The sequence below is a fragment of the Trachypithecus francoisi genome, unplaced genomic scaffold (assembly GCF_009764315.1).
Source record: "Trachypithecus francoisi isolate TF-2019V2 unplaced genomic scaffold, Tfra_2.0 Lachesis_group0, whole genome shotgun sequence".
Classification (NCBI taxonomy): domain Eukaryota; kingdom Metazoa; phylum Chordata; class Mammalia; order Primates; family Cercopithecidae; genus Trachypithecus; species Trachypithecus francoisi.
Genome location: NW_022681453.1, coordinates 45,154 through 117,242, shown reverse-complemented (window position 1 = coordinate 117,242; position 72,089 = coordinate 45,154). Strand labels below are relative to the sequence as shown.

At 36.1% G+C, this 72,089-nt stretch overlaps 1 non-coding gene across 1 annotated transcript; it reads right to left on the bottom strand.

The window, feature by feature from the left end:
* Window positions 1-36,936: 36,936 nt before the first annotated feature.
* LOC117084745 lies at window positions 36,937-37,038 on the bottom strand. Its single transcript, XR_004437646.1, has one exon. It is a non-coding gene; the product is annotated as a small nucleolar RNA U13 (small nucleolar RNA).
* Window positions 37,039-72,089: the final 35,051 nt, after the last annotated feature.

Here is a 72,089-nt window from a genome sequence, read left to right as displayed (position 1 = left end):
AGTTCTTCGACATTACTTTAACCACAGTAGGGAAGTAAATACACCAAGATCTCCCTTTAGACCTATTCTCCTGCTTCACACTCTTTGCCTGTTTTGTATGTGAGATGACAAAAGTAAAGACACTTATGCATGACAGACGTATTATCATGCATAAAACTCTATCCAAAGCTAAATTTTAATGGATTACAGAAATAATGCATATAAATATCATGTGTTTAGATATTAAAAAACCAGGGTATTACAATTTGAGGTTAAAATCTAATTCAAGAAGGTAAAAGCATAATAAACCTCATGATAGATTTAGAGTCAGGCAACAGAAATAGTGGATCAGTTTTGTTTCTTGGTTTGATTGGTTGGTTTCTTTTTGTTGAAGCTAAAAAATCAAATTACTCTGTGTATTTTTTGAGAAGTCGCTATAATCATTTATACTTTTCAAACAAAATGTTTTTGTTATAGAAATATAAACATATTGTATCAAAAATTTACTAAATTTCGGAAACATAATTTAATGAGGCTTATTTTTCTTGCAAAAATCTACAAATTCAGTGTTGAACTGTATTTGACCAACGTACATACGACTGTACTTACAGAACAGTCTTACTGTATAGCCAATGTTCTCTGACATTGTAATTTTTAAAATATTTGCATAAAACAAAACAAACACTTAAGAACGGAGGACAAATGTAAACACAGTCTTTTTTCCCCCTTATTCCTTGGTTGTACAACTCAACCTTTTTCATAATTAATTTAAAATATTGTAAGTGTGGAATGTGTTCCTTCTTTCCAGCTACATTTTCGACTTTACTTAGTGTCAGACAGTCTCTCATCATGAACACTAAAAGCCTTAGAGGGTACATTTTGAAATAAAAGAACTAGTTACTGTTGAACATTAAGTTACTTTTTCAGTTCTGCCACATGCAATACTTTTTGAACAAAATCTGGTTGGCCTCATTCTCTTTGGTTACATTTGAACCAGAACATCTCCCAAAGAAGTGTAAAAATCTAATTTGATGGCACATTAAATGTTAAACCTATTTAAGACATTAAATGTCTGATGGTACCAAAGTTTTCATTTTTATTTTCTTTCTTTCAAATTTTAGGATGCTTCTTCTCTTACTCCAAGGAGGAAATATGACAAAGGCAATTTTTCTTTGCTACTTGCCCTATATAGGTGTTCTATTATATTATGGGTCTGTATGCCACCGTATACCAAATGCTGTCTTACATGACAGACATTGAGGATTTCATTTTAATGTAACTGGGGTCACAAACTGAAACAAAATTTTTCAGCAGTTTAAGACAGAAAGGATCTTGGTAAATTAAAAAATACAATGCTATCCAGGTGAGTTAAATTTTTCTTGGTTTCCTTCCTAAGTCAAATACTATCCTCACCTCCAACTACTCATTAAAGAGAGAAGGACTGGATTAATAAACATGTAAATCAATGAACTTATTGGTCATATTCTGATGAATTCCAAAGTCATACAAGATTTAACCATAGGCTCCGTTTGTCAATATTAGCATAAATTTAATTTTCTGTAAACAGGTGTAATTTTTTTCTCAAAATAAACTTTTATTATAAAATTGTTTCATAAACCCTCATAACTAATAACTTTAAAATGATAAAAAATCTGACTATCTTCCATGTCCTTTATGAATAACTCTTTTATGTGACCACATGAACAGTCTTGTAAACACTGGTTAAGAGCTATGAAATTATGAATCCTAAGGTTTCTAAAACATTTCCACTCAGTACAGAGAAGTAAAGATAATTTTTCTTTGAATCATAAACCAAATAAATAAAATTCTAGATCTTATAATAAATTTAGTATTTAATATCTATGCAACATTGAGAAAGCTACTCTTTCTCAAATTATTTTTCTCCTCCTCTTCTTCTTAGGTAAGGTTAGTGATAATTGGTAATTCACTGGCGTGTTGTGAGGGTTCAGAAACTGTATAGTTATCAGGATTCCTCATACATGTTAAACACTTAAGAAACTTTAGCTAATTTTTTGAGGTTTGATCTTATTTAGTTGTTACTTAAAAAAAAAAAAAAACTTATTTTTGTCTGAACTAAGATTTAGAAGTAGAAGGTCTCAGATGACAGTCCGTGTGTCTTGGCAATCTGGTCCTGGTGAGCTGTTTTGTCTTTCTTTATTCTCTTGAATACTAGCATATTCTGTGGACTCTTCCTTAATTGTCTTGATACATAGTTTTTTTGAGAACAATACACCAGAGTTTGTGTTGCAGGACATGTGGAGTAACAAGATGTTGAATCTTGGGAGCTTTGATCCTGGGTTTCTTACCTTATTTGTTTAAGGGCTTTCTTACAACATATTGGTAGATACTAGCATCTTTAAAGAGATTTAAATGATTGGTGGGTTTTTCTAGCTCCTTTGGGCCCCAGGTGATCAGGCACTGTGGTATCAGTCAGTCCACAAATGATCTTCTCTACTGTATTATTTTCTTACAATTATTTTTATAACCAAGTTGAGTTCAGACAGATTGGCATCCAAAATGCAACTCAAAACATTTTCACATTCTGTTTTCTAGTTCCCCTTTGTCTATAACAAGAATTCCCCTTGTTCCGTAGGGAGAGGACTAAGCCATGGTTCAAGTCATCCTGCTTCATCGGGAAACCTTCTTTGTCATTACCAGCATTGATCTGTACCACAAAACCCTTCTGTTCTTTACCCAGAGCATTAGTAGTGATTTCTATGGTCATATGCTTTTTACAAAAGTACGAAGTAAACATTCATCACCCACTTCAATGAGATTCTGGCAGCCAGTAGCTGGAAAGAACATATTCAGCTTCACCTTGAAGTATCTGATTGCATATAAGATGCCACAAAAAAAGAGTTATTGCTAATTTTAGAAAAATGTATGGCATTCACAATATGGGCCAAAGTTTCTAAATAGGAAAGTTGAATATGGAAGGTAAATTAATATCTTTGTAAATTATATAATCGAATTTGTGTTTTGTGTAATGGACGGAACTTGTATAGACAAAAATAAAATCGACAGGAGATAATTCAAAGTTGAAGTAAAATACAAAATCCACACTAGTCAAGTAACTTATATAGCAAGCTGAGGGCAAGAAAACATAGTACAAGATATCTAAACCCTAACAGAAATAAAATGAGAAATATATTTTAAGAGTTATAGCAAAAGTAAGGAAGAACTTGCAAGTAAAACATCAATTTTATACCTTACAGCACTGAACTAAGCACATGAACTTATCGACCAGAAAAATTATAGTTGGTAGTGAAAAGCGGAATGAAAGAATAGACAAGTGTGGAAGTAGAGAGACTATCTTATAGCAGCCACAGAAGTAAATTAAGTGTAAACTGTTAGGACTCTGGATCCAAGTACATAAAGAGCAAGTAGAAAAGAAAAGTGAGCCCAATAATCATACTGGAATAAAACAAGATACCACTTGAACACATATTCTAAAGGTTTAAATATAAGAGACTAAAACAACCTAATATAGTGAAATTAAGTAGTTCAAGTTTTAGTTTCTGCATTCCCTGCTGTGTGCCTTGATAGGGCAAAGTAAATAACCAACTAAATGTGTTTCCTTCTCTATATAATGTAGATGACATACTATGGATATAATAATGCCTGTTTAAATTATTACAGGGGAGTGGGTGTGGTGTCTCATGCTTGTAATCCCAACACTTTGGGAGGACAAGGCAGGTGGATTACCCGAGGTCAGGAGTTCAAGACCAGCCTGGCCAACATAGTGAAACCTGGTCTGTACTAAATGTACAAAACTTACCCAGACAAGGTGGCACAGGCCGGTAGTCCCAGGTACTTGGGAGGCTGAGGCTGGAGAATCACTTGAACCTGGGAGGCACAGGTTGTAGTGAGCTGATATCACTCCACTGCACCCCAGCCTGGGTGACAGAGAAAGAGAGAGTCTATCTCAAAAACTAATAAACAAATAAATAAATACAGCAAAAAATACCTCTGGTATGTAGCATGACACCTACCTATTGTAGAGATTTAATAAATGATACTAGCATTATGAACATTAAGAAAATAACATAATAAAAGATGTTTTCAGAAACCATCATGTGCATGAATTAGAAGACTACATTATAATTCATAGGAATGTTGAGATCTTGTTTAGGGCTGGGGTTGGTAGGTAGAGGAAAATTATCATACAATACAGTATGCATCTAGTTAAAGAATATGTGTGTGATACATCCAATTGGAGTTAAGAGTAAAACTTACAGGAGCACACTGTTCCTACTAAAGAGATAGTTTTGTTTCTCTGTGAGTTACTAATTTTCAAATGTCTTTATTTCACTTTGTTTTAATTTCTTAAATATTTTCCCAGTGGTAATAGTAGTTAATATAACACAGCCCATTTAAATCCAACATACTGATAAAATAGATTATGTTACACCGTGTGGAACGCTGACCAAATTCTCTAACTCTGCTTGCCCAAAGAGATGATATTTATAAGCATTTCTTCGCTCATTATCCAAATTACAAATTAGAAGTAAACTTTTACAGAAACATAGTTTGAAAGCAGGTGGTGTTTTGATTATTTGCAACTGAACATTCTAATGAAGCCATGAGAAGTGAATAGATGGTAATTTATTGAAAGAATTGGAAAGGGTGTTTTTAGCTGAACCCTCAGAGTGAAAAGAATGCTTCATGAATTCACCAAGTATAACATTTAAATTCTCCTGCTGAGTTAAATATGCCTTGACAATGTCAACAAACTTGGAGAAAAATGACAAATTACTATTACATGCTCAGGTTTCTGAAAGTCATGCTGTTAGCTATTGTAAATATTGCAGGATGCTACTGAAAAGCAGGTTTTATATTTATCCTCATTATTTGTGCGAAATATTTTACCCTTTACACTGCTATAAACTACAGCTGAGCTCAGAAAATATATAATAAAGGCTTATACAGTTTTTTCCCACTTAAACAAAATAGCAGTACATAGTAGTGTTCTATTTTTAAATGGTATTTCATGTTTTAATCTTAGTTATTACCTACAAAAATTGTAAACTCCCTTATCATCCATATGCCTTCAAATATATATGTCAACTTTTAGAAAATGTTCTCAGTCTTACTGCTGAACATGCAGTCATAGAGTACAGTCAAATTTGAAACTGTCCAATTGTATCAGAAAGTTTTTCATTTCTATTGGAAATAAAACTATGACAAGAGCCAGAAAAAAATATTGACAAGTAACATATAAAACCAAAACAAATTTTTGATGTTCTCTTTTCCAATTATCACATTGAAGGAAATGTTCTTTAAAATTCTGAAGCCTATAGAAATCGTTTCTATTTTTAAACATTAGACATTGGTGGGAATGTAAATTAGTTCAACCATTGTGGAGGACAGTATAACAATTCCTCAAAGATCTAGAACCAGAAATACCATTTGACCTAGCAATCCCATTACACGGTATATAGCCAAATAAATATATATTATTCTACTATAAAGACACATGCACACATATGTTTATTGCAGCACCATTCACAATAGTGAAGACATGGAACTAACCCAAATGCTCATCAATGATAGACTGTATAAAGAAAATGTGCTACATATACACCATGGAATAATAAGCAGCCATAAATAGGAATGAAATAATTTCCTTTTAAAGGACATGGATGAAGCTGGAAGACATCATTCTTAGCAAACTAACACAAGAACAGAAAACCAAGCACCACATGTTCTCACTCATAAGTGGGAGTTGAACATTGAGAATACATGGACACAGAGAGGGGAACAACATATACCAAGGCCTGTTGGGGACAAGGTGAGGGGAAAAAACTTAGAGGATGCATCATTAGGTGCAGCAAATGACTGTGGCATGCATATACCTATGTATCAAACCTGTACATTCTGCAACTTGTATCCCATTATTTTGGAAGAAATAAAGAAAAAAAGTATTTTGATAAGCATAGTTTTAAAAACACAAAAGACAGCCTGATCTGTATTATGTGAATTGATCATTACTATCTATTAACTTTTACATAACAGAGGTAAAAGTAATTACCGAATGTATCAATAGTCATAGCTGTACTTTTATAAGAACAAAAATTTTGACATACAATCATGTTTAATGCTGTCATTATTTAACTTTGATTATTAAAGTAGAAAATTTGGTGTCATAATTCATTGCTCTCTGTCTCTCTGTTTCCTGTGCCTAATCACCAGTTGTTATTAATAAAATACGGTAATTGTGGAGGACAGTATAACATCTGTAATCTCTTAAAATTGTGGAGGACAGTATAACATCAGTAATCTCTTAAAATTGGCACTTTTTTCTATCCTTCATATCCCTGAATGTACACTATCATCTTCACTCATTTGATTTTTTTTTTTTTTTTTTTTTTGAGACAGAATCTCACTCTGTAACCAAGCTGAAGTGCAGTGGTGAGAGCTCGGCTCACTGCAACCTCCACCTCCCGGGTTCAAGCAGCTCTCCTGCCTCAGCCTCCCGAGTGGCTGGGATTACAGGTGCCCAACTAATGTTTACCACACCCAACTAATGTTTGTGTTTTTTTAGTACAGACGGGGTTTCACCATATTGGCCAGGATGGTCCCAATCTCTTGCACTCATGATCCACCAACCTTGGCCTCCCAAAGTGCTGGGATTACGGAAGTGAGCCACCGCGCCTGGCCTGAACAGTTTTAAGTCTTCATCTTGTTTCATTTTCACGAGAATTTCCTTTTTAATCAATCCTAAAAATGACTTCTAGAATTATTTTCTAAGAAGAGAGCAATAACATTAGTCCTCTTTTCATTAACCTATTTTGTTTATGCAATTCATAGGGTCTAAAAGCAATTTTGTTATTTTGGCCCTCACAATCTGGACCAAAATCATTCTACCAGTATTCTTCCAGTTTATCAGTTCTCACAGAAAATACATTATCCCATGATTTTTTATGAGTTACTGTATTTATATGTTATATTTTTCCTTCTGCCAAAACTGACAAAATCTTTTTTAAAAAATTAATTTTATTCTGGAAATTCTACACAGCCTCCAAGACTTACTTTAAATGTTGCCATAACAGTGAAGTCTTCCCTGATGTCTTTGTAAAGATTTGATTTCTCTGTCTGTGATGTTTTTAACTCTTAATTATCAATTCTTTAATAAAACTGACCACATTGTGTACATATTCATTTTTTAAGTCCTTTGTGTTCTCAAATGAATCATAAAGGCTTCTAAGACCTTTATACACAAAGAGAGATTGTTGGAACAGATCGGGGACTTGTACAAAATGCAGGAACTCTGAATCAAAATCTGTATTTTAAGTAAGATTTTTATGTGATCATTGTGAATATTGAAGTTTACATAACACTGATGTAGAACACACACACACACACATATATATAAACCATCCCTCTTTGGGTCAACTATAAAGCTCAATTAAAAGTTACTAAATGAAGAAAAATTTAAGCTTGAACTTACTACTATGAATTTTACTAATGAAGCTGATTGTTTTATTTTAGTTCCTGGATATAGACTAGTGAATTCTAGTCTGCGAGTCACTCTATGTGAACTTGTTGAGAGAGTTTTAGTAAAACTCATGCTGCTCTTCTGACCTACCAGTGAGTAAAATAGCAGGGCCTGTTGCAAGAAAATATGCAGAAGAGAAATTCAGAATCAATGCAAGCTCATTTCATTTAAGACAATGACATTCCTCAATAAATTATCATAATAGAAATTCATTTTATGTCACACTCTTATAAGACTGAAGAAACATGTCCTTGTGAGATGCAGGTTAAAAACTATAAGATAAATAATAAAATCCCTCTGTATGGCCTCTGAAAAATACCAGTAGCTGCCAGTGCTAAATGCTGTTCTCTCCACTTTTTTAAAAATTAAATCTTTAGCACATTAGGAATATTAGTTGTTGACAAAAGGATTAATGACTCAATATATTTGTTCTGTAAGTGGGGGCTGGAATTGACAATTAATAAGCTGAAACTTTTCCACTTTTGGAACATGGATATATTTGAGAGAATATATGTTTTGTTTCATTTTGACTTTTTATTTATATGATCTTTAGATATAAAATGTAAAATTGAAGTTATATATTTTGATACTGACTCTATTCACATTTCTGTCTCTTAGATAATGAAGAGATTATTCCATTATACGCTCTTGAATCTGTCTCATTGTGACTTGGCCAAGAGACAGTGAATCTGCCAAAAAGAAGTAGAACAGCTGTGAAGATGCCAACACAATTGAGTACTCCATCTCTATATATTTCTAAATATGGCAATTTATTGGACACTTATGAGCATGGAATGACAATGGGGTCAATTGAACCATACGGCAATGCTGAGACACCTTCATTATGACCTTTCCCTGGTATAAGTTATGTGATAATGAATGCATTTTTAGTCACACACTGTAGGTACAGATGGGGAAAAAAGAAAGCATAAAATATAAAACATGATGTCCAGGTTTCAAATAAGAATTCTAAAATGTTATTTAATCAATGAAATGAAAATACTTTACTTTAGAAAAAGAATATTGAATTTTTTTGATGCATAAAATGAATATTTCAAATTAAAAATTCAAAAGAAACAAATTAGATGTAATTAATTTTGTTCTCAAATACTCTTGATGAGTGCACAATTCTTTCCGTCTTCAAATTTAGTCAAATTCACATGTCAAACTTCACCTGTCTTCAGGCTAAATGCTGACCATATGGCAAAATGAAGCTCATCATACTACAGAGATCTACTTGGTGTCTCATTTTCATCATTATAATCCAAAATTTTCCTTCAAAGACAAAAAGACAAAACAGTTGATAAAGTCTTCCATAAGATTATTATGATGGTCTCTTTAAATTCCTTCATCTGGGTCAAACAAATATTCTGTAGACCAACTTCATTTCATATCAAAGTGAGATAATTTTTGAATTCTGCTCCAAGAAGTCATTTTTAATTATAAACACTTTTTTATGTATTAATTAATTAACACATTTAACAAAAATGCATTCAGTGCTATACAGCAATCATTGTGCCAAAACTGAAACATCCTTCCCCCACAAATCAAAAACTATATTATAAATAGTCATGAGAGTTTCAACTCTAGCCCCCAAAAGGCTATTCATCCCAAAATAAAATCATGCCATTATTTCACTTAAGGCTTCTAAGTTGTTTTGAAAAATTTTATCAATTCTGGAATGACGAGTAATGTATTTAAGGGAGTTAAAAGAAGTACTTACCATTTACTGACTAGTCATATGCTAGGTTATTTTATTATGGCAAATCACTTACATGTAAAATTGTAACATAAATTGAACAATTTCCAAAATTAAGTACTTTCTCAGTTTTGGGACAAGATTCTACTGTCCTATCTCTCCTTTCAAAATACCTCCCTTTCAAGTCAAAGTAAATATTTCCCAAGTTAATTTCAACTAGATTCTTGTGCCATGAAACAACATTTTGGTTAACAACTGATTGCATATACAATGGTGATCCTGTAAGGTTATAATGAAGCCAAAAAAAATTCTTGTAGCCTAGTGACATTATAGTCATCACAATGTCATAACAAAATGTGTTACTCACATGTTTGTGCTGATGCTTGTGCAAACAAACTCACTGCACTGCCATTCATATAAAAGGGTAGCATATACAATTATGTAGAATACATAATAATTGATAATGATAGTGACATGCTAGCGCTCTGTGTCCCCACCCAAATCTCATCTTGAATAATTCCCACATGTGGAGGGAGGGACCTGGTAGAAGGTGATTGGATCATGGGGCAATTGCTCCCATCCTGTTCTTGTGATAGTGAGTGAGTTCTCATGAGATCTGATGGTTTTATAAGGGGCTCTTTCCTCTTTGTGTGCCACACTCTGTCTTGGCCACTGTCATGTAAGCCATGCCTGCTTCCACTTCCTCTGTAATTGTAAGTTTCCTGAGGTCTCCCCAGCCATGTGGAACTGTGAGTCAATTAAAACTCTTTCCTTTATAAATTACCCAGTCTTGGGTATACCTTTATAGCAATGTGAAAACAGACTCAGTGAATTGGCATTTCAGAGAGTGGGGCACTGCTATAAGGATACTCGAAAATGTGGAAGTAGCTTGTAACTTTGGACCTGGGTAACAAGCAGAGGTAGAACAGTTTGGAGGGCTCAAAAGAAGACAGGAAGATGTGGGAGAGATTGGAGCATCCTAGAGACTTGTTGAATGGTTTTGACCCAAATGCTGATAAGTGATGTGAACAGTGAAGTACAGACTGAGGTGATCTCAGATGGAGATGAGGAACTTATTGGGAACTGGAATAAACATCACTCATGTTATGCTCTAGCACAAAGACTGGCAGCATTTTGCCCTGTCCTAGAGATCTGTAGAATTTTGAGCTTGAGAGAGATGATCTGAAGTTGAAACTTATGTTTAAAAAGAAAGAGAGCATAAAAGTTTGAACAATTTGCTGCCTGTCAATTCAGTAGCATAGAAAAACCCATTTTCTGAGGAGAAATTCAAACTAGCTGCAGAAATTTGCATAAGTAACAAGGAGTCAGAAGACAATGGGGAAAAAATCTCCAGGGCATGTTGGAGACCTTCACAACAGCCCCTCCCATCACAGACCCAAAGGACTAGGAGGGAAAAATGGTTTTGTGTGCAGAACCCAGGGGCCCACTGTTGCTCTGTGCAGCCTTAGAACTTGGTGCCCTGCATCCCAACCATATAACAATTACACAAGCCCTGGTCTCCTATAGTGCTCCCAGGCTTATTAGGATGGGAAAATTCCCACCTAATAAATTGTGGTCAGACAGGTTACCTGTTCTCAGACCCTGTTTCCTGATAAGATGTTATCAATGACAATGGGAGCCTGAAACTTCATTAGCAATTTTAATTTCACCTTATCTGGTGGTCCTGTGATCTCGCCCTGCCTCCATTTGCTTTGTGATATTTTATTACCTTGTGAAGTATGTGATCTCTGTGACCCAAACCGTATTTGTGCACTCCCTCCCCTTTTGAAAATCGCTGATAAAAACTTGCTGGTTTTAAGGCTCGGGGAACATCACAGATCCTACCAACATGTGATGCTTCCCTCGGACACCCAGCTTTAAATTTCTCTCTTATGCTCTTTCCCTTTATTTCTCAACCCATCCGAGACACTCGGGAAATAGAGAAGAACTCATGTTAAACATCAGGAGCAGGTTCTCCCAATAATGGGGTACTTGAGATGTTTTGATACAGGCATGTAGTGTGAAATAAACATATCATGGACAATGGGGTATCCATCTCCTCAAACATTTTACCTTTGAGTTATAAACAATCCAATTACACTCTTTAAGTTATTTTTAAATGTACAATTATTATTGACTATAGTCACCCTGTTGTGCTATCAAGTAGTTGATCTTGTTCATTATTTCTGTTTTTTGTACCCATTAACCATCTCCAACTCCTCCCCAGCCCACAACCAGTCTGTGCTTCTCAAAATCGTCATTTTACTGTCTATATCCATGAGTTTGTTTTGGTTATTAGATTCCACAAATGAGTGAGAACATGTGATATTTGTCTTCCTGTGGCTGGCTTACTTCACTTAACATGATGATCTCCAGTTCTATTCATGTTTCTCAAATGACTGCATTTCATTCCTTTTTATGGCTGAGTAGCACTACCCAGTGAATATGTACCACATTTTCTCTACAAATTCATCTGTTGATGGACATGTAAATTGCTTGCAAATCTTTGCTCTTGTAAACAGTGTGGCAGTAATCATAGGAATGCAGATATCTTTTTGGTATAATTATTTCCTTTCTTTGAGGTATATACCTAGAATTGGGATTTTGGATCATATGGCAGCTCAATTTTTAATTTTTTGAGGAACCTCCAAACTGTTCTCCATAGTGATTGTACTGATTTACATTCCCACTAACAGTATGTAAGGGTTCCTTTTTTTTCCACGTCCTTGATAGCTTTTGTTATTGCCTGTATTTTGGATATAAGCCATTTTAACTGGAGTGGGATGATAATAATTTCATTGTAGTTTTGATTTACATTGCTCAATAATATTGAGTATGTTTTTATATGTCTGTCTGCCATTTTTATGTATTCTTTTGAAAAAATGTTGATTAAAATCATTTGCCCATATTTTGATTGGATTACTAGGTTTTTTTCCTATAGAATTATTTGAGTGCCTTATATATTTGGGTTATTATTCCCTTGCCAGATGAGGAGATTGCAAATAAATTCTCCCATTCTGTGGTTTGTCTTTTTAGTTAATTGATTGTATTGTTTTCTGTGCAGAAGTTTTTTTAACTTAATGTGGTCCCATCTGTCTATTTTTGTTTTGGATCCCTGTGTTTGTAGAGATCTTTGTCCAGAATAATGTAATGCAGGCTTTCCTCAAAGTTTTTTTGAAGAAATTTTATAGTTTGAGGTATTTGATTTGTCTTTAATTCAATTTGATTTGATCTTTCTATATATAGAGAGATAAGGATCTAGTTTTGTTCTTCTGCATATGGACATCCTATTTTCCTAGTGCAATTTATATGAGAGACTGTCCTTCCACAGTATATGTTCTTGGCAATTTTTTCAAAAATGGATTTACTGTCAGTGTATGAATGTGTTTCTTGGTTCTCTATTCTGTTCCATTGATAAATATGTCTGGTTTTTATCCCAGTACCATGCTGTTTTGTTTACTATAGCTCTTAGTACAACTCAGTTTGAAGTCAGGTAATGTGATTCCTCCAGTTTTGGTCTTTTTCTTAGGATAGCTTTGGCTATTCTGGGTCTTTTTTAGTACTATATAAATTTTAGGATTTTTTTTCTATTTCTGTAAAGACGGTTTGTATTTTAATGGTGATTGTATGGAATCTGTAGATTGCTTTCGGTATGTATGGACATTTGACATTAGTGATAATTCCAATATATTAAAATGAAATATCTTTTAATTTTTTGGTGTTCTTTTCAAATTTTTTGGTCAATGATTCATAGTTTTTATTTTAGAGATCTTTTATTTGGTTAAGTTACTTTCTAGGTATTTAATTTTATATATGGCTTTTGTAAATTGGATTATGTTTTTTATTTTTTGTTTGCATTGTTCTCTGTTGGAATGTAGAAATACTACTGATTTTTATATGCTGATTTTATATCCTGAAACTTTACTAAATTTTTTTTATCAATGCTAATAGTTCACAGTATCTTTAAATTTATCCAAATATCCTGCTATCTAGAAACAAGAATAAATTGACTACTTTCATTCCAATTTGGTTGTCTTTTATATCTTTCTCTTGTGTGATTGCTCTAGCTAGAACTTCCAGTACTATGTTGAATGATAGTGGTGACAGTTGGCTTCCTTATCATGTTCCAGATCTTAGATAAAATGCTTTCACTTTCTTCCCTATTCAGTATGATATTATCTGTGGGTCAAATTTTTTTCAGCATCAATTGAAATGATCATATGGTTATCATTTTTCATTCTATTGATGTGATGTATCACATTGATTGATTTGCTCATGTAGAACCATCCTTGTATCCCAGGGATAAATTCCACTTTGTCATGATGGAGTGATCTTTTTTAATAAGTTGTTCAATCCAGATTGCTGGTATTTCAATGAGAATTTTTACATGAGTATTCATTAGAGATATTAGCCTATAGTTTTCTGTTTTGTATGTATCTTTGTCTGGTTTTGTATCATGGTTATACTGGCCTGGTAGAATGACTATTTCCACCTCCCCTATTTTTCAGAACAGATTGAGTAGGGTTGGTATTAATTCTTCTTTGAATGTTTGGTAGAATTCAGCCATGAAGCCATTGGGTCCTGGAGTATTGTTGTTGCTGTTGTTTGTACTGTAAGTTTTTTTTATATTATTATTATTACAAATTAAACCTTGTTAATAGTTATCTAATTTTGGTACGTTGTATATTTCTAGGAATTTGCTCATTTCTTCTAGATTGGTTTTCAGTTTGAGGTTCCCATGAGGCTTGCAAATACAATCTTATAACCCATTATTTTAAATGAATATCACCTTAGTTCTGTTTATATAAACATACAAGAAAAAAAAAAAACGAATAAAAAGTCTTCACCTTAATTATATAACTGCCCCACCTCCCACTTTTAATGTTTTTGTTGTTTCTTTTTGTATCATATTGTATTAACTATGTCTTGAAAAGTTGTAGTTATGTTTTGATTGGATCATCAATTAGAGTTTCTACCTAGAATAGGAGGAGTTTAAACATCACAATTACAGTGTTAGAAGATTCTGTGTTTTTCTGTATACTTACTATCACCAGTGAATTTAGAACCTTCAGGTGATTACTTTTTGCTGATTAATGACCTTTTCTGAATTGAAATACTCAAAGTACTCCCTTTTCCATTTCTTTTAAGACAGGCCTGGTGTTAATGAATTCCCTCAGCTTTTGTCTGTCTGTGAATTTTTTTATTTCTAATTCATGTTTGAAGGATACTTTCAGCAGATATACTATTCTATGATAAAAGTATTTTTCCTTTAACACTTTAAATATGTCATGGCACTCTCTACTGACCTACAAGATTTGCAGGGAAAAGTCTGCTGCCAGAGTCATTGGAGTTTCAGTGTACTTTATTATTTATTTTTTTATTTATTTACTTATTTAGGTCTTGCTGATTTTAGAAACTCTTCTTTATCTTTCACCTTTAGGAGTTTGATTATTAAGTCCTTTGAAGTAGTCTTCTTTGGGTTAAGTCTGCTTGGTATTCTATTACCTTCTATTTGACTATTGATATCTTTCTCCAAGTTTCTGAAATTTTCTGTTATTATCCCTTTGAATAATCTTTCTACCCTTAACTCTTTCTCTACCTCTCTTTAAGGCCAATATTTCCTAATTTGTTTGTTTATTTGTTTGTCTTTGAGGCCATCTTCTAGATGTTGTAGGTGTTCTCACCTCTTTTTCTTCTTTTTTTTTTTTTTGTCTCCTCCAACTATGTATTTTCAAATATCCTGTCTTCAGCCTCCCAATTTTTTTTCCACTTAATCAATTCTGTTATTAAAGGACTCTGATGAATTATTCCATATGGCAATTACATGTTTTAGCTCCAAAATTTCTGATTATTTATTTTTAATTTCTTCAATCTCTTTGTCAAATTTATCTGATGGAATTCTGAATTCATTTTCTGTGTTATCTTGAATTTCTTTGAGTGTCCTCAACACAGCTCTTTTGAATTCTCTATCTTAAATGTCACATATCTCTGTTTCTCCAGGATTGGTCTCTGATCTGTTATTTAGTTCATTTGGTGTACTCATATTTTCCTGAATGGTGTTGATGCTAGTAGATGTTCTTCAGTATCTGGGCATTGAAGAGTTAGGTATTTATTGTAGTCTGGACTGTAGGACTTGTTTTGCAGCCATCTGTCTTGGGAAGAGTTTCTAGATATGTGAAAAGGCTTGGGTGATATAATCTCAGCTATATCTCATTTATGGTGCATCCCAAGGGAAGTAATGTTGTAGTTCTTGCAGACTTACAGAGATACTGCTTTTTTGGTTTGGACAAGTTCTGGGAAAATTCTCTGAATTTCCAGGCAGAGACTCGTGTTCTCTTCCCTTACTTTCTACTAAACAAACAGAGTTTTCTCTCTCTGTTCTGATCCACCTAAAGCTTGGGGTGGAGTGACATACATGGCCTTGTGGCCACCATCACTTTGAGTGCACTGGGTCAGACCTGAAGCCAGCACAGCACTTGATCTCACCCAAGGCCTGTTGTAACCACTACCTGGCTGCTGCCTATGTTTGCTCTAGGCCCTGGGGCTCTATAATTAATCAGTTCTAAATAAAAATCATATCTTTGTTATTCCTGTCAGGGTGCCAGGTACCCTAGGCCCCAGAGGGGTCCAGAGTTGCTGCCTATCAGTCAAGAGCTACAGATAAAAACCTTAGAAGTCTGCCTGGTAGTCTGTTGTACTGCTGGAGGGCTGGCACTCTAACGACAACATGCAATCCTTGCCAGTCTTTCCTTTTCTTTCTAAAGGCAGAGGAGGCTTACCCCTTAGCCACTGCCACCTCAGGTCATAAGGAATATTGCCAAACTATAGGTGACGTTTCCTTAAAGCCAAAGGTCTCTTAAGTCAGCTTTTGTTGAATGCTGCCTGTCCTGGGACTCACCTTTCAGGGCAGTGAGCGTCCCTCTGGCCCAGCACCAGTCAAGGTATGCCATCCAAGAGTCAAGTACTGGAATTAAGAATGCCAAGAGCCTGCTAGGTGCTGTAAACCCCTGTGGCTGTGATGGTACCTAGAGTTCAAGACCAAGTCCGCTTTACTATTCCTCTACTCTTCTCAAATAGAAGGAGTTGTGCCCATTACTACTGCAGCTGGTAATGTGCTGAGTCTCCCCTGAATCCAGCAAGTCTCAGAATCTCACCCAAGGCACTCCACATAATACCTTGATATTGTTGCTGGTTATTCAAACCCCAAAGTCTCTTCAGTTAGCAGATGACAAATGTTGTCAGAAATAGGCTTTTTTCTTTAAAGCAGCAAGTTCTCATCTTGCCTATGGTTTGCCTAAAAATGTCATCTGGGTGCTAAGACCTGCAAGGCAGTGGCTCAAAACTCTGACCAGTTCCCTATCTTCCCATGGTTGAGCTGGTATCCAAGGTGCAAGACAAAGTCCTTCTCAATCTTCTCTCTCCTCTCTTCAAGTAGAAGGAAAAGGTCTCCTTTGCAGGCAGGAGCTGTTCAATCTGGGGTTAGAAGAAGTGGGGATGCCACCACTTCCTTAGCTGTCCTGACTGCTGTCTCAGTATGCCATGTGTCCTCACAATGCACTATCTCTGGGCCTAGTTCAGCACAAAGACTTGCCTAAAAGTTGCTGACCCTATGGTTTAGACTGCCTTTTGTGCTTACTTAGATACAAATATCTGCCTTTCATGTTTACTTAGAGACAAAGAGAACTGTAGCCCTTGAGGGCTAGGTTTGTGGGAACTCAAGTTTCAAGTTCCACTCTCTGTGATCCACAATTCCGCTCTGGGTAGTCCTAGTTTAAATGCTCCCTCTGTGGGCAAGCATCAGGCATTGGTCTGTTTTTCAACACTGAGTTTAGAGTCTGACAATTCCTGTGTTCTCTCCCCTACAGCATTCAGTGATGACCACCACAGCACTTTGCTGTTGCTGGGGGTGGGTGAGGAATGACATCTCATTTCATGACTGTGTTTTCTTTCTCTTCAATGCCTCTTTCAGGGATATGAAGTTAAAACCAGGTACTATGAGTCTTCACCAGATTATTGATTATTATATAGTTGTTTTCTTCTGTGTAGATAGTGGTTAATTTAATGTTCTTTGTTGGGGGACAATCCATGAAGCCTTCCATTTCCGCCATCTTGTTCCAACTCTCTGAACTGTTCATTAAAACTTTCTAATATGTCATTTGAGGTCTAAGACTACTCAAACATGAAGAAAAAACAGCTGGATTGTTGCACCTGGAACCAGAATTTTATTATAGCATAGGAAAGTCTTTGATCTTTACATGATGTACATTTCTTAGTGTGTAATTTAAAAGAAAAACAGTTTTTTTGAGAATCATACTAAGCCCTGTGTATAATTTAAACCTGCTCTTTTGGGAAAATATCTGTACCTTTAGATAATTAGAGGTGGTTATAGGCTGTATCTTTCTTCTTTTATATTCCTGTCAGGCAGTTTGTAACAGAGCAAGTTTCATTGTTCATGTAGAAATTATTTCACATGAGCAAACCTTTTTCTTTTTCATTTTTAACAAGCAGGCAGAGTCTTTCTTGTAAATTTAGTGAACTTCTATCACTGCTTACATGAAAGATGTCTGAAGGTAAGTTAAATTTCACAATAAGTAATCTAATTTCTCAGTCATGTTGGAAAACAGAATAGGAAGACATAAAGTGATATTCTTAACCTCCAGTTACTTTCTTAGGTTCAAATCCAGCTATGGTCCCCTGATGCAGTTTGACATAGATAATTCAAAGTCAAAAGTTAAGCTTAATTTATTATTAACCCTCATATAGAATAAAATATTTTTTCAGCAATTTTCTTATTTACTATTTTTTCTGGTTATAAAATCTCAAAAATTAAAAGAAATTCTGACTTATCAAAATCATAGTTAATGTGCTGAAAACAAAGAAATTTGCATTAGAACATTTCTCTAGCTTTATAATATTGATTTGAGATTTGAGTTTCTGACTTTCAGTCCCTTTTCTTTTTACTCACTTAAAAAATATCACTTTAAAGCATTCCCCCTAAATATATATATATATTTTAATACTTTAAGTTCTGGGATACATGTGCAGAACCTGCAGGTTTGTTACATAGGTATACACGTGCCATGGTGGTTTGCTGCATCCATCAACTTGTCATCTACCTTAGGTATTTCTCCTAATGTTACCCCTCTCCTAGCCACCCCACCACACGCAACAGGCCCTATGTGTGATGTTCCCCTCCCTGTGCTCATGTGTTCTCATTGTCCAACTTCCACTTATGAGTGAGAACATGTGGTGTTTGGTTTTCTGTTCCTGTATTAGTTTGCTGAGAATGATGGTTTCCAGCTTCATCCGTGTCCCTGCAAAGGACATGAACTCATCCTTTTGTATGGCTGCATAGTATTCCATGGCGTATATGTGCCACATTTTCTTTATCCAGTATAACATTGACAGGCATTTAGGTTGGTTCCAAGTCTTTCCCATTGTGAATAGTGCTGCAAGAAACATGTGTGCACATGTGTCTTTATAGTAGAATGATTTATAATTTGGGGGGTATATACTCAGTAATGGGATTGCTAGGTCAAATGGGATTTCTGGTTCTAGATGGTTGAGAAATTGCCACACTGTCTTCCACAATGGTTAAACTAATTTACACTCCTGCCAACAGTGTAAAAGTGTTTCTATTTCTCCACATGCTCTCCAGCATTTGTTGTTTCCTGACTTGTTAATGATTGCCATTCTAACTGGTGTGAGATGTTATCTGAATGTGGTTTTAATTTGCATTTCTCTAATGACCAATGATGATGAGATTTTTTAAGATTATTGTTGGCCACATAAATGTCTCTTTTGAGAAATGTCTGTTGATCCTTTGCCCACTTTGTGATAAGATTGTTTGCTTTGTTCTTGTAAAATTGTTTAACTTCCTTGTAGATTCTGGATATTAGCCCTTTGTCATATGGATAGATTGCAAAAATTTTCTCCCATTCTGTAAGTTGCCAGTTCACTCTGAAGATAGTTTCTTTTGCTGTGCAAAAGCTCTTTAGTTTAATTAGATCCTCTTTGTCAATTTTGGCCCTTGTTGCCATTGCTTTGGTGTTTTAGTCATGAAGACTTTGCCCATGCCTATGACCTCAATGGTATTACCTAGGTTTTCTTCTCGGGTTTTTACGGTTTTATGTCTTATGTTTAAGTCTTTAATCCATCTTGTGTTAATTTTTGTATAAGGTGCAAGGAAGTGGTCCAGTTTCAGTTTTCTGCATATGGCCAGCCAGTTTTCCCAACACCATTTATTAAATAGGGAGTCCTTTACCCATTGCTTGTTTTTGTCAGGTTTGTCAAAGATCAGATGATTGTAGATGTGTGGTGTTATTTCTGAGATTTCTGTTTTGTTCCATTTGTCTATATATCTGTTTTGGTACCAGTACCATGCTGTTTTGGTTACTGTAGCCTTGTAATATAGTTTGAAGCCAGGTAGGGTGATGCCTACAGCTTTGTCCTTTTTGATTCAGATTGTCTTGGAAATATAGGCTTCATTTTGAATCCATGTGAAATGTAAAGTAGTTTTTTCTAATTCTGTGAAAAAAGTCAGTGGTAGATTGATGAGGACAGTATTGAATCTATAAATCACTTTAGGCAGTATGGTCATTTTCAAAATATTAATTCTTCCTATCTATGAGCATGGAATATTTTTTCAATTGTTGGTGTCTTTGCTTATTTCTTTGAGCAGTGGTTTATAGTTCTACTTGAAGAGGTCCTTCTCATCTCTTGTAGGTTGTATTCCTAGATATTTTATTCTCTGTGTAGCAGTTGTGAATGGGAGCTCATTCATGATTGAGATCACCCTTTTGTCTATTATTGGTGTATAGCAATGCTTGGATTTTTGCACATTGATTTTGTATCCTGAGACTTTGCTGAAGTTGCTTATCAGTTTAAGGAGATTTTGGGCTGAGACGATTGGGTTTTCTGAATATACAATCATGACAACTGCAAACAGAGACAATTTGACTTCTTCTCTTCATATTTGAATATGCTTTTTTTTTTTTTTTCTCTTGCCTGATTGCCCTGGCCAGAACTTTCGATACTGTGTCTAATAGGAGCAGCGAGAGAGGATATCTTTGTCTGTTTTGGTTTTCAAAGGGAATGCTTCCAGCTTTTGCCATATCATTATGATGCCGCCTGTGGGTTTGTCATAAATAGCTCTTATTATTTTCAGATATGTTCCATTAATACCTAGCTTATTAAGGGATTTTTGCATGAAGAGGTGTTGAATTTTATTGAAGGCCTTTTCTGCTTCTATTGAGAAAATCATGTGGTTTTGTCATTGGTTCTATTTATGTGATAAATTACGTTTATTGATTTGCATATGCTGAAACAGCCTTGCATCCCAGGTATGAAGCCAACTTGATCATGGTGTGTAAGCTTTTGGATGTGCTGCTGGATTTGGTTTGCCTGTATTTTAATGTGCATTTTCATGTCGACGTTCATCAGGGATATTGGTCTGAAATTTTCTTTTCTTTTTTTTTTTTTTTGCTTTGTCTCTGCCAGCTTTGGGTATCAGGATGATGCTGGCCTTAGAAAATGAGATAGAGAGGAGTCTCTCTTTTTCTATTGTTGGGATAGTTTCAGAAGTAATGGTGTCAGCTCCTTTTTGTACCTCTGGTAGAATTTGGGTGTGAGTCCTCTGGTTCTGGGCTTTTTTGGTTTGGAGGCTATTAATTACTGCCTCAATTTCAGAACTTGTTATTGGTCTATTCAGGGATTTGACTTCTTTCTTGTTTAGTCTTGGAGGGTGTTTGTGTCCAGGAATTTATTTATTTCTCCTAGATTTCCTAGTTTATTTGTGTAGAGATGTTTATAGTATTCTCTGATGGTAGTTTGTATGTCTGCGGAATCAATTGTGATATCCCCTTTATCATTTTATATTTTGTCTATTTGATTCTTCTCTCTTTTCATCTTTATTAGTCTAGTTAGCAGTTTATCTATTTTGTTAATGTTTTCAAAAAACTAGCTCCTGGAATCATTGATTTTTGAAGGGCTTTTTGTGTCTCTATCTTTTTCAATTATGCTCTGATCTTAGTTATTTCTTGTATTCTGCTAGCTTTTGAATTTGTTATTTTATTCGTTATTTTAATTGTGATGTTAGGGTGATGATTTTAGATCTTTCCGTCTTTCTCCTGTGGTTATTTAGTGGTATAAATTTTTCTGTACACACTAATTTAGCTGTGTCCCAGAGATTCTGGTATGTTGTGTCTTTGTTCTGATTGGTTTCAAAAAACTCCTTTATTTCTGCCTTAATTTTGTTATTTACCCAGTAGTTATTCCAGAGCAGGTCGTTCAGTTTCCATGTAGCTGTGTGGTTTTGAGTGTGTTTTTTAAACCTGAGTTCTAATTTGATTGCACTGTGGTCTGCGAGACTGTTATGATTTTCTCCAGAGCTGAGTTCAAATCCTGAATATGCTTGTTAATTTTCTGTCTCATTGATCTGTCTAATATTGACAGTGGGGTGTTAAGATCTTCCATTATTATTGTATGGGAGTCTAAGTCTCTTTGTAGTCCTTTAAGAACTTGCTTTATGAACCTGGGTGCTCCTGTATTCAGTGCATTTATATTTAGGATAGTTAACTCTTCTTGTTGCATTGATTCCTTTACCATTATGTAATGTCCTTCTTTGTCATTTTTTATCTTTGTTGGTTTAAAGTCTGTTTTATTAACAGTGTAAAAGTGTTCCTATTTCTCCACATCCTCTCCAACACCTGTTGTTTCCTCACTTTTTAATGATTGCCATTCTAACTGGTGTGAGATGGTATCTCACTGTGGTTTTCATTTGCATTTCTCTGATGGCCAGTGATGATGAGCATTTTTTCATGTGTCTGTTGGCTGTATGAATGTCTTCTTTTGAGAAATGTCTGTTCATATCCTTTGCCCACTTTTTGATGGGGTTGTTTGTTTTTTTCTTGTATATTTGTTTGAGTTCTTTGTAGATTCTGGATATTAGCCCTTTGTCAGATGAGTAGATTGCAAAAATTTTCTCCCACTCTGTGGGCTGCCTGTTCACTCTGATGGTAGTTTCTTTTGCTGTGCAGAAGCTCTTTAGTTTAATTAGATCCCATTTGTCAATTTTGGCTGTTGTTGCTGTTGCTTTTGGTGTTTTAGACATGAAGTCCTTGCCCATGCCTATGTCCTGAATGGTATTACCTAGGTTTTCTTCTGGATTTGTATGGTATTAGGTCTAACATTTAAGTCTCTAATCCATCTTGAATTAATTTTTGTATAAAGAGTAAGGAAAGGATCCAGTTTCAGCTTTCTACTTATGGCTAGCCAATTTTCCCAGCACCATTTATTAAATAGGGAATCCTTTCCCCCATTTCTTGTTTTTCTCAGGTTTGTCAAAGATCAGATGGCTGTAGATGTGTGGTATTATTTCTGAGGGCTCTGATCTGTTCCCTCTAACAGAGGGTCTATATCTCTGTTTTGTGACCAGTACCATGCTGTTTTGGTTACTGTAGCCTTGTAGTATAGCTTGAAGTCAGGGAGTGTGATGCCTCCAGCTTTGTTCTTTTGAGTTAGGATTGTCTTGGCAATGCAGGCTCTTTTTTGGTTCCACATGAACTTTAAAGAAGTTTTCTCCAATTCTGCTTGAAGAATGGTTGAAGAAACTCATTCAACCATTATGGAAAACAGTATGGCGATTCCTCAAGGATCTAGAACTAGAAGTACCATATGACTCAGCCATCCCATTACTGGGTATATACCCAAAGGATTATAAATCATGCTGCTATAAAGACACATGCACACGTATGTTTATTGCAGCACTATTCACAATAGCAAAGACTTGGAATCAACCCAAATGTCCATCAGTGACAGACTGGATTAAGAAAATGTGGCACATATACACCATGGAATACTATGCAGCCATAAAAAAGGATGAGTTTGTGTCCTTTGTAGGGACATGGATGCAGCTGGAAACCATCATTCTCAGCAAACTATCACAAGAACAGAAAACCATACACTGCATGTTCTCACTCATAGGTGGGAACTGAAGAATGAGATCACTTGGACTCGGGAAGGGGAACATCACACACCAGGGCCTATCATGGGGAGGGGGGAGGGGGGAGGGATTGCATTGGGAGTTATATCTGATGTAAATGACGAGCTGATGGGTGCTGATGAGTTGATGGGTGCTGACGAGTTGATGGGTGCAGCACACCAACATGGCACAAGTATACATATGTAACAAACCTGCACATTATGCACATGTACCCTAGAACTTAAAGTATAATAATAATAAAATAAAATAAATAAAAGAAAGGAATGTAGGGGGAAAAAGTACCAACTATACTCCTAGTATATTTATCTTTAAGATTTTAAAAAGATATGTGAAGAGTCAGAATATATGCTTCTTTTAAAAAAGTCACAATCATACACAACTATATCTATATCATAGGACATATTTGTAAAAATTCATGTAACTTAGGTAAGTTGTGTCTGTAAACTTTGATACAAATGGAAGAGGAAACACTAATCTTCACAAGAAGTGATTGCTTTTCTCTATAGCATACAACATGAAACCTGTCTTGCACTAGCTCTCTGATCCTAGCGTGAAAGACAAAGAGCCTTGTCCCTCTATGAGAATTCTTCTCATCAGTGCAGATACTAGAGCCCCTTCAATACAGACTAGACCATGAGTTTCATGAGAGTAGGATGTGTGTTCATAGCTGACCTAGTACCCAGAACAATGCTTATTGAATGAATAAAGCAATGACTGAACAAATGAAATAATAATAATAATAATAATAATAATAATAAAATCTGTTTTATCAGAGACTAGGATTGCAACCCCTGTTTGTTTTTTTTGTTTTTTTTTTGTTTTTTTTTTGAGATGGAGTCTCGCTCTGTCGCCAGGCTGGAGTGCAGTGACCAGATCTTGGCTCACTGCAAGCTCCACCTCCTGGGTTGACGCCATTCTCCTGCCTCAGCCTCCCCAGTAGCTGGGACCACAGGTGCCCGCCACTTCGCCCGGCTAGTTTTTTTGTATTTTTTAGTAGAGACGGGGTTTCACTGGGTTAGCCAGGATGGTCTCGATCTCCTGACCTTGTGATCCACCCGTCTCTGCCTCCCAAAGTGCTGGGATTACAGGCTTGAGCCACAGCGCCCGACCTTTGTTTTGTTTTGTTTTGTTTTGTTTTGTTTTGTTTTGTTTTTTGTGCGTGTGTGTGCATGTGTGTGCTTTCCATTTGCTTGGTAAACATTTCTCCACCCCCTCATTTCGAGCCTGTGTATGTCTTTGCACATGAGATGTGTCTCCTGAATACAGCACACCAATGGGTCTTGACTCTTTATCCAATTCATCTGTCTGTGTCTTTTAATTGGGGCATTTACATTTAAATGTAAATGGTCATAACCCATTTATATTTAAGGTTAATATCACTTAACCTTAAATGTAATGTGTGAATTTGATCCTATCCTTACGATGCTAACTGTTTATTTTGCGCATTAGTTGATGCAGTTTCTTGACAATGTCAATGGTCTTTACAATTTGGTATGTCTTTGCAGTGGCTGGTACCAGTTATTCCTTTCCAAATTTAGTGCTTCCTTCAGGAGCTCTTGTAAGTCATGCCTGGTTGTGACAAAGTCTCTCATCATTTGCTTGTCTGTAAAGGATTTTATTTCTCCTTCACTTATGAAGCTTAGTTTGGCTGGATATGAGATTCTGGGTTGAAAGTTCTTTTCTTTAAGAATGGTGAATAGTGACTCCCCACTTACTTCTGGTTTGTAGGGTTTCTGCAGAGATATCGTTTTTAGTCTGATGGGCTTCCCTTTGTGGGTAACCTGACCTTTCTCTCTGGCTGCCCTTAATATTTTTCTTTCATTTCAACCTTAGTGAATCTGATGATTATGTGTCTTGAGCTTGCTTTTCTCAAGGAGTATCTTTGTGGTGTTCTCTGTATTTCCTGAACTTGAATGTTGGCCTGTCTTTCTAGGTTGGGATGTTCTCCTGGATCATATCCTGAAGAGTGTTTTCCAGCTTGCTTCTATGCTCCCTTTCACTTTCAGATACACCAATTGAATGTAGGTTTGATCTTTTCACATAGTCCCATATTTCTTAGAGGTTTTGTTCATTCCTTTTCATTCCTTTTCTCTCTAATCTTGTCTTGATGCTTTACTTTATTAAGTTGATCTTCAATCTCTGATATCCTTTCTATCACTTGATCAATTTGGCTACTGATACTTGTGTATGCTTCACAAAGTTCTTGTACTGTGTTTTCCAGCTCTATCAGGTCATTTATGTTCCTCTCTAAACTGATTATTCTAGATGGCAACTCCTCTAACCATTTTTTCAGCATTCTTAGCTTCCTTGCATTGGGTTAGAACATGTTTCATTAGCTTGGAGGAGTTTGTTATTACTCACCTTCTGAAGCCTACTCTGTCAATTCGTCAAACTCATTCTCTGTCCAGTTTGTTCCCTTGCTGGAGAGGAGTTGTGATCCTTTGGAGGAGAAGAGGTATTCTGGTTTTTGGAGTTTTGGACCCTTTTGCACTTTTTTTGTAATCTTTGTGGATTTATCTACCTTTGGTCTTTGATGCTGGTGACTTTCGAATGGGATTTTTGTGTGGACATCCTTTTTGTTGATGCTGATGCTATTGATTTCTGTTTGTTAGTTTTCCTTCTAACAGTCAGGCCCTTCTGCTGAATGTCTGCAGGAGTTTGCTGGAGATCCACTCCAGATCCTCTTTGCCTGGGTATCACCAGTGGAGGCTGCAGAACAGTAATGATTGCTGCCTGTCTCTTCCTCTGGAAGCTTCATCTCAGAAGGCCACTTGCCAGAAGCTAGCCAGATCTCTGCTGTATGAGAAGTCTGTCAATTCCTGCCGGGGGTTGTCCCCCCAGTCAGGAGGCACAGGGGTCAGTGATCTACTTGAGGAGGCATACTCTCCCTTAGCAGAACTCGAGTGCTGTCCTGGGAGATCTGCTGCTCTCAGACCTGGCAAGCAGAAACATTTAAGTCTGCTGAAGCTGCACACACAGCCACTCCTTCCCCAAGGTGCTCTGTCCCAGGGAGATGAGTTTTATCTATAAGCCTCTGCCTGGGGCTGCTGCCTTTCTTTCAGACATTCCCTGTCCTAAAAGGAGGAATCTAGAGAGGTTGCTTGGCTACAGCAGCAGACTGGCAAGATGGCTGAATAGGAAGAGCTCTGGTCCGCTGCTGTCAGTAAGATCACTGCAGAAGGTGGGTGATTTTTGGATTTCCAAATGAGGCACCCGGCTCATTTCATTGGGACTGGTTAGACAGTGGGTGCAGCTCAGGGAAGGCGAGCTGAAGCAGGATGGGGTGTCATCTCATCCCGGAAGCCTAAAGGATCAGGGACTTCCCTCCGATAGTCAAGGGAAGCTGTGAGGGACTGTGCCATAAGTATCATGCATTCTGGCCCAGATTCTACCCTTTTCTCACAGGATTACTTTGGGTGCCTACACCACCAGGGCTCTGGGTTTCAAGCACAAAACTGGGCAGCCATTTTGCAGACACTGATAAAGCTGTGGGAGTTTTTTGTTTTTTGTTTCTTTGTTTGTTTGTTTTTTCCATACCCCAGTGGCACTTGGAATGTCAGTGAGACAGAACCATTCACTCCTCTGGAAAGGGCCTGAAGTCAGGGAGCCAACTGGTCTAGCTCAGTGGATCCCAACCCTATGTAGCCCAACAAGCTAAGATCCACTGGCTTGAAATTCTTGCTGCCAGCACAGCAGTGTGAAGTCTACCTGGGACACTGGAGCTTGGTGTGGGAAGGGGCATCCACCATTACTTAGTCTGAATAGGTGGTTTTCCCCTCACAGTGTAAACAAAGCTGCTGGGAGTTGGGACTGGGTTGAACCCACTGCAGCGCAGCAAAAATAAATTTTTAACAATTAAAAAACACTGGCAGCAAGTGCAATTTTGGAAGAAATATGACTATCTAAAATATAATAATAAAACGAGAGAAGGAATACAGGTCTAAGATGATTACTTCGTGGTCACTATAATTTTTGTTACTATTTTATTATTATTAAAATAATAAAATAGTTGGTAGCTCTTTAATACTACAAAAAAAATCTAAAAACTATCATTAATTTAGAAGGAAAATTGCCCGTGGAATTATAGATGAATTAGAAGGATTCACTGGAGAGAAAACTGTTCATGATAGAGAGTAACTATTAGATAACTTTTCCTGAGACTGCAAAACAAATAGCACTATGAGTATACAGAGATGTTGTGTTAGCCTTAGTAGGGAAGAAAGTATTATTCTTCATCTGACAACGTCAGGAAACAGGCAATAATGCATATTATTTTAGGAACATTTTCAGATATAGGGTTGGGAAATTGGGCAGTTTATGTCATACAGTCACTATTTAACTTAGGATGCCATGATAATGTCATCACTTGAGATCATAGAAGATTCATATTGAGAAAATGTGTTAAAAGTTAGAATAATTTTTATAGAAATGGAACATTTAGCTAACTCTGGGTGAGTATAGGAATTCATAGCTAGCTTCAGTGCTTTGACTTAAGATTTTTTAAAATATTAAATGTGTTACAGAGAGGAGCCAAAAAATATATTATATATAATCTTGCTGACACTATTCAACAGACTGATAAAGTGCAACTACAGATTACTTTTTAAGTGTAGGAAGTGCACACAATAGGTGAGAAAATTATACTAATTTTAAAACAGGGAAATCTTACAGCCAAAGTTAACACCTTTACTTAATGAGTGGCAATTGTATGCCCAATCATTTGGAGCTAAGCGAGCCCATGAAGTCACATGAAAAATGCTCTGTCACAGCTTCAGTGCCTGGCAGACAGTTATGGAAACACACGGATAGTGAATTGATGTTGATAGTAGCACTTGGGAATTAAGTGCTGAAATTCTACCACTTCATAATTGGATTGTAGCACCTCCTCTTAATCTCCTCTGGATAAAATATAGCACTAGTAGCAAGTGGCATACTACAGTGTTACCTGGAGCTTTGTTAAGTAGCAAATTGCTGCTGACACTACTGGTATTTTTAGTACTTAGGGAAATGCACAATAAAATTGAGATTAAAACAAATAGGGTTAACCTAAAATGTGGCAAAAAGAAAAAAAATGTCTTTCTAGCAGGAAACTATTAATAACTGGATTTTGCCATTTGTAGCAAATAATCTATTATGTTGAAAGCTATTTAATAATGGATTTTATATTGGAACTTTGTTGTTATTGCTTCTGTAGTTTCAAATGAAAAGTGAATAATAGTAACTTTAGTTCTTTCATATATTAGTAAAACAACCAAGAAGTACATATTAGTAACATATTTTAGAAATACCTTGCCAAAGGTCAAGATGTTAAATAAAGATCAGGCTGCATGCAGCTATTTCTTTCTGGCTGTGGTCAGAACTACTTAAGGCTATAGAGCAAAAAGGAGCTAGCCTGTCTCTATTTATTCATGAAGCCCTGAGGCTATTTGTGAGCATAGAAGAGTGGCTCTAAACCTTTACTTTAGGTGGATGTTAGATGGGTTCGTTAAGGATTATGACCCTGAAGTCAAGTGTTCAGTGGCAGTACGCATAGGGTGATAAAGAATTTAAACTCAGAGGGTGTGATTATTTAATATTATTTGTAACATATTTAAACCATCTTGCCTCATGATTTGTGTGTCACTGATACACTCAACATTAAATTCTTAATCAATTTTAGAATGATGTTCTTCTGCTGAGTTATGATATTTACAATGTATTTTATAATAGGTTGACATACAACAGGATTTGGGGGACAACTTCTTTTTTTGAGACAGAGTCTTGCTCTGTGAGGGACACATTTTAAAGTTCTACATAAAGTTCTTAACTTCATTTTTAATAGGAGGCTTTACCTCAAATTTTAGTCAACCATTTATAATAATGGATGCTCAGAGCTTCTCTAAGTGGCGTTTATCAGAAACTCTTCTTCCAAAATATTTTCTTATAGCTATGAAGAGAGGAAAGATGGCAAGTGTCACAGAAAAAACCATCAAGTGTGCTGTTGGTTCTTAATTTATTGCATGTTTTCAAATTAAAAAAGGTACAGTTGCTAGGTCATGGCATTTATAATGAAATTAAACAAATTTACAAGAGAATAGCAAACAACCACCTTGAAAAGTGGGTAAAGGATGTGAACAAATACTTTTCAAAACAAAACATACCTGTGGCCAAGGAGCACATGAAAAAAATTAAAAAGCTCAATATCACTGACCATTACAGAAATGCAAGTTAGAACTACAATGAGATACCATCTCATACCAGTCAGAATGGATATTACTAAAAATTAAAAAAAATAACATGCTGGAGAGGGAAATAAAAATGGAGCTGGAGGCCATTATCCTTTGCCAGCTAACACAGGAACAGTAAAACACATACCACATGTTCTCACTTACAAGTGGGAGCTAAATGATGAGAACTCGTTAACAGAAAGAAGGAAACAACAGACACTGGGGTCTACCTCAGGGTGGAGAGTGGGATGAGGGAGAGGAGCAGAAAATACAACTATTGGGCACTGAGCTTTCTTAACACTTAGGTGATAAAATAATCTGTACGACAAACCCACATGACACTAGTTTACCTATACAAGAAACTTCACATGTTCCTAAAATAAAACCTAAAATAAAAAAAAAAGAAAAAGAAAAAGAAAATAGCTATTGCCAGACCTGTAAATAGATTTTTTTTTTTTATTATTATACTTTAAGTTCTAGGGTACATGTGCATGACGTTTATATCATGTATAACTCCCCCATGCAATCCCTCCCTCCTCCCCCCTCCCCATGATAGGCCCCAGTGTGTGATGTTCCCCTTCCCGAGTCCAAGTGATCTCATTGTTCAGTTCCCACCTATGAGTGAGAACATGCGGTGTTTGGTTTCTCTTCTTGTGATAGTTTGCTAAGAATGATGGTTTCCAGCTGCATCCATGTCCCTACAAAGGATGCAAACTCATCCTTTTTTATGGCTGCATAGTATTCCATGGTGTATATGTGCCACATTTTCTTAATCCAGTCTGTCACAGATGGACATTTGGGTTGATTCCAAGTCTTTGCTATTGTGAATAGTGCTGCAATAAACATACGTGTGCATGTGTCTTTGTAGTAGAGTAATTTATAATCCTTTGGGTATATACCCAGTAGTGGGATGGCTGGGTCATATGGTACATCTAGTTCTAGATCCTTGAGGAAACGCCATACTGTTTTCCATAATGGTTGAACTAGTTTACAATCCCACCAACAGTGTAAAAGTGTTCCTATTTCTCCACATCCTCTCCAACACCTGTTGTTTCCTGACTTCTTAATGATTGCCATTCTAACTGGTGTGAGATGGTATCTCATTGTAGTTTTGATTTGCATTTCTCTGATGGCGAGTGATGACGAGCATTTTTTCATGTGTCTGTTGGCTGTATGGATGTCTTCTTTTGAGAAATGTCTGTTCATATCCTTTCCCCACTTTTTGATGGGGTTGTTTGTTTTTTTCTTGTAAATTTGTTTGAGTTCTTTGTAGATTCTGGATATTAGCCCTTTGTCAGATGAGTAGGTTGCAAAAATTTTTTCCCATTCTGTAGGTTGCCTGTTCACTCTGATGGTAGTTTCTTTAGCTGTGCAAAAGCTCTTTAGTTTAATGAGATCCCATGTGTCAATTTTGCTTTTGCTGCCGTTGCTTTTGGTGTTTTAGACATGAAGTCCTTGCCCATGCCTATGTCCTGAATGGTACTACCTAGATTTTCTTCTAGGGTTTTTATGGTATTAGGTCTAACATTTAAGTCTCTAATCCATCTTGAATTAATTTTCGTATAAGGGGTAAGGAAAGGATCCAGTTTCAGCTTTCTACTAATGGCTAGCCAATTTTCCCAGCACCATTTATTAAATAGGGAATCCTTTCCCCATTTCTTGTTTCTCTCAGGTTTGTCAAAGATCAGATGGCTGTAGATGTGTGGTATTATTTCTGAGGACTCTGTTCTGTTCCATTGGTCTATATCTCTGTTGTGGTACCAGTACCATGCTGTTTTGGTTACTGTAGCCTTGTAGTATAGTTTGAAGTCAGGTAGCGTGACGCCTCCAGCTTTGTCCTTTTGACTTAGGATTGTCTTGGCAATGCGGGCTCTTTTTTGGTTCCATATGAACTTTAAAGCAGTTTTTTCCAATTCTGTGAAGAAAGTCATTGGTAGCTTGATGGGGATGGCATTAAATCTATAAATAACCTTGGGCAGTATGGCCATTTTCACGATATTGATTCTTCCTATCCATGAGCATGGTATGTTCTTCCATTTGTTTGTGTCCTCTTTGATTTCACTGAGCAGTGGTTTGTAGTTCTCCTTGAAGAGGTCCTTTACATCCCTTGTAAGTTGGATTCCTAGGTATTTTATTCTCTTTGAAGCAATTGTGAATGGAAGTTCATTCCTGATTTGGCTCTCTGCTTGTCTGTTACTGTGTATAAGAATGCTTGTGATTTTTGCACATTAATTTTGTATCCTGAGACTTTGCTGAAGTTGCTTATCAGCTTAAGGAGATTTTGGGCTGAGACGATGGGGTTTTCTAAATATACAATCATGTCATCTGCAAACAGGGACAATTTGACTTCTTCTTTTCCTAACTGGATACCCTTGATTTCTTTCTCTTGCCTGATTGCCCTAGCCAGAACTTCCAACACTATGTTGAATAGGAGTGGTGAGAGAGGGCATCCCTGTCTTGTGCCAGTTTTCAAAGGGAATTTTTCCAGTTTTTGCCCATTCAGTATGATATTAGCTGTGGGTTTGTCATAAATAGCTCTTATTATTTTGAGGTACGTTCCATCAATACCAAATTTATTGAGCGTTTTTAGCATAAAGGGCTGTTGAATTTTGTCAAAAGCCTTTTCTGCATCTATTGAGATAATCATGTGGTTCTTGTCTTTGGTTCTGTTTATATGCTGGATTACGTTTATTGATTTGCGAATGTTGAACCAGCCTTGCATCCCAGGGATGAAGCCCACTTGATCATGGTGGATAAGCTTTTTGATGTGCTGCTGAATCCGGTTTGCCAGTATTTTATTGAGGATTTTTGCATCGATGTTCATCAGGGATATTGGTCTAAAATTCTCTCTTTTTGTTGTGTCTCTGCCAGGCTTTGGTATCAGGATGATGTTGGCCTCATAAAAAGAGTTAGGGAGGATTCCCTCTTTTTCTATTGATTGAAATAGTTTCAGAAGGAATGGTACCAGCTCCTCCTTGTACCTCTGGTAGAATTCAGCTGTGAATCCATCTGGTCCTGGACTTTTTTTGGTGGGTAGGCTATTAATTGTTGCCTCAATTTCAGAGCCTGCTATTGGTCTATTCAGGGATTCAACTTCTTCCTGGTTTAGTCTTGGAAGAGTGTAAGTGTCCAGGAAATTATCCATTTCTTCTAGATTTTCTAGTTGATTTGCGTAGAGGCATTTATAGTATTCTCTGATGGTTGTTTGTATTTCTGTGGGGTCGGTGGTGATATCCCCTTTATCATTTTTTATTGCGTCTATTTGATTCTTCTCTCTTTTCTTCTTTATTAGTCTAGCTAGCGGTCTGTCATTTTGTTGATCTTTTCAAAAAACCAACTCCTGGATTCATTGATTTTTTGGAGGGTTTTTTGTGTCTCTATCTCCTTCAGTTCTGCTCTGATCTTAGTTATTTCTTGCCTTCTGCTAGCTTTTGAATGTGTTTGCTCTTGCCTCTCTAGTTCTTTTAATTGTGATGTTAGAGTGTCAATTTTAGATCTCTCCTGCTTTCTCTTGTGGGCATTTAGTGCTATAAATTTCCCTCGACACACTGCTTTAAATGTGTCCCAGAGATTCTGGTATGTTGTATCTTTGTTCTCATTGGTTTCAAAGAACATCTTTATTTCTGCTTTCATTTCGTTATGTACCCAGTAGTCATTCAGGAGCAGGTTGTTCAGTTTCCATGTAGTTGAGCGGTTTTGATTGAGTTTCTTAGTCCTGAGTTCTAGTTTGATTGCACTGTGGTCTGAGAGACAGTTTGTTATAATTTCAGTTCTTGTACATTTGCTGAGGAGTGCTTACTTCCAATTATGTGGTCAATTTTGGAATAAGTGCGATGTGGTGCTGAGAAGAATGTATATTCTGTTGATTGGGGTGGAGAGTTCTATAGATGTCTATTAGGTCCGCTTGGTGCAGAGATGAGTTCAATTCCTGGATATCCTTGTTAACTTTCTGTCTCGTTGATCTGTCTAATGTTGACAGTGGAGTGTTGAAGTCTCCCATTATTATTGTATGGGAGTCTAAGTCTCTTTGTAGGTCTCTAAGGACTTGCTTTATGAATCTGGGTGCTCCTGTATTGGGTGCATATATATTTAGGAGAGTTAGCTCTTCCTGTTGAATTGATCCCTTTACCATTATGTAATGGCCTTCTTTGTCTCTTTTGATCTTTGATGGTTTAAAGTCTGTTTTATCAGAGACTAGGATTGCAACCCCTGCTTTTTTTTGTTCTCCATTTGCTTGGTAGATCTTCCTCCATCCCTTTATTTTGAGCCTATGTATGTCTCTGCATGTGAGATGGGTCTCCTGAATACAGCAGACTGATGGGTCTTGACTCTTTATCCAGTTTGCCAGTCTGTGTCTTTTATTTGGAGCATTTAGTCCATTGACTTTTAAGGTTAATATTGTTATGTGTGAACTTGATCCTGTCATTATGATATTAACTGGTTATTTTGCTCATTAGTTGATGCAGTTTCTTCCTAGCCTAGATGGTCTTTACATTTTGGCATGTTTTTGCAATGGCTGGTACCGGTTGTTCCTTTCCATGTTTAGGGCTTCCTTCAGGGTCTCTTGTAAGGCAGGCCTGGTGGTGACAAAATCTCTAAGCATTTGCTTATCTGTAAAGGATTTTATTTCTCCTTCACTGATGAAACTTAGTTTGGCTGGATATGAAATTCTGGGTTGAAAATTCTTTTCTTTAAGAACGTTGAATATTGGCCCCCACTCTCTTCTGGCTTGTAGAGTTTCTGCCGAGAGGTCTGCTGTTATTCTGATGGGCTTCCCTTTGTGGGTAACCCGACCTTTCTCTCTGGCTGCCCTTAAGATTTTTTCCTTCATTTCAACTTTGGTGAATCTGGCAATTATGTGTCTTGGAGTTGCTCTTCTGGAGGAGTATCTTTGTGGCGTTCTCTGTATTTCCTGAATTTGAATGTTGGCCTGCCCTACTAGGTTGGGGAAGTTCTCCTGGATGATATCCTGAAGAGTGTTTTCCAACTTGGTTCCATTTTCCCCCTCACTTTCAGGCACCCCAATCAGACGTAGATTTGGTCTTTTTACATAATCCCATACTTCTTGCAGGCTTTGTTCATTTCTTTTTCTTCTTTTTTCTTTTGGTTTCTCTTCTCACTTCATTTCATTCATTTGATCCTCAATCGCTGATACTCTTTCCTCCAGTTGATCGAGTCGGTTACCGAAGCTTGTGCATTTGTCACGTATTTCTCGTGTCATGGTTTTCATCTCTGTCATTTCGTTTATGATCTTCTCTGCATTAATTAGTCTAGCTGTCAATTCTTCCACTTTTTTTCAAGATTTTTAGTTTCTTTGCGCTGGGTACGTAATTCCTCCTTTAGCTCTGAGAGGTTTGATGGACTGAAGCCTTCTTCTCTCATCTCGTCAAAGTCATTCTCTGACCAGCTTTGATCCGTTGCTGGCGATGGGCTGCGCTCCTTTGCAGGGGGAGATGCGCTCTTATTTTTTGAATTTCCATCTTTTCTGCCCTGCTTCTTCCCCATCTTTGTGGTTTTATCTGTCTCTGGACTTTGATGATGGTGACGTACTGATGGGGTTTTGGTATAAGTGTCCTTCCTGTTTGATAGTTTTCCATCTGACAGTCAGAAGGACTGTCTGTTGGTCTGTTAGAGATTGCTTGAGGTCCACTCCAGACCCTGTTTGCCTGGGTATCAGCAGCAGAGGTTGCCGAAGATAGAATATTGCTGAACAGCGAGTGTACCTGTCTGATTCTTTCTTTGGAAGTTTCCTCTCAGGGGTGACGCCACCCTGTGAGGTGTGGGGTATCAGACTGCCCCTAGTGGGGGATGTCTCCCAGCTAGGCTACTCAGGGGTCAGGGACCCACCTGAGCAGGCAGTCTGTCCGTTCTCAGATCTCAACCTCCGCGTTAGGAGATCCACGGCTCTCCCCAAAGCTGTCAGACAGAGTCGTTCGGGTCTGCAGCGGCCCGTTCTTTCCCCTAATGGACTGCAGCTGTGCGCTGTCCGCAGCGGTAGAGTCTGCAGAGACAGGCAGGCTTCCTTGAGCTGCTGTGAGCTCCACCCAGTTCGAGCTTCCCAGCGGCTTTGTTTACCTACTTAAGCCTCAGCAATGGCGGGCGCCCCTCCCCCAGCCTCGCTGCTGCCTTGCAGATAGATCGCGGCAGACGGCTGTGTTAGCAGTGAGGGAGGCTCCGTGGGCGTGGGACCCTCCCGGCCAGGTGTGGGATATATTCTCCTGGTGTGCCTGTTTCCTTAAAGCGCAGTATTGGGGTGGGAGTTACCCGATTTTCCAGGTGGTGTGTGTCTCAGTTCCCCTGGCTAGGAAAAGGGATTTCCTTCCCCCTTGCGCTTCCAGGTGAGGCGATGCCTCGCCCTGCTTCAGCTCACGCTGGTCAGGCTGCAGCAGCTGACCCGCACCGATTGTCCGGCACTCCCTAGAGAGATGACCCCAGTACCTCAGTTGAAAATGCAGAAATCACCGGTCTTCTGTGTCGCTCGCGCTGGGAGTTGGAGACTGGAGCTGTTCCTATTCGGCCATCTTGCTCCGCCCCCTCGTAAATAGATTATTAAAATGGAAACTTTTCTCTGTGATAACCCACAATGGAAAATGAGCAAAATATTATCCATATTTTGGCAAGTTTCAGAATCAATTCTCCACCAAATATCCTCCACTGAATCCCAACACAACAGTAAATAGAAGGCAAAATACTTCAAAATGTAAAACTGGGACTCTTTCAGAGGTTCTTTATACATTTGGAGAGAAAACAAAACATTTACGGAAGTCAGTTATAGTTAATTTATTTTCCAATGGGACATCTTCATAAAAATATGTATTTTTATTTAAATATATGGTAACTAAACAAGACATGAGAATCTAAAAATAATTAAATGAACTTTTAAATAGATTGTATATATAATATACAGCAAGACAGAGACAAATATTTATAGTCCAAGAGAATGAATGTTGCTGAATTTCAGCTTGTTTTGGTAGTTCATCACATTATTGCAAAAATAACAGCAATTATGTTAATAGCCCTCTTCATAACAACTGTAGTTGATAAATGACATCAATTTCATGGTGTCCATACAAGAATTAAAGTTTATTTTTTGGGGTTCCATAATTCAGACCACAGTGAAATTCTGACATTTTTGCCTCTATTAGTATTGCTGTCTTCTGACTCTTCCTGGGCATCTAACTAGCTGTATCTGTTAAATATTGTGGAAAGCATTTTGTCAATGGCTTTTTATAATTGTTCAGTTTTCAGTTGAATTATCTTCTCCGCAAGGATGTCTTCCTACAATCACATGTCGAAAAATATCCCAATTATTCTCTCTATATCGCTATAAAGATGAAAAGAAGTCCATCTATAAATTTTATGTTTATTTTCCTATAAATTCCTTATTTTGCTCACTGAAGAATCCACTGATTTTTAAAATGCCTTTAAACTCTGTATGTTATGTATTTGCTATCGACCTGTTTATAAAAGTTGTTTTCTACATTCATATATTTTGGTTTTGTTTCTTTCTTTCTTTCTTTCTTTTTTTTTTTTTCATGTTATGCCATGTGCTGAAGTCCTAAGCTTTGAGGGAGGCACATCTCATACATGAGCATTAAAAGTCATATATCACACTTACGAACCACAAAAGTACCTCATCTTTTAATTGTCTATTTATGTCAATGATTTTAACTTTAGAAATTGATTTATCAGGATCTGTGAATGAAGCTTCTAACTGATTTTTGTTGTTGTTGTTTCACTTGCCCCATCAAAATGCATTTTATCCACAATAGCAACAATCTCCTATGAAAAAATAAGCAAATACCAGTTAGTATTGCTTTCATTCTCTTAGACTAAACCCCAACTCCACAGCATTTACTACAGTGCACTGTGTGATGTGGCCCCCACCAACTTGTTGACAATATACTTTATTGCAATCAAGACACATGGACCTACTTTCTGATTATAAAAATAGTAAATTCATTCTTATGTTGTGAGATTTCCAATTGCCCGTTCCTTTGTCTACATCTACATCTTTACATGACAAGCTTCTTCTCATAATTTAGTTTTAGCTGAAATAATTATATCTTCTTTTGTGTCCTCGCTGAAACACTTTCCAAAGTAAAATGTGCCCCATTTTCGGGAATGCTCTCTGTCAAAATCCTCTTTGTGTTTCACTGTTACACAATCATATTTACCTGAATTTGCCATTACATATTTAGAAGGAGCACCTTGCTCTCCTTATTCCCTATTATATTCCCAGTAAAGGGAATACTGTATTACAAGTCTCTTTAAATATTTGGTGAATGCTCTTTCTTTCTTCTTGGATAGCATGAATAAAAACACTAACTTTATTCTTAAATACAGATTTATATAAGCTCATTTTATTTCTTTAGAAATAAATGTCAACAACGAGTAAAGTGTCATCATCATTCATGGAAGGCCTAAGAGTGACAAGCTAAAAATGCAACATCTTGTGTTTAATTTTCATAAGAGCCCTATGATAAAGGCATTGCCATTTCGTTTTAACAAATTGGGTACATGATGCTGAGAGAAATTAAGTAAGTCTAAATTCAGAAATTTCCTCAAGATCTGTTTCAAAATTTGATATGTTTGTTACACAATTCTAATTCTGTCTATGGAAAAGTCAGTATCATGATTATTTTTAATATTCTGTAGCATATACAGCAAAACAGAGATTATAAGAGTCATTGTTCATATATAATTTTGTGACAACAGAAAGCAGTATAATCAAATGTAAGAATATCATTTCATAAGGAATATTTGTGTTTATCCATTTTAGAAGTAATATAATCTGCTTAGCTACAAGGTCATTATTAGAAAGTTCTATATTTTAAAGTGAAATCATTAGTTGGCTAGAACTACACAAAGCATGTTAATGACTTCTACTTATTTGAGAAGTTCAGTGACATAATCCATAATACCCATTTATATTCTGCTAAAACCTTCTAGTTATTTAGTTGTACAAATACTGACATACTCGTAGTATAGTAAAATTTTATAGTAAAAACAGTCACTACAATTCGTTTTCCAAAAAACTAGTTTTCAAAAATATTATATTTTATATAATATTATATTTTACAAAAAATTAAATCATGTTGATGATTTAATTTACAAGAACAATGCTGGAGTCTTACACACCTTTCAAACTCAAAAAGTGCAAAAATGCACTTGTAATAACAAGTGATGAAAAAAAGACAAGTGGGGAAATAAAACAAACAAAAACAACAGAAAACTGAAAGCAATTTGTTGTTTTTGGGGGCTGAATTATTGGATAAATTTCTGAAGTACCATAAAATTATTGGACATATGAAAAGTGTATTGTGAGTGATCAGATTTAAATTGATATGCTGATGTGTTAGTTGAGCAATGCATTGTGCTTCAGAGATGTTTCTCCTAATTCTCTGTGGCTTACAGTCTGTTATTCCATTTATTGGAATAGAAAACTGACTTCTTGCAGCAAAAGACTTTAGTTGAGAAACTGTAATCTCCTCAATATCACTCAATAATGTTTCATCTTACTAGGTTCTTAGAATTTCTAGGTTTGCTCCTTCATTTGTTGGATACTAGTCAGAACATCTTCCTGGAAGATTTTGTCCTGAAAGGTAATTGTCATATCTCTTTTAAGAGGTCTCCTTTAGACTTTCTTCCAAAGACAATTCCATGGTCTCTGGAATTGTCTTTGGAAGAAAGACAATAATTATAATTATAATAATTATAATAATTATAATAATAATAATAAAAATTATTATTATTATTATTTTACCAGAACTTCCCCATTGTATTTTACACCTTATGTGGATATTTTTCCTTCCCTAAATTTTTGCAGAGCTCTAATTCAGACAGAAGTTCAATTCTGAAATGTGCATATCTGGAGATACTTCTAATACTTACTGTAGAATTATGTACAGTGAATGACTCTAATTCATTTAGTCACTCCATAAAAAATGATTGAGCACCTAATGCATTGCAAACACAGTGTTAAGGACTATGAATTCTAAAGTCACTTTTATTTAGCTCTGGCTATCTTGGAGCTTCAGCTGGGAGGGGAAACAAACTAGTATTTTATCTACTATGAGAGAAGTGTTTGGCATGTTGTATTTAAAGAACTCAAAGAGGACAACAAAATGTAAACAATGACTAAAAATTTAATTAATTTTATTTTTTCCTGACTGATTACCAGATTATAAAGAAAAATCATACCTAAACCAATTAATTTATCATTTCAATGTATTTGAAATGTCCTACAATGGTTTTTTATTCAGTAAAAGCTCATTAAATATTTTCTTCAAATAAAGTATAATTATAAAGCAGACAGTACTCATTTATTGAAGCTGTAAATATGAATGTTAGTTAATATAGTTAATTATGACTGAAGGTGAGTTATTTCTCCACCACCTGTTCTTACCACCTCACCCCTCACTTATTGGAGTCTCAGAAGTGGGAATAGAATTTGGGAAATTCTGACCCAGGAGATTGTTTCTGGAATTTCCCTCAGACAAAACAATATAACACAATAAACACACTATAACAAGCCTATTTCGTTTGTTGTTCCTTTTAATCTTGCAGGTTTTTTTTTTTTTTTTAGGAGTCAAAGTTGACAATTATATGATATTTCCATGCCTTATATGTAGGCAAAATAAATTAAGTTATTGATTAATAGTCTATAAGGTCTGGTTTTCTTTTCACTCACCAATTTGATAGTTCAATTTGAGATCTGATTTTAGCTATTGCCTCCTTTCAAAATGGTCAGTTTTATTCTTTTAGGACCAGGCTCAAACTGGGTATACGTATTAGGAACCCACAGAATGCTTTAGTGTTTTTTTGTTCCTGTCTGGGAGAAGAAGGAGAAGAGAATAAGTAGTTGTGTTTTTTAGCATGTGGGTATAGTAAAAATAGCTTCCTTAAACTGGGAAGTAGAGAGGAATGGTGAGAGACCCCAGAAAGACAATATTGAGTTCAAGATAAAAGATTTGAAATGCTAGCTTTCCTGAGACTTTGAGTTTAATTTGTGGCTACTGTACCTGATGGTAAACACAGCCATATGGTAGAGGGTGACTGAAGAGAATGACCTAGGTTTGGACTGGAAAGCAGGAAGGCAGTTTTAGAAATAATCTTTATTTTTCTGCTACATTACCAAGAAGAAAATGGTAGATTATATTTAAGAGAACATGTCTGTAGGTATTAAAGAAAAAATCAGCTTCACAGCATCTGAATACCAAGTTATGTGAAGGGAGGAATTATTATTCTATTGTATAGTCTATCTCAGTGAAGAAATACTTATTTTTATCAAACCGTCTTCTTCAATAATGGGAATATATTAATTACAATATTTCAACATCTGCCGGTCTCATATTTGAATATTTTAAAAGTACACATTTTTTATTAGCTAGGTTATTTATTTGGTTGCCTTACTAAACAACAAACAATAGTGCCTTAAATAAGAGAAAACCCTCATTTTCTCGATTATGCAAAAGTTTAAGCTAATAGGTGACCCACAGGATAGGGCACGTGAACTACCAGAGGTCACACAGGTACAGTTTCCTTCTACCTTCTTCCTTCATCATTTTCATCTGCAAGGCCAAGGCTGGTCCATTAGCACCCCTTCTCATACTAGTGATTAGGATGGGGAGGAGAAAAAAGCTTCCCCTGAAGGATGTGATTGAGAAATTTTACATATCATTTTCCCTCATATCTCATTGAGTAGTGCTAAATTACACATTAAGCCTTTCCGGCAAGAGGGACTTTTTTTGCTAGCAAGGTAGCACTAAGCACAGCATAATTTGTTCTTCCCTTAGTAAATGAAAAGAGGAAAAATGAATATTGAGCTAAAACTACATATGTCTATGCTACTTCCATGAAATTAAAAAAAAAATTTAGGCCTGTGATATTATTTGGTATATTTAACCTCGTTAATCAAAGGGAGAAAGACACAAAAATACATACTACTCTTCTAAGGAATGCAGTTTTAGAATTACTAAAAAAATCCTTATTTAAAAAAATCTGGTGTTTGTCAATAAATTTATTACTAAATAATTAATAAATATGATAGAATATTCCCATACTGCTATTAAAGCTATTTGTAGTTCAATTTTAATTATAATAAAAATAAATGGTGAAAAATGTAGTTAGCTTGCCAAAAAGCATGTAAGATTCTGAGACAGAATGATACCTAGGATACTGATATGTAATCTCTTTATTTTCAGGTTATTTCAGAACACAAAATTCCCAACTATCTATGTAGCAAGTTATATTTGTGAACTTATAAGGGTTCAGACATTTAAAAAAAAATTCTTATAAAACTGACACAAATCTAAAGAAAAACTAATAGCATACAGTAAAAAATTAAAAGTAGCATGCTTTTATCTTTTCTTTTATATTTTACACAGGAAGATGTACAAATGTCACTTCCTTTTCACATTCAATAGAAAAGTGGCTAAAGGTATTAAAAAATGCATTGTTAAAGCATAAGAAAAACATACAATAAAAACAACTGTATTATTAGAAACTATTATAGTATGATTATATATTTTAAAAATCCGGAATTTCTTATTGATCAGTTTTGCTCCTAATCTGCACTTCATAGAGTAAATATAATTGCTTTGTATTAGAAATATTTTTAAGCCTATCAACTAATGTACTTGGAACATAAGCATTTTTCTCTAATATGTATATTTTAAAACCTGTTGTCTAGTGTTTTTCTTATACATACAGCTTAGCATACACACACACATATGCCACACATATAGTTTGTATTATATAAAACATAATAAAATTAAACCTATTACTTAACTGAAATCTCAATAGTGTATCTTTAAATTATTTTATTCTTGCTTTCCAGATATATGGAGCACAGTTCTTTCTTATGGGAGAGATTGAAATGGAAGAAATGAGGAAAAATAAATTATTTATTGACGTTGCTTTAAATTCAGGTTCTCCAACATAAATATTAATTGGCCTTGTTGAATTATTTCCAGACTGTTCTAGTTATGTTTAATATTATCCAGGGAACGAATATGTCCAGGTAGTTTACTCTCCTACTCTTACTACCTCTTTCATTAGTTCTAGCATTAGTTCCTCTTTTTTCACAATCAGAAAATAAAATACAAATGGATAAATTTATCTGTACATTCATCCACATCTTACTCCAACTATAACAGATATTATTCCTCTTGTGTTGAAAAGTTAATGTTGTTGATTAATCTTATTTCCCTTGTATTTTCAAAATTCTCTCTCAAATTATCTGCATGACATCAGCATTAAAAAAAAAGGTTCTTCAAAGCTTCAAAATAAAGAATTTTGTTTTTAAGAAAGTATGCTTAGTTTTGCTTTTTATTACTTGCTTTATTAACTTGTCATAATTTTGCAATTTTTCCTAATATGTACCAGTGAAGAAAGAAACATGTTCTAATAACATATTCTCAAAGTTCACAGTTAAAGAATTTAAAATAATAATTACTGCCAGTCATAGAAGAGCCAATTATTTCAAATGCACACCCACAAGACAACTTTAAAAATGTTTTCTCTCCACTTCAACTCTCCTATGCTCTTGAACACACTTTCTTTTGCCCCATATAAAAATAGAACAATTCCATAATGCTCTCTCATACATTGCATTATGTTTCTTTAAACACATTAATACTTACACATTTCTTTATTTTCTACCTTTCCATCCACAATCAAATGTGAGTACCCTGAGAAAAAGAACTTGATGCATTTAATCCCTTAGCATAAATTTGTTTTGCATGTAACTGCTTGATATTTATTTTCCAAATAAATGAATAAAAATAAATGAAGTTTATTATTTTCCTCTTGTCAGGTAAATGATAGTGTTAAGTAATATTAAAATGAAAAAGGTTCTCAGCAATCATTTAGTCATATTGCCAATGCCATACAAGTAAATGCATGATCAGGGAAGCTAAGGAAATTGCTAATATTTAAGTTTTAGTGGGTTTTAATGATAAAGAGTTTAATAATTTTAATATATTTTCTGAATGACCTTGAAGTTAAATTCTCAGTTCCTTCTAACTGAAAGTGATTTCCTCCAATTTTATTTGTAAATCGCATTTCAAATCCTGAATTAATATACATGTTAATAGTAAGAATATATTTGTGTAATATGTAAGAATCCTGACTATCATCAAGATTTTCATTAAATTTGATCTGTCAATTATCTCTTCCAGTTCATATTTGTTTGAACTATTTGTATTTATATCTCTATTTTTATAAACTATTGAGTAAATTTCTATTACATTATCCAATCTATAAACAGGAAAATGGGAAATAAGTTGTATCTTTTATCTCAGTAAACTTCTGAAATATAGGATTTACATTTTTTATTTCACTGAATTTCAATCAGCTTGCATGTAGCAACTGTTGGTTGACCTGAATAAAGTGAACCTCTGAACAACTTGATTTATGTCTACTTTGCTGCTACAAAAGATTTTAAAATATGTGCTATTTTAGACAACCATCTGGACCCCTAAATTCAAAACTTTACGTGACTGCAGTCTTAGGAAACAAACTTTTTGTTTCTAATTAAATCATGTTTTACTCTGTTGCATATAAAACTTGCAGTGTGGCAAGTATTTTTTGCTTTCAACTTATGTGAATAATTTTTTGTCACGAATCTTACCTGAATTAAGCACACAGAACAGTTAGTAGGAAATCAATCATAATGAATAACAGGGCTTGGATTTCTCAGAGTGTTAAAAAGTAAGAAGGAAGGAAGGAATGAAGGAAGGAAGGAAGGAAGGAAGGGATTTAGTGTAGTGTATTCTAACCATCTTTCTTTAGTCAGTGACAAACTCTCTGCTAAAATGTGAAAAATGACTAATTCAAGATTTCTGTAAATTACTAATGCTGTAATTACTAGTTACTACCTTTTTGGGCCTCTGATCTCACGAAGTTTCTTTCAATGAAGTTTAGTGAAAATACTGATATTTTTGTTATTCTCTCAATGACAAGGACAATTCTTTTCAGCATTGAAGACACAACTGGAGGCTGCTGGACAATCATGGCACTGCAATAGGAGATATACCATATTATGCTTCCAATGGTTTTGTTTGGTGGTGTCTTATATTAATGCTTTCAGTGAAACACTTGGAACATTTTTTTGAAGGCTTTTATGTATTCCAAAAGTATTTATAAAGTGCATATTGTGTCATGGCATGTATCAGAAGTTAGAAGTACAGAGTTAAATGAGATTGACTTAGTATTTGTTCTCAGGAAAGAGTCTACTTGATGAAAGAGCAGTTTCTGGCTCAACTTTTAAATTCAGTAACTATTCAGTAGCTTTTAAATTCAATACCAATTATTCCATTTTCACACTGCTATAAAGAACTGCCCAAGACTGAGTAATTTATGAAGGCAGAAGGTTTAATTGACTTACAGTTCCACATGGCTAGGGATGCCTCAGGAAACTTACAATCATGGTGGAAGGCAAAGGGGAAGCAGGGACTTTCTTCACATGGTGACAGGAGAGAGAAGAGTGAAAGGGTAAGGGATCTTTATAAAACCATCCGATCTCATGAGAGCACACTCACTATCAGAAGAACATTATGGGGAAAACCACCTCTATGATCCAATCACCTCCTTCCCTTGATAAGTGGAGATTATGACTCAAGATGAGATTTGGGTGGAGACACAAAGCCTAACTTATCATTCCACCCCTGACCCCCCCAAATCACATGCCACTTTCACATTTCAAAAACAGTCATCCATTTCCAACAGTACCCCAAAATCTTAATTCATTTCAGCATTAACCCAAAAGTCCAAGTCCAAAGTCTCATCAGAGAAAAGAAAAATCCCTTTTGCCTAGGAGCCTGTAAACTCAAAAGCAAATTAGTTACTTCTGAAATAAAGTGAGAGTACAGGCATTCAATAAATGTTCCCATTTCAAATGGAATAAATTGGCCAGAATTGAGAGGTTACAGGCCCCATGCAAGTCTGAAATCCAGTGAGACAGTCATTAAATATTAAAGCTCTGAAATAATCTCCTATGACTCTATGTCTCATATCCAGGTAAAGCTGATGCAAGAGGTTGAGAAGCTCGGCCTCTGTGGCCTTGCAGTGGAAGGGGACTCATCCTGTTTGTTTCACAGGCTGGTGTTGAGTATATGTGGTTCTTCCAGGTGCATGATGCAAGTTTTCGGTAGATTTATCTTTCTGGAATCTGGAGGATAATGGCCCTCTTCTCAAAGCTCCACTAGGCAGTGTTCCAGTAGAGACTTGTGGGAGTTCCAAGAACAGAAATCCAAAGACCACATGTTCTCACTCATAGGTGGGAACTGAACAATGAGATCACTTGGACTTGGGAAGGGGAACATCACACATCGGGACCTATCATGGGGGGGGGGGGCGGGAGGGATTGCATTGGGAGTTATACCTGATGTAAATGACGAGTGAATGGGTGCAGCACACAAACATGACACACGTATACATATGTAACAAACCTGCACTGTGTGTGCATATGTACCCTAGTATTTAGGTATGATAAAAAAAAGAAAATGTTGTAACGTTTGAGCTTCCTAGACACTTATTGAATGCCTTTAACCAAAATGTTGATAGCGATGGACAATAAATTCCAGGCTGAGGAGGTCTCAGATGGAGATGAGGAACTTCTTGGAAACAGAAGTAAAGGTCACTCTTGCTTTGCAAAGAGACTGGTGGCATTTTGCCCCTGCCCTAGATTTCTGTGGAACTTTGAACTTGAGAGGGATGACTTAGGGTATCCACTGGAAGAATTTCTAAGTGGTAAAAATTCAAAAGGAAACAAAGCATAAAAGTTTGAAAATTTGCAGACTGATGATACAGGAGGAAAGAATACCCAGTTTTCTAGGTAGGAATTCAAGCTGGCTTCAGAAATTTGCATAAGTAGCAAGAAGCCAAATGTTAATCACAAAGATAATGGGGAAAATATCTCCAAGGCATGTCAGATATCCACAGCAGCCTCTCCTGTCACAGGACCAGAGGCCTAGGAGAGAAAAATGGTTGCCTGAGCTCAGTCAAGTGTGTGCCTGCTGTGTGAACCGTCAAGTCTTTGTGTTTTGTGTCCCAGCTGCTCCAGCCATGGCTAAAAGGGGCGCATATATAGCTTGGGATATGGATTCAGAAGGTGCAAGCTCCAAGCCTTGGCAGCTCCCACAGGGTATTGGTAATGAAGGTGTGCAGAAGACAAAAATTGATGTGTGGGAACTTCTGCCTAGATTTCAGAGGAGTATAGAAACACTTCAATGTTCAGGCAGAGGTGTGCTACAAGGGTGGAGACCTCATGGAGAACCTATTTTGGGGCAATGAGAAAAGGAATATGGGGTTGGAGTCCCCACATATAGTCCCCACTGAAGCACTGCATAGTGGAGCTGTGATAAAAGGGCCACCATTCTCCCGACCCTAGAATGAGAGATCCACTGACAGCTTGAACCATGCACCTGGAAAAGCCACAGACATTCAAGGCCAGTCTATGAAAGCAGCCAGAACATAAGACTGTATCCAGCAAAGTCACAGGGCAGAGCTACCCAAAGCTGTGGAATACCACTTCTTACATCAGCATGACTTAGATGTGAGACATTGAATCAAAGATCATTTTGGAACTTTACATTTTAATGACTGTCTTATTAGATTTTGAACTTCCATGGGGGCTGTGGTCCCTTTGTTTCCTGCAATTTCTTCTATTTGCAGTGGGTGTATTTACTTAATCCTGTAACCCCACTGGATCTAAGAAGTACCTTGCTTTTGATTTTATAATCTCCTAGACAGAAGGGAATTTCTTTGTTTCAGATGAGACTTTGAACTTAAGACTTTTGAGTTAATGCTGAAATGAGTTAAGACTTTGCGGAACTGCTGGAAGGGCATGGTTGTGTTTTGGATTATTTTGGATATGAGATTTGAGAGGGGCCAGGGGCATAAAAGTATGATTTGGTTGTGTCCCCACCCAAATCTCATCTTGAATTTTAGTTCCCACTACCCCCATATGCCATGGGAGAGACCTGTAGGAGGTAATTGAATTGAGGGGACAGTTACTCCCATATTCCTGTTCTCAAGATAGTGAGTGAGTTCTCAGAAGATCTGTTGGTTTTAGAAGGGGTTTTTCTCCCTTATGCTCAGCTCTTTTCCTTCCTGCCACCATGTAAGATGTGCCTTTGTTCCTCTTTCACCTTCTGCCATGATTGTGAGGCTTCCCCAGCCATTGGAACTGTGAGTACATTAAACCTTTTATTTTCAATAAATTTCTCAGACTTGATTATGTCCTTATAGAAGGATGAGAATGGAATACTAGAAATATAGTTTAAAGAGATAGAGAAAGAATCTAGTTAGACTTGAATATGACATAGATGTTGGGCTTGTAAAGACAACAAATTGGGCCTGGCGCGGTGGCTCAAGCCTGTAATCCCAGCACTTTGGGAGGCTGAGACGGGCGGATCACGAGGTCAGGAGATCGAGACCATCCTGGCTAACATGGTGAAACCCTGTCACTACTAAAAAATACAAAAAACTAGCCGGGCGAAGTGGCGGGCGCCTGTAGTCCCAGCTACTTGTGAGGCTGAGGCAGGAGAATGGCATAAACCAGGGAGGTGGAGCTTGCAGTGAGCCGAGATCTGGTCACTGCACTCCAGCCTGGGCGACAGAGCGAGACTCCGTCTCAAAAAAAAAAAAAAAAAAAAAAAAAAATTAAAACAATGATAATGAATATGTTAAAGGGTCTAATGGAAAAGTGAAAAAATGCAAGAATAGATGGGTTATGCAACTAGAGAGGTAGAAATTTTAAGAAAGCATAAAAAGTAAATGCTAAAAAAATTATAATAGAAATGAAGAGTGACTTCAATCCCTTTAGCAGACTGAACACAGCCAAGGAAAGAACAGTGAGATTGATAAAATGACAACATAAAACTCCAAAACTGAAAGATAAAAAAGAATATAAAAGAACATAATATTTAAAAAAGAGACAATCACAACATGTGTAATATACACACAATAGTAATAATAGAAGAATAATGAAAAAGGGAAAGAAAAAATATTTGAAGCAACATGACAGAGAACTTTCTGAAACTAATGACCTAGTGAAATCATTGTGGTTTCAAGTGAAATTAGTGAAACCACAGATGTGAAAAACTCAGAGAACACAAAACAATATAAATACCAGAACATCTAAATTTGGACATATTATATTCAAACTGCAGAAAACAAAAAAAAAAAAAATTAAAAAGACAGAGAAACATAATGACCTACTTATCATTGAGCATGGATAAAAGTTACCTTGGTTTTCTCTTCAGAAATCATACAAATATGAACATTACAGACACAGGATAAAATCACTTTTGTTGGGTGCAGACAAAGAAGTTATGAAATAGAGGAGGCTCATGCTTATATGTCTGAGACAAGAACTGTTATCAAGTACTTTCTAAGAACTGCACAAGAAACCATTTAGCATCTTTCGTGCACTTCTTGCTTTGATTAGGTTCATCAATAGACATTCATTAGTGCTGGAGTAATTCAGACAAGATGCTTTCAGAGAACCCCTATCTAGAAATGGTACTTCCACTTACAAGGAATAAATAAACCTGACTTTGAACCTCTGAAATCAATAAAATCTGTTTTTAAGAAGCCTGTGTAAATTTCTTATTTCTAATAGAAGCTTATATTTTCCCCTCCCTCACCAAATGCACTGATGGCTTGTGATTCCATACATCCTCCATTGTAATACATATTTCTTATTCCCAGGTAAAGCTAACAATTTTATTTATTTATTTATTTATTTATTTTATTATACTTTAAGTTCTAGGGTACATGTGCATGACGTTTATATTATGTATAACTCCCCAATGCAATCCCTCCCTCCTCCCCCTCCCCATGATAGGCCCCAGTGTGTGATGTTCCCCTTCCCGAGTCCAAGTGATCTCATGGTTCAGTTCCCACCTATGAGTGAGAACATGCAGTGTTTGATTTTCTCTTCTTGTGATAGTTTGCTAACAATTTTAGAGATAATTTTCTATGTTGTCTTTTTTATTTTTAAGATTGACACAAGCAAGAAAAGAGTGAAATAATATATTAAATAAGTTAAAAAATATACCAACCTAGAATTCTGTACTCAGAAAAATTGCACTTTAAAATTGCAAGAGAAATGAAGATTATCTGAGACAAATACAAATTGAACATATTTATTGCTACTTGATAGGTCTTGTAAGGAACTTTAAAAGAAATTATGTTGCAGGAAGAAAAATGATATGTCAGAAACTTAGTCCTAGGATAATAACAAAACAGTCTTAAATGAGGAATACATATTGGTACAATAAAATATTTCATTTTTCTTCTTAATTGATTTAATAGAGAACAAGTTTTTCAAAGTGATTAGGACAGCAATTAATTAAGCATTTGTAACTTATAAATAAATAAAATGAATTGCAGCAATGTTTAAAGGAGTAAGAGAGGAATTGGGAATACATTGTAGTATCATGCTTGAAATTCCTAGGAATTGGTATACCGCTATTTATTTATTTTTTCTTTATTTTATTTTATTTTATTATACTTTAAGTTCTAGGGCTCATGTGCATAATGTGCAGGTTTGTTACATATGTATACTTGTGCCATGTTGGTGGGCTGCACCCATCAACTCGTCAGCACCCATCAATTCATCATTTATATCAGGTATAACTCCCAATGCAATCCCTCCCCCCTCCCCATGATAGGCCCCGGTGTGTGATGTTCCCCTTCCCAAGTCCAAGTGATCTCATTGTTCAGTTCCCACCTATGAGTGAGAACACGTGGTGTTTGGCTTTCTGTTCCTGTGATAGTTTGCTAAGAATGATGGTTTCCAGCTGCATCCATGTCCCTACAAAGGACACAAACTCATCCTTTTTGATGGCTGCATAGTATTCCATGGTGTATATGTGCCACATTTTCTTAATCCAGTCTGTCACAGATGGACATTTGGGTTGATTCCAAGTCTTTGCTATTTTGAATAGTGCTGCAATAAACATACATGTGCATGTGTCTTTATAGCAGCATGATTTATAATCCTTTCGGTATATACCCAGTAATGGGATGGCTGGGTCATATGGTACTTCTAGTTCTAGATCCTTGAGGAATCACCATACTGTTTTCCATAATGGTTGAACTAGTTTACAATCCCACCAACAGTGTAAAAGTGTTCCTATTTCTCCACATCCTCTCCAACACCTGTTGTTTCCTCACTTTTTAATGATTGCCATTCTAACTGGTGTGAGATGGTATCTCACTGTGGTTTTCATTTGCATTTCTCTGATGGCGAGTGATGATGAGCATTTTTTCATGTGTCTGTTGGCTGTATGAATGTCTTCTTTTGAGAAATGTCTGTTCATATCCTTTGCCCACTTTTTGATGGGGTTGTTTGTTTTTTTCTTGTAAATTTGTTTGAGTTCTTTGTAGATTCTGGATATTAGCCCTTTGTCAGATGAGTAGATTGCAAAAATTTTCTCCCATTCTGTAGGTTGCCTGTTCACTCTGATGGTAGTTTCTTTTGTTGTTCAGAAGCTCTTTAGTTTAATTAGATCCCATTTGTCAATTTTGGCTTTTGTTGCCGTTGCTTTTGGTGTTTTAGACATGAAGTCCTTGCTCATGCCTATGTCCTGAATGGTACTACCTAGGTTTTCTTCTAGGATTTTTATGGTATTAGGTCTAACATTTAAGTCTCTAATCCATCTTGAATTATTCTTCGTATAAGGAGTAAGGAAAGGATCCAGTTTCTGCTTTCTACTTATGGCTAGCCAATTTTCCCAGCACCATTTATTAAATAGGGAATCCTTTCCCCATTTCTTGTTTCTGTCAGGTTTGTCAAAGATCAGATGGCTGTGGATGTGTGGTATTATTTCTGAGGACTCTGTTCTGTTCCATTGGCCTATATGTCTGTTTTGGTACCAGTACCATGCTGTTTTGGTTACTGTAGCCTTGTAGTATAGTTTGAAGTCAGGTAGCGTGATGCCTCCCGCTTTGTCCTTTTGACTTAGGATTGTCTTGGCAATGCGGGCTCTTTTTTGGTTCCATATGAACTGTAAATAAGTTTTTTTCCAATTCTGTGAATAAACTCATTGGTAGCTTGATGGGGATGGCATTGAATCTATATATAACCTTGGGCAGTATGGCCACTTTCACGATATTGATTCTTCCTATCCATGAGCATGGTATGTTCTTCCGTTTGTTTGTGTCCTCTTTTATTTCACTGAGCAGTGGTTTGTAGTTCTCCTTGAAGAGGTCCTTTATATCCCTTGTAAGTTGGATTCCTAGGTATTTTATTCTCTTTGAAGCAATTGTGAATGGAAGTTCATTCATGATTTGGCTCTCTGTTTGTCTGTTACTGTTGTATAAGAATGCTTGTGATTTTTGCACATTAATTTTGTATCCTGAGACTTTGCTGAAGTTGCTTATCAGCTTAAGGAGATTTTGGACTGAGACAATAGGTTTTTCTAAATATACAATCATGTCATCTGCAAACAGGGACAATTTGACTTCTTCTTTTCTTAACTGAATACCCTTGATTTATTTCTTTTGCCTGATTGCCCTAGCCGGAACTTCTAACACTATGTTGAATAGGAGTGGTGAGAGAGGGCATCCCTGTCTTGTGCCAGTTTTCAAAGGGAATTTTTCCAGTTTTTGCCCATTCAGTATGATACTAGCTGTGTGTTTGTCATAAATAGTTCTTATTATTTTGAAGTATGTTGCATCAATATCGAATTTATTGAGCATTTTTAGCATGAAAGGCTGTTGAATTTTGTCAAAAGCCTTTTCTGCATCTATTGAGATAATAATGTGGTTCTTGTCTTTGGTTCTGTTTATCTGCTGGATTATGTTTATTGATTTGTGAATGTTGAACCAGCCTTGCATCCCAGGGATGAAGCCCACTTGATCATGGTGGATAAGCTTTTTGATGTGCTGCTGAATCCGGTTTGCTAGTATTTTATTGAGGATTTTTGCATCGATGTTCATCAGGGATATTGGTCTAAAATTCTCTTTTTTTTTGTTGTGTCTCTGCCAGGCTTTGGTATCAGGATGATGTTGGCCTCATAAAATGAGTTAGGGAGGATTCCCTTTTTTCTATTGATTGGAATAGTTTCAGAAGGAACGGTACCAGCTTCTCCTTGTACCTCTGCTAGAATTCAGCTGTGAATCCATCTGGTCCTGGACTTTTTTTGGTTGGTAGGTTATTAATTATTACCTCAAGTTCAGAGCCTGCTATTCGTCTATTCAGGGATTCAACTTCTTCCTGGTTTAGTCTTGGAAGAGTGTAAGTGTCCAGGAAATTATCCATTTCTTCAAGATTTTCTAGTTGATTTGCGTAGAGGTGTTCATAGTATTCTCTGAAGGTAGTTTGTATTTCTGTGGGGTTGGTGGTGATATCCCCTTTATCGTTTTTTATTTCATGTATTTGATTCCTCTCTCTTTTCTTCTTTATTAGTCTTGCTAGTGGTCTATCAATTTTGTTGATCCTTTCAAAAGTCCAACTCCTGGATTCATTGATTTTTTGGAGGGTTTTTTGTGTCTCTATCTCCTTCAGTTCTGCTCTTTTCTTAGTTATTTTTTGCCTTCTGCTAGCTTTTGAATGTGTTTGCTCTTGCCTCTCTAGTTCTTTTAATTGTGATGTTAGAGTGTCCATTTTAGATCTTTGCAGCTTTCTCTTGTGGGCATTTAGTGCTATAAATTTCCCTCTACACACTGCTTTAAATGTGTCCCAGAGATTCTGATATGTTGTATCTTCGTTCTCATTGGTTTCAAAGAACATCTTTATTTCTGCCTTCATTTCGTTATGTACTCAGTAGTCATTCAGGAGCAGGTTGTTTAGTTTCCATGTAGTTGAGTGGTTTTGATTGAGTTTCTTAGTCCTGAGTTCTAGTTTGATTTCACTGTGGTCTGAGAGACAGTTTGTTATAATTTCTGTTCTTTTACATTTGCTGAGTAGTGCTTTACTTCCAACTATGTGGTCAATTTTGGAATAAGTGCGATGTGGTGCTGAGAAGAATGTATATTCTGTTAACTTGTGGTGGAGAGTTCTATAGATGTCTACTATGTCCGCTTGGTGCAGAGCTGAGTTCAATTCCTGGATATCCTTGTTAGCTTTCCGTCTCGTTGATCTGTCTAATTTTGACAATGGAGTGTTGAAGTCTCCCATTATTATTCTATGGGAGTCTAAGTCTCTTTGTAAGTCTCTAAGGACTTGCTTTATGAATCTGGGTGCTCCTGTATTGGGTGCATATATATTTAGGATTGTTAGCTCTTCCTGTTGAATTGATCCCTTTACCATTATGTAATGGCCTTCTTTGTCTCTTTTGATCTCTGATGGTTTAAAGTCTGCTTTATCAGAGACTAGGATTGCAACCCCTGCTTTTTTTTTTTTGTTCTCCATTTGCTTGGTAGATCTTCCTCCATCCCTTTATTTTGAGCCTATATATGTCTCTGCATGTGAGACAGGTGTCCTGAATACAGCAGACTGATGGGTCTTGACTCTTTACCCAGTTTGCCTGTCTGTGTCTTTTAATTGGAGCATTTAGTCCATTGACTTTTAAGGTTAATATTGTTGTGTGTGAACTTGATCCTGTCATTATGATATTAACTGGTTATTTTGCTGGTTAGTTGATGCAGTTTCTTCCTAGCCTCGATGGTCTTTACATTTTGGCATGTTTTTGCAATGGCTGGTACCGGTTGTTCCTTTCCATGTTTAGTGCTTCCTTCAGGGTCTCTTGTAAGGCAGGCCTGGTGGTGACAAAATCTCTAAGCATTTGCTTATCTGTAAAGGATTTTCTTTCTCCTTCACTGATGAAACTTAGTTTGGCTGGATATGAAATTCTGGGTTGAAAATTCTTTTCTTTAAGAGTGTTGAATATTGGCCCACAGTCTCTTCTGGTTTGTAGAGTTTCTGCCGAGAGGTCTGCTGTTATTCTGATGGGCTTCCCTTTGTGGATAACCCGACCTTTCTCTCTGGCTGCCCTTAAGATTTTTTCCTTCATTTCCACTTTGTTGAATCTGACAATTATGTGTCTTGGAGTTGCTTTTCTCGAGGAGTATCTTTGTGGCATTCTCTGTATTTCCTGAATTTGAATATTGGCCTTCCCTACTGGGTTGGGGAAGTTCTCCTGGCTGATATCCTGAAGAGTGTTTTCCAACTTGGTTCCATTTTCCCCCTCATTTTCAGGCACCCCAATCAGATGTAGATTTGGTCTTTTTACATAATCCCATACTTCTTGCAGGCTTTGTTCATTTCTTTTTCCTCTTTTTTCTTTTGGTTTCTCTTCTCACTTCTTTTCATTCATTTGATCCTCAATCGCTGATACTCTTTCTTCCAGTTGATCGAGTCACTTACTGAGGCTTGTGCATTTGTCATGTATTTCTCGTGTCATGTTTTTCATCTCTGTCACATCGTTTATGACCGTCTCTGCATTAATTCGTCTAGCTGTGAATTCTTCCACTCTTTTTTCAAGATTTTTAGTTTCTTTGCGCTGGGTACATAATTCCTCCTTTAGCTCTGAGAAGTTTGATGGACTGAAGTCTTCTTCTCTCATCTCGTCAAAGTCATTCTCTGACCAGCTTTGATCCGTTGCTGGCGATGGGCTGCGCTCCTTTGCAGGGGGAGATGTGCTCTTATTTTTTGAATTTCCATCTTTTCTGCCCTGCTTTTTCCCCATCTTTTTGGTTTTATCTGCCTCTGATCTTTGACAATGGTGACGTACTGATTGGGTTTTGGTATATGTGTCCTTCCTGTTTGATAGTTTTCCTTCTAACAGTCAGGACCCTCAGCTGTAGGTCTGTTGGAGATTGCTTGAGGTCCACTCCAGACTCTGTTTGCCTGGGTATCAGCAGCAGAGTTTGCAGAAGATAGAATATTGCTTAACAGCGAGTGTACTTGTCTGATTCTTCCTTTGGAAGCTTCCTCTCAGGGATGTACTCCACCCTGTGAGATGTGTGGTGTCAGACTGCCCCTAGTGGGAGAGGTCTCCCAGTTAGGCTACTCAGGGGTCAGGGACCCACTTGAGCAGGCAGTCTGTCCCTTCTCAGATCTCAACCTCCATGTTGGGAGATCCACTGCTCTCTTCAAAGCTGTCAGACAGAGTCGTTTGCGTCTGTAGAGATTCCTGCTGCTTTTTTTGTTGTTGTTGTTTACCTGTGCCCTGTCCCCAGAGGTAGAGTCTACAAAGACAGGCAGGTTTCCTTGAGCTGCTGTGAGCTCCACCCAGTTGGAGCTTCCCAGAGGCTTTGTTTACCTACTTAAGCCTCAGCAATGGTGGGTGCCCCTCCCCCAGCCTCATTGCTGCCTTGCGGTTAGATCGCAGACTGCTGTGTTGGCAATGAGGGAGGCTCTGTGGGAGTGGGGACCTCCTGGCCAGGTGTGGGATATATTCTCCTGTTGTGCCCGTGTGCTTAAAGCGCAGTATTGGGGTGGGAGTGACCCGATTTTCCACGTGTTGTGTGTCTCAGTTCCCCTGGCTAGGAAAAGGGATTCCCTTCCCCCTTAGGCTTCCCAGGTGAGGTGATGCCTCGCTCTGCTTCCACTCTCGCTGATCAGGCTGCAGCAGCTGACCAGCACCGATTGTCCGGCACTCCCTAGGGAGATGACCCCAGTACCTCAGTTGAAAATGCAGAAGTCACCGGTCTTCTGTGTTGCTTGCACTGGGAGTTGGAGACTGGAGCTGTTCCTATTCGGCCATCCTCCTCGGCACCCCCGTTATACTGCTATTTAAAAAGCAATTTTGATTAATTGTAAATACATATTTCAAATGTTAGGGCAACCCATAAAAATGTAAAATAGAGGTATTAGAAGTATATTTAATGTAGTTAGAAAAGAAAAAAATGAAATCATACAAAATAAATAAAAATCAATTAATGTAGAAAAAGAATGGAAGACAAAAAAACATAAAAGGCAGTGAATACAATAGAACAAAAACAAATATTATACTTCTTAATCCAAAAATGTCAATAATCACTTTAAATGTCAATGGATTAAATGTGACAATTAAAAACATAGACTGTCAGAGTAATTTAAAGAATAAAACTTACCCAACTCTATGTAATCTGCAGGAAATCCCTTTTAAATCCAAAAACACACATAAGTTTTTAAAGAAAGAGAGAAATATATACCATGGAAGCACTAATCATGTGAAAGCTGAATTAGTTACATTAATGTCAAACAAAGTTGATTTTATATTGAGAAAATTTATCAGGTATAAAGAAGGGCATTACATAAAGATATAGAGTCAATTTATAATGATTATTTCTGTGTATGCACCTAATAGCAGTGTTAATATACACAAGGCAAAAACTAATACAACTGAAAACTGAAATAGATAAATCTACTGTTACAACTTGCTAAATAAAATTTAGCCCAAACCTGTCTCCTTACATGGTTTAAGTTTGGCCTAATGGTTTCTCTGTGCATTGTGAACAAGTGGAGGTGTAAACAGATCATAGCTACACTTGTGCCAATCACCAATTTTTGGCCAATCAAATGTAGCCAACTGTTTGAACCTTGCTCAAACTGTAGCCAATCTCCCTGTTTCTGTACCTCACTTCCATTTTCTATATGTCGCTTTTCTTTTTCTTTGTCCATAAATCTTCCACAACGTGGCTGTGCTGGAGTCATTCAGCCTACTCTGTCTTGGAAGGCTGCTTGATTCATGAATAATTCTTTGATCATTTAAACTCCTTTAAATTTAATTTGGCTGATGTTTTTGTTTTATCAAGCTGGTGTCTTCAACAGTATTTTATCAGTAATGGACAGTTCCAGCAGTTAGAAAATCAATAAGGACATGGCTGAATCAAATGGCACCATCAATCAAATAGTTCTAATTGACATCTATAAAATATACAGCAGTGTCAGAATATACACTCTTCTCAATCTCACATGGAATATTCACCAAGACAGATCACATTTGGGGCCATAAAATGCAACTTAATAAATTTAAAAGAATAGAAATCACACAGAATATTATCTCAGACATAATGAAAATAAACAAACATCAATAACAGAGAGATAGGTAAAAAAATTCCAAATACTTAAAAATTAAAACACTTCTAAACAACATATGGATCAAAATAAATTTCAAGGGAAATGCTAAAATATTTTGAACTACATGAAATTAAATGTATAACAACATTTGTGGGATCCAGCTATCTTTGGAATCTAGAAAAAAGCAAATTAAGCACAAAGTTAGCAGAAAAATAGAAATAAAAATTAGAACAAAAACTAATGAAATCAAAAATAGTAAACTAATAAAATATCAACACAATCAACAGCCCAAAATATCAATAAAATAGAGAATAAACTAGTTATGCTACATACTAGAGGAGTAGTGTTCTAAACAGAGGGAACAATGTTAAGGTAATATATTTAAAAGGATTACCAATTTTTAAAGAAAAGTAAAGAAGTTCATGTGTTTAGAAGCTTAGTGTGTATAATGAGAGTGTAGATCAGGAGTTAGGTCATGTACTGCCTTGTAGGAAATGGTAAGGAGTTAGCATTCTGTAAGTGAACTCAAAAGACCTTTGAAAACTTTAAGTGATGACATCACTTGCTTTACGTATTTTTACAATCTTTCTGACTATACAGTTACAAATGGTTGAAGAAGGACATGTTTAGGAGCAAAAGAGGGAAATAATTTGACTTTTGAGAAGGTTGGTTGAAAATGACAGGGTTGGATAAGATGGGTTGGTAGTCAAGGTAAAAAACAAGCTAATGTCTTAGAGATATTATGGAGAATATATTTCTACAAGCATACTGCTTGATTTTAAACTCTTAATTTAAAGAGGAACTATCAAATTATAATCCAAAAATTGTAAAATTATATTCCACCAAATAATGTGTGAATAATGGTTATCAATATTGGTTATCGTCTTGTTTTGTCTCTAATTTAACCTCAAAATTTAATGGCTCTATCTTCCACAGCAAGCAGTTAAAGATGAGTTTATTTAACTTGAGTGAAATCCTCCTATAGCCATCATGCCTGTCTTTAGGTATGTTTTCACACACCCCATAACTTCCATGGTCAACTTCTGTAATACTGTGCAGTGTCCTAAATTTGTGTCCTACAGATGCTACCATGAGAGCTTCTAAAAGTTAAATTATCTGAGCTTAATTCATCATCTGTAAAATTGTAGTGAAGGAGTTATATCTTGCCTATTTATAATGTGTTTCTAAGATATTGAAAGTAGTTTCTGACACATAGTAAGAGAAAAAATAATAGAAAGTATAATTATTTATACAATAATTTTAGAATAATAAGACCTTAGTTTTTAAATATTAACTTTATTGATATATAATCCTCTACTATACAAGTCACTCATTTAAAATTTACATCTTAATGGTTTTTAATATGTTCAGATTTGTACAATACTTTACCCTCATTAACTTTAAAATATTTTCACGATGCCTCCACCCAAAGAAACTCATTGCCATTAGTAGTCAATCTCCCTCCATTTTCCTCAACATCATTGGTCCTAGGAAATAATTAACCTGCTCTATGCTTCTACTGATTTGCCTATTCTTTATAGATAGCTAGATACATAGATAGGTAGGTAGGTAGGTAGATAGATAGATAGATAGATAGATAGATTCTTGTAATATATAGTTTTTTGTGACTAAATTATTTCACATAAAATAATGTTTTTAAAATTTATACATGCTGTGTGTAGCATGAATCAGTGCTTAATTTCTTTTTATATGGTCAAATTGCATTTTATTGTATAAATATATCACATTTTATTGATTCATAAACTGATGAATATTCAGTTTGATGACATTTTGGGCTTATATGAATAGTGCTGCTATAAACATTTGTGCATATGTTTTTGTGTGGACTTTTGTTTTCAATTTAATTGGGTATATAGTAGAATGGGAATTGTTGGATTGTATGATAACTCCATGTATAAACTTTGGGGAACTGACAATTGTTTTCTAAAATTGTTGCAAAATTTTACATGTCTGCTGGAAATGTATGAGGGTTTTGATTTCTCTACATCCTCCTCAACACTTGGTAGTATTTGATTTTCAATTCTAGTAGGTGTGAGTTGGTATTTTGTTGTGGTTTTCTATTTGCATTTCCCTGGTGCCAACTGCTTACCACAAAACTTGAATTGTTTTAGAATACTCTTATCTCTTTCACTTAACTCAGAGTGAAGTTACCGAAGTTTTATCTGTTTCAAATAAAATGATTTTCCTTAGGAAAAGCTTCATAGTGCTGTGTTTACATGACATAGCTGAGATCCCCACCTTGGGACCTCTCTTTCTCTATCTGAGAAAGAGAGTCCCAAAAATAATGATTATTCATTCTTGGAAGAGAACTTCTGCAACACAGAACTGAGGTAGATGAGAAAAGCTAGAGGCCTGCCCCTCTGATGAGATATTGTAGCCCTTGACAGGGAATTTGGGGAAAAGGAACACTATCTCCTTACTCTTATACACCCAGTGTAAATCTTTGACCATGCTGACTAAGGGAGGTAATAAAGGAAGCTGGTTACATCTCAAGTATTATGGACTACTGCTGTTCTTATGGAGATTTAAAATTTCTAGTTTTTTTTTTTTTTTTTCCTTGTATTGCTTCAGGAAAATTTTCAGTGACTTTATATGTTTTCTTTGTTTTTTACTTTTTACCAGTTTTGGTTGTTTAAATGGAAAGCATATGAACAGCGAAACAAACTTGAACATGTACTCCAGAAGTCACCTTCCAAATTTGGATTTCTTTCCTCCACAAAAGAATAAATGATTAAGATGATCAAAAATACTTAAAGTAGCTAAATTCTATGTCAGATGCATCTGTTAACTGTATGTGATTTTTTTATTTTAAATAACATTATATAAACTGTAAGAAATATTTTAAAAGTTTATGTATGTTGTATGGCTGTATAATTTATGAAAAAAAAACACAAAAACTTAGTAACCACTTCCTAGGATAAACATAGAAACATATATTTGTTCTAGATTTGAATATTTCAATGACCTGGATATACACTGATAAAATTTTCATAAAGTGTGGAGGTATGTAGAAAGCATTTTGCTTCATTTTATTTTGTCAGCTTTAAATAGACTTTTAAAGAATAACAGAAGCTATAGTTGAAAATATAAATATCTACTCTCATGTTTAGCATAAACATAGACACAGTTTGAAAGTTATAACTCCTGTATTATATCAAAAAATTAAAAAAATAAAATCAATGTTTTGAACACTTCAGAAAAAAATGAGATAACAGGGCAAACTGCTACCTTAAAATGTAGAGAGATAGGCATATGCAGAAAGATGTGGAAATTAATATCTGTTTATTTGAGGCAAAACCCTCTGTAACAATAAGCTAATAGGAACTCTGTTGGTTTGTTCTTTTTTTCTCTGTATTTCAGTTCATGAACCTCTTTTAATCTATGTTCAAGCTCATGATTAGTTTCATAATTTTTCAGTCTAATGAGGAGCTCATCAAAGACATTTTTCATTTCTACAGGTTTTTTTTTTTTGTAAATTCTAGCATTGCCTTTGACTTTTTTTCTGAACACTTCCATCTCCCTTATCATACTATCCATCTGTTCTTACATGTTTACTTTTTTCATTAGAACCCTTAATATATTAGCTGTAGTTATTTTTAATTACAGGTCTCATAAATTTAAAGTCAATGTCATATGTGAATCTAGCTCTGATGCTTCCTATGCATCTTCACACTGTACTTGGCTTTTAGAATGACTTGTAATTTTACTGATGAAAGCTGGTCATTTTGTATCAGGTAACAAGAACTGAGAAAATAAGCATTTTGTAAGGATTGATGTTACTGTGGCTAGGAGTTGACTTGTTTTCTGTAGCCATAGATGCCAGTGGTTTCAACTATTTTGAGTTGAGCTGTTTTCTGTAGTCATAGATGCCAGTGATTTCAACTATATGTATTTGTCTATCTTGCTGTCTTCGGGATTCACTAAGTACTTCCCTTAAGGAAGAGTATTGTTCCTGTAGCTCTCTTCTCTGTAATCCACTGTTATTATATTAGAAGCATCATAGTTAATGATAAAGGGATGACTAAAGAGAATCATTCTATAATCGTAACACTAGATCCATTATTTAATGGCCTGTTCTCTGAGGCAGAGAACTCCACAGTGTTTCTTAGCTCTTTTTACTGTTTTATGTAAAACAGAAAGTTTAAAAGGGGCTGCAGTCAGAACAATATTTCTCCTTCATTTCAGATCTGGCTTTGTTAAAATATTTTTCCCTAGAAAGTAGGCCTTTCTTGGGAAGAACACAAGGAGCATATTTCACAATGGTTAATGTTTCTTTTCTTGTTCCAGTGCCATGAGATCTTTCCTGATTCTTCACTTAGTGGAGTTTATCATGATAACATTCACTAAAGAGTTGTGGGCATCCTAAGGAGGCAAGTTTCTCAAACTCATATTAGTTCACACTCAGCCGCTAGTAAACTTTAAAATGTCATTTAAATGTTTCTACCAGTTTGGGCTCTGCAAGATCTATTTCAGGTATGCAGATCTTGGCTGGGACTAAAGAATTTCTCTTTCTCCAAATACTAGGATGGTAGATTGCTCCACAACCTTAGCTATGTGATGGGTTCAAAAAATGTAAATAATTTTTTATTTGCTCAATTTTAAAATAATTAATTGAAGTAACAAATTCAGAAGCTCTTTACATGTTGATGTTGATACTGAAATTCTTCTTCTTCTTCTTCTTCTTATTATTATTATTATTATACTTTAAGTTCTAGGGTACATGTGCATAACGTGCAGTTTTATTACACATTTATAAGTGTGCCATGCTGGTGTGCTGCACCCATCAACTCGTCAGCACCCATCAACTCATCATTTACATCAGATATAACTCCCAATGCAATCCCTACCCCCACCCCCTCCCCATGATAGGCATTGGTGTGTGATGTTCCCCTTCCTGAGTCCAAGTGATCTCATTGTTCAGTTCCCACCTATGAGTGAGAACATGCGGTGTTTGGTTTTCTGTTCTTGTGATAATTTGCTGAGAATGATGGTTTCCAGCTGCATCCATGTCCCTACAAAGGACACAAACTCATCCTTTTTGATGGCTGCATAGTATTCCATGGTGTATATGTGCCACATTTTCTTAATCCAGTCTGTCACAGGTGGACATTTGGGTTGATTCCAAGTCTTTGCTATTGTGAATAGTGCCGCAATAAACATACGGGTGCATGTGTCTTTATAGCAGCATGATTTATAATCCTTTGGGTATATACCCAGTAATGGGATGGCTGGGTCATATGGTACTTCTAGTTCTAGATCCTTGAGGAATCGCCATACTGTTTTCCATAATGGTTGAACTAGTTTACAATCCCACCAACAGTGTAAAAGTGTCTCTATTTCTCCACATTCTCTTCAGCACCTGTTGTTTCCTCACTTTTTAATGATTGCCATTCTAACTGGTTTGAGATGGTATCTCATTGAGGTTTGATTTGCATTTCTCTGATGGCGAGTGATGATGAGCATTTTTTCATGTGTCTGTTGGCTGTATGAATGTCTTCTTTTGAGAAATGTCTGTTCATATCCTTTGCCCACTTTTCGATGGGGTTGTTTGTTTTTTTCTTGTATATTTGTTTGAGTTCTTTGTAGATTCTGGATATTAGCCCTTTTTCAGATGAGTAGATTGCAAAAATTTTCCCCCATTCTGTAGGTTGCCTGTTCACTCTGATGGTAGTTTCTTTTGTTGTTCAGAAGCTCTTTAGTTTAATTAGATCCCATTTGTCAATTTTGGCTTTTGTTGCTGTTGTTTTTGGTGTTTTACACATGAAGTCCTTGCCCATGCCTATGTCCTGAATGATATTACCTGGGTTTTCTTCTAGGGTTTTTATGGTATTAGATCTAACATTTAAGTTTCTAATCAATCGTGAATTAATCTTCGTATAAGGAGTAAGGAAAGAATCCAGTTTCAGCTTTCTACTTATGGCTAGCCAATTTTCCCAGCACCATTTATTAAATAGGGAATCCTTGCCCCATTTCTTGTTCTTCTCAGGTTTGTCAAAGATCAGATGACTGTAGATGTGTGGTATTATTTCTGAGGGCTCTGCTCTATTCCATTGGTCTATATCTCTGTTTTGGTACCAGTACCATGCTGTTTTGGTTACTGTAGCCTTGCAGTATAGTTTGAAGTCAGGTAGCGTGATGCCTCCAGCTTTGTTCTTTCTCTTAGGATTAATAATCACTTTAGGTATAGTTGTGTAAGCATCCAAACAAAAGGATTATCAGAGTACATAAGAAAATATAACTGTTGTTTTTATAAAAATTCATTTTAAATGCAAATACTCAGACAGATTAAAAGTAGGATGATGAAAAACATCCCATGCTAACAGTAATTAAAGAAAGCTAGAATAGCTATATAAATTTCAGAACAGATTTCAAATGAACTTAATCAAGAATAAAGAGCATGATGTTATTGGGGTCAATTGTCCAAGATGACATGATGATTCAAGGTATCTCTGTTTTTAAAACAGCAATTTTATATATATATATATATATATATATATATATATATATATATATATTTCAAAAAATCTGATAGCATTTAATGGAGAAATATAGAAATCCCTATGATAGTTGGAGACTTCCCTACCTTTTGTCAATAATTGATATAAAAAACTGGGCAGAACATCTTTAATTATACAGAAGAGACAAATAGCAATTTTTTAATTTTTTTTATTATTATTATACTTTAAGCTCTAGGGTACTTGTGCATAATGTGCAGGTTTGTGACATATATATACTTGTGCTATGTTGGTGTGCTGCCCCTATCAACTCATCAGCACCCATGAACTCATAATTTATATCAGGTATAACTCCCAATGAAATCCCTCCCCCCTCCCCCTCCCCATGATAGGCCCCGGTGTGTGATGTTCCCCTTCCCGAGTCCAAGTGATCTCATTGTTCAGTTCCCACCTATGAGTGAGAACATGCAGTGTTTGGTTTTCTGTTCTTGTGATAGTTTGCTAAGAATGATGGTTTCCAGCTGCATCCATGTCCCTACAGAGGATGCAAACTCATCCTTTGTTATGGCTGCATAGTATTCCATGGTGTATATGTGCCACATTTTCTTAATCCAGTCTGTCACAGATGGACATTTGGGTTGATTCCAAGTCTTTGCTATTGTGAATAGTGCCGCAATAAACATACGTGTGCATGTGTCTTTATAGAAGCATGATTTATAATCCTTTGGGTATATACCCAGTAGTGGGATGACTGGGTCATATGGTACATCTAGTTCTAGATCCTTGAGGAATCACCATACTGTTTTCCATAATGGTTGATATAATTGACATTTATAGAGATTCAATCCAAAGCAGCAGAATATACATTTTTTCAAGCTCACATAGAACAATCACAAAGGTATAACACCTGAGATATTGAACACATCTTAAGAAATTTAAAAGAATAAAAATAATATAATGTATTTTTAAAACAGAAATTGTATTAAAAAGAAACCAGGAAGAGATCGTTGGAAAAGTTCCCAATATTTGGAAATAAACACGTTTCTAAATAATTCAAGGGTTAAAAAGAAGTCTTAAGAGAAAATACATACACACATACATATATAAATGAAGAACAAAATAGAATGTATTAAAATTTGTTGGATTCTATGAAAGCAGTACTGAAATGAAAATTATTAAACACATATATTAGGAAGAAACATCTGCAATTAATAATCAAATCTTCTATTTTTTGGGATTCTAGGACCCAAATACGTTGGTAAATTATTATATCCTCTAGCCTAGCTTGGAAAAAAGGGCAATTTGAAGCAGCCAGCAAGTACTTTATAGCTTTATCTGCTACATTTAAACCTCAGACAGATGCAGAGATGAAGGAGAAAGACAAAAATCTCTGTCTTCAAATATATTACTAACTAGGTGAGGGTTAGTATGCAGTTATCTTCATGCCACATTCAGTCTTTAATCTGTTCCTGTTTTTGTTATTTGTTTGTTTGTTGTTTTAGCCCTATTTCATACTTTTAAAATCCGGTAAGTCACAAATCCTGTCATATACATTTCTTTCAGTGAATTTCATATTAAATTTTTATTTGTTGCTAGTTTCCATACAGTGGTTAAAAATGAAGTTGCCTGCCTGTGCTCTGAGATGGGTAGCAGCAATTGAATGATCATCCACAGGAGGTTTATTGTGAAACAGCAGCAGCAATCACTGAAAAAGTGCTTCCAATTTTACAAAAATAACTACAGCTTTTAAAGGTCATCTTTTCTAACAAAACTTTACAAATATATTACAAGTTCATTATTTACAATATAAATTATCTCCCTTAAAGATCTCTGTTAAGGGTTTCAAAATGGGTCAAGCCATTTTTTTCTAACACAAACTATACAAAAAATTAATAGTTATGCTAATTTACACACTTAGCCTATGATTTGAAAGTCAAGTTATTTTATTTGTATTGAGCATAACAGATTTTTTAACTTAAAGTTAATTACTAAATGGTTTAGAAAAATAAAAATAATGTATGTGTGAATTAGAATTTGTATGTAAAGCTTGAGAAATGTTTAAAATAGAAGAGCAAAATGTTTCATAGAGGTAATGTTTGAAATAAAAAAGTTCCAACATTGAAAGTAGTATCAAGCTATACCACTAGGACTGAAGATATATATATTTTAATGTTTAACATGACAATAGAATTAAAGTGGTATAAAACTTCAAAAATAATCAGTAAATTTAAATATGTTAATTTTGGAAGAAAGCAAGATACTAATTGTTGCTCATAAAAATGTCTAGCATGGCTGCTTTTTGGGGTTAATCCTTTAAAAAGCCCTATGCTAAATAAAACATTTAAGAAAATGAATAAGATAAGAAATAATTTATTATTCAGTCTAGCTTGTCAAATGCAATCTAAAAATAAATAAAATGCTTATGAAAATAAGCTAAGCATCACACAAAATTATCAAATTGAAACAAAATTAAAATGGAAATATTAGCAATTTACAAAACTGCTGGCAAACATTAAGAAACAATAAATCAGTATACATTACACTGATTAAGGTTTACATAATATTTTACGGTACATAGATAATGATTAACATGAGGAAACAATAACCAGATAATCCTTAATTGGGAAAAAAATTATAGAGCGCCTATGGATAACAGCTTTAGCACATTTGTGTAGATGATGATACTTACAAGTTTCGTTGCATATGTTTATTTCCAATTCTGATTTGTAATTTTTTACATGGACATGTTATTTATACGTACACAAAATAGAAGTCTCCTAATTTTTGATAGATGAAAGTTATCATTAGATACATCTAATTCATTAATAACTTACAAAAGCTATATATATATATCTTGAACATTTTGATGAAAATATGGCAATGGATTCTTTTTGTTATTATTATTATTATACTTTAAATTCTAGGTTACACGTGCATGACGTGCAGGTTTGTTACATATGTATACTTGTGCCACGTTGGTGTGCCGCACCCATCAAATCATCAGCACCCATCAACTCGTCATTTACATTAGGTATAACTCCCAATGCAATCCCTCCCCCCTCGCCCCTCCCGATGATAGACCCTGGGGTATGATGTTCCCCTCCCTGAGTCCAAGTGATTTCATTGTTCAGTTCCCACCTATGAGTGAGAACATGCGGTGTTTGGTTTTCTGTTCTTGTGATAGTTTACTGAGAATGATGGTTTCCAGCTGCATCCATGTCCCTACAAAGGACACAAACTCATCCCTTTTTATGGCTGTATAGTATCCCATGGTGTGTATGTGTCACATTTTCTTAATCCAGCCTGTCACTGATGGACATTTGGGTTGATTCCAAGTCTTTGCTATTGTGAATAGTGCCGCAATAAACATACGTGTTCATGTGTCTTTATAGCAGCATGATTTATAATCATTTGGGTATATACCCAGTAATGGGATGGCTGGGTCATATGGTTCTTCTAGATCTAGATCCTTGAGGAATTGCCATACTGTTTTCCATAATGGTGGAAGTAGTTTACAATCCCACCAACAGTGTAAAAATGTCCCTATTTGCCCACACCCTCTCCAGCACCTGTTGTTTCCTCACTTTTTAATGATTGCCATTCTAACTGGTGTGAGATGGCATCTCATTGTGGTTTTGATTTGCATTTCTCTGATGGCTAGTGATGAGGAGCGTTTTTTCATGTGTCTGTTGGCTGTATGAATGTCTTCTTTTGAGAAATGTCTGTTCATATCCTTTCCCCACTTTTTGATGGGGTTGTTAGTCTTTTTCTTATAAATTTGTTTGAGTTCTTTGTAGGTTCTGGATATTAGCCCTTTGTCAGATGAGTAGATTGCAAAAATTTTCTCCCAGTCTGTGGGTTGCCTGTTCACTCTGATGGTAGTTTCTTTTGCTGTGCAGAAGCTCTTTAGTTTAATTAGATCCCATTTGTCAATTTTGGCTTTTGTTGCTGTTGCTTGTGGTGTTTTAGACAAGAAATCCTTGCCCATGTCTATGTCCTGAATGGTATTACCTGGGTTTTCTTCTAGGGTTTTTATGGTATTAGGTCTAACATTTAAGTCTCTAATCCATCTTGAATTAATTTTCTTATAAGTTGTAAGGAAAGGATCCAGTTTCAGCTTTCTACTTATGGCTAGCCAATTTTCCCAGCACCATTTATTAAATAGGGAATCCTTGCCCCATTTCTTGTTTTTCTCATGTTTATCAAAGATCAGATGGCTATAGATGTGTGGTATTATTACTGAGGACTCTGTTCTATTCCACTAGTCTATATCTCTGTTTTCATACCAGTACCGTGCTGTTTTGATTACTGTAGCCTTGTAGTATAGTTTGAAGTCAGGTAGTGTGATGCCTCCAGCTTTGTTCTTTTTACTTAGGATTGTCTTGGCAATGCGGGCTCTTTTTTGGTTCCATATGAACTTTAAAGCAGTTTTTTTCAATTCTGTGAAGAAACTCATTGGTAGCTTGATGGGGATGGCATTGAATCTATAAATTACCTTGGGCAGTATGGCCATTTTCATGATATTGATTCTTCCTATCCATGAGCATGGTATGCTCTTCCATTTGTTTGTGTCCTCTTTGATTTCACTGAGCAGTGGTTTGCAGTTCTTCTTGAAGAGGTCCTTTACATCCCCTGAAAGTTGGATTCCTAGCTATTTTATTCTCTTTGAAGCAATTGTGAATGGAAGTTCATTCATGATTTGGCTCTCTGTTTGTCTGTTACTGTTCTATAAGAATGCTTGTGATTTTTGCACATTAATTTTGTATCCTGAGACTTTGCTGAAGTTGCTTATCAGCTTGAGGAGATTTTGGACTGAGACAATGGGGTTTTCTAAATATACAATCATGTCATCTGCAAACAGGGACAATTTGACTTTTTCTTTTCTTAACTGAATACCCTTGATTTCTTTCTCTTGCCTGATTGCCCTAGCCAGAACTTCCAACACTATGTTGAATAGGAGTGTTGAGAGAGGGCATCCCTGTCTTGTGCCAGTTTTCAAAGGGAATTTTTCCAGTTTTTGCCCATTCAGTATGATATTGGCTGTGGGTTTTTTATAAATAGTTCTTATTATTTTGTGATATGTTACATCAATACTGAATTTATTTAGCGTTTTTAACACGATGGGCTGTTGAATTTTGTCAAAAGCCTTTTCTGCATCTATTGAGATAATCATATGGTTTTTGTCTTTGGTTCTGTTTATATTCTGGATTACGTTTATTGATTTGCGTATGTTGAACAAGCCTTGCATCCCAGTGACGAAGCCCACTTGATCATGGTGGATAAGCTTTTTGATGTGCTGCTGGATCCAGTTTGCCAGTATTTTATTGAGGAATTTTGCATCGATGTTCATCAATGATATTGGTCTAAAATTCTCTTTTTTAGTTGTGTCTCTGCCAGGCTTTGGTATCAAGATGATGTTGGCCTCATAAAATGAGTTAAGGAGGATTCCCTCTTTTTCTATTGATTGGAATAGTTTCAGAAGGAATGGTACCAGCTCCTGTTTGTACCTCTGGTAGAATTCAGCTGTGAATCCATCTGGCCCTGGACTTTTTTTGTTGGTAGGCTATTAATTGTTGCCTCAATTTCAGAGCCTGCTATTGGTCTATTCAGGGATTCAGTTTCTTCCTCGTTTAGTCTTGGGAGAGTGTAAGTGTCCAGGAAATTATCCATTTCTTCTAGATTTTCTAGTTTATTTGTATAGAGGTGTTTATAGTATTCTCTGATGGTAGTTTGTATTTCTGTGGGGTCGGTGGTGATATCCCCTTTATCATTTCTTATTGCATCTATTTGATTCTTCTCTCTTTTCTTGTTTATTAGTCTTGCTAGCGGTCTATCAATTCTGTTGATCTTTTCAGAAAACCAACTCCTGGTTCATTGATTTTTTTGGAGGGTTTTTGTGTCTCTATCTCCTTCAGTTCTGCTGTTTTCTTAGTTATTTCTTGCCTTCTGCTAGCTTTTGAATGTGTTTGCTCTTGCCTCTCTAGTTCTTTTAATTGTGATGTTAGAGTGTCCATTTTAGATCTTTGCAGCTTTCTCTTGTGGGCATTTAGTGCTATAAATTTCCCTCTACACACTGCTTTAAATGTGTCCCAGAGATTCTGGTATGTTGTATCTTTGTTCTCATTGGTTTCAAAGAACATTATTTCTGCCTTCATTTCATTATGTACCCAGTAGTTATTCAGGAACAGGTGTTTCAGTTTCCATATAGTTGAGCGGTTTTAATTGAATTTCTTAGTCCTGAGTCCTTGTTTGATTTCACTGTGGTCTGAGAGACAGTTTGTTATAATTTCTGTTCTTGTACATTTGCTGAGTAGTGCTTTACTTCCAATTATGTGGTCAATTTTGGAATTAGTGTGATGTGGCACTGAGAAGAATGTATATTTTGTTGATTTGGGGTGGAGAGTTCTGTAGATGTCTATTAGGTCTGCTTGCTGCAGAGATTAATTCAATTCCTGGATATCATTGTTTACTTTCTGTCTTGTTGATCTGTCTAATGTTGACATTGGGGTGTTGAAGTCTCCCATTATTATTTATGGGAGTCTAAGTCTCTTTGTAAGTCTCTAAGGACTTGCTTTATGAATCTGGGTGCTCCTGTATTGGGTGCATATATATTTAGGATTGTTAGCTCTTCCTGTTGAATTGATCCCTTTACCATTATGTAATGGCCTTCTCTGTCTCTTTTGATCTTTGATGGTTTAAAGTCTATTTTATCAGAGACTAGGATTGCAACCCCTGCCTTTTTTTGTTTTCCATTTGCTTGGTAGATCTTCCTCCATCCCTTTATTTTGAGCTTATGTATGTCTATGCATGTGAGATGGGTCTCTTGAATACAGCAGACTGATGGGTCTTGACTCTTTATCCAGTTTGCCAGTCTGTGTCTTTTAATTGGACCATTTAGTCCATTTACATTTAAGGTTAATATTGTTATGTTTGAACTGGATCCTGCCATTTTGATATTAACTGATTATTTTGCTGGTTAGTTGATGCAGTTTCTTCCTAGCCTCGATGGTCTTTACATTTTGGCATGTTTTTGCAATGGCTGGTACCAGTTGTTCCTTTCCATGTTTAGTGCTTCCTTCAGGGTCTCTTGTAAGGCAGGCCTGGTGGTGACAAAATCTCTAAGTATTTGCTTATCTGTAAAGGATTTTATTTCTCCTTCACTTATGAAACTTAGTTTGGCTGGATATGAAATTCTGGGTTTAAAATTCTTTTCTTTAAGAATGTTGGATATTGGCCCCCACTCTCTTCATTCTTGTAAAGCTTCTGCCGAGAGGTCTGCTGTTAGTCTGATGGGCTTCCCTTTGAGGATAACCCAACCTTTCTCTCTGGCTGCCCTTGAGATTTTTTCCTTCATTTCAACTTTGGTGAATCTGGCAATTATATGTCTTGGAGTTGCTCTTCTCGAGGAGTATCTTTGTGGTGTTCCCTGTATTTCCCAAATTTGAATGTTGGCCTGCCTTACTAGGTTGAGGAAGTTCTCCTGGATGATATCCTGAAGAGTGTTTTTCAACTTGGTTCCATTTTCCCCCTCACTTTCAGGCACTCCAATCAGACATAGGTTTGGTCTTTTTACATAATCCCATACTTCTTGCAGGCTTTGTTCATTTCTTTTTCTTCTTTTTTCTTTAGATTTCTCTTCTCACTTCATTTCATTCATTTGATCCTCAATCGCTGATACTCTTTCTTCCAGTTGATCGAGTCACTTACTGAAGCTTGTACATTTGTCATGTATTTCTCATGTCATGGTTTTCATCTCTGTCAGTTCGTTTATGGCCTTCTCTGCATTAATTATTCTAGTTTTCATTTCTTCCACTCTTTTTTCAAGATTTTTAGTTTCTTTGTACTGGGTACGTAATTCCTCCTTTAGCTCTGAGAAGTTTCATGGACTGAAGCCTTCTTCTCTCATCTTGTCAAAGTCATTCTCCACCCAGCTTTGGTCCGTTGCTGGCGATGAGCTGCATTCCTTTGCAGGGGGAGATGCACTCTTATTTTTTGAATTTCCAGGTTTTCTGCCCTGCTTTTTCCCCATCTTTTTGGTTTTTTCTGCCTCTAGTCTTTGATGATGGTGACATACTGATGGGGTTTTGGTGTGGGTGTCCTTCCTGTTTGTTAGTTTTCCTTCTAACAGTCAGGACCCTCAGCTGTAGGTCTGTTGGAGATTGCTTGAGGTCCACTCCAGACCCTGTTTGCCTGGGTGTCAGCAGCAGAGGTTGCAGAAGATAGAATATTGTTGAACAGCGAGTG